The sequence below is a fragment of the Gymnodraco acuticeps genome, unplaced genomic scaffold, assembly GCF_902827175.1.
Source record: "Gymnodraco acuticeps unplaced genomic scaffold, fGymAcu1.1, whole genome shotgun sequence".
Classification (NCBI taxonomy): domain Eukaryota; kingdom Metazoa; phylum Chordata; class Actinopteri; order Perciformes; family Bathydraconidae; genus Gymnodraco; species Gymnodraco acuticeps.
In genome coordinates, this window is record NW_022991628.1 from 1,355,933 (window position 1) to 1,428,021 (window position 72,089).

Here is a 72,089-nt window from a genome sequence, read left to right on the forward strand (position 1 = left end):
CTGCTAGCTTATCAAGCAGAGCAGTTGATGTGATAACCTCTCTGTTATTAATGGCTAATAAAGATTAGAACTCTGTTCTTAATACACCGCCTCCGACTCCCTTTTCCTAGCACTACAACACCCTCTATACAAGGAAAAACTTCCAGAGAAAACCCACAGTTTAAGGGGAAAAAATGGGAGAAACCTCAGGGAGAGCAACAGAGGAGGGATCCCTCTCCCAGGACGGACAGACGTGCAATAGATGCCGTGTGTAAATCGAAGAGATAATACATTTTACAGCATATAGACCGAATGTTAGGAAATGCATGTGTCTGTAATAAGAAGATGAATCCATGAGGATGTCAGCTACAATCCTGTGGAAGCCATCAGGGAAGCAGCATGATACAGCACCATAGTACAGCACCCATTCACTTAGACAGTGAGAGAGAGGGGCTAGATCGGGGCTTGACCCACATGGCTCAAAACGGCACACTGTAGACACTAATTAGAACACAGACTAAAACAGCAATGTACAGACGAATCAGATGATTAAACATGATCTTAAAATATATTTTAAGATCTAATTTTTTTTGCATTTTTTTCGTAATTATTATTTGAATTACCCCCCCCCCACCCTACCTTATCACCTGAATCTCCTCCTAGAGGACCATTGAGTTTTTTTAAACCAAATATATCGCAGAGGGGCGTGGGGAGTGGTACCTTATTTTCATCGAAAGTAAAAGACAGAGAATCAGCCCTTTTGAAACAGGGCTGAAACAGAGGGGATTATGGGATGCTACAATGCATGATCTGTTTGGTGTTTCGAGCCAAACAGTTCAGAGACATGTTTTGTATATATCTGAGACCTATAATATATTGATGAAAGACAATATAATAGGGGACCTTTAAACATAAATCTTCAGGTGGAAAAGAGCAGCGAGAGTATTTTGGAGAAAGTAGTTAAAGCCTCTTAGCAAATTGATGACAAAATTAGATGTGTCAGGATCTGGAAGGCTTGCCATTTGGCTACACTAACAATAGCGCCTCTAACATATTTTAGAAATGTTTGCTGTTTAGTTTACAACAGTTATGTTCATAAATGCAGCAGTAAAACAAGCTATATTCTCATTTATGAGAGCCTGATACAAAATATCCCTGGTCCAATAAACACCCAACAAGACAGTCTGATATTGCTGATTCACATATCTTCAGACTACATCAAATACATACACAAATACATAAACAATGTCTGTACTACAGCATTTATTTATTTACACTAGGAAAGTTGGAAGAATTGTGTAATTTCCCCAAACACTCTCACTAAATCACACACCTTTAAGCCATTCCATATGCTCTTCTTTTGATAACTAAAGTAATATGACTCATTGTTTACTACCATTCACTCAGCCTTCCCAAACATAGTTTAGACACCCTAAGCATAGTAAAGATCTGACAGAATTGTACATTTGTTATTATGTTGTGCTTTCTTAAACACAACTTCTAACAGGGCAGGCAGTGTGGGGGGATTTAAGTCGAAGTGTTGTGGTCAGGGGAAGTTGCATGTATTTGTTTTACAAAAGGAATACAGGTCAGGGTCATATGAGAAGGCTTTCACCGCACCTTTGATGGATAATCAATAGGACAACTCATCTCAGGAGCTCAACAGTGCACTTCTCCTCCTCTCTTTTTTCTTCCTTGAGCTTCATTTCGGGTCTCTTTCTTTCCACTTTTGCTCTCAGTTGAAAATCCAATATCTGTATCAATGCGTGTTTGTGGTATACAGAATGCATGAAGGCCTATCATCCATCTCCAAGGTCATGAAACATCCTCACACACTCTGATCTATGTAAAGGAGATCAAAACTCCAGTGTGTGGCCCCCCCTGCTGGCAGCAGCTCATACTGCTCACTAGCTGTTGACAGTGCTGACATTAGCACTGATTCACTCCAAATTCAATTAGCTAAATGGCAGACTGAATCAGGTTAAATTCAGAGTGAGCCCGCTGAAATGAGCACAACTGTTGAAGACTAAAGGGCTAATAATCAGCCACAATTACATCTGAGAGCTCACATTAAGAAATCTAATTCAATAATAGGGTGGAGAGGAGAAAACTAAACTGCTGATGTAAAGGCTGAAGACTAAAACTTGAAGCTCCTGCCATCCCAGGCATGACGTGTGTGTGTGTGTGTGTGTGTGTGTGTGTGTGTGTGTGTGTGTGTGTGTGTGTGTGTGTGTGTGTGTGTGTGTGTGTGTGTGTGTGTGTGTGTGTGTGTGTGTGTGTGTGTGTGTGTGTGTGTGTGTGTGTGTGTGTGACTGAAAGTGAATTAAAATAAATAAAAGGACAAAATGCTTTTGTAAAGGAGCGAGCTGTTCATTTACATGCAAACACACACATACAAGAGCACATTCATCTGCAGAATTATAATTCAAGTACATAGACACAGACAGTTGAGGACAGTGTGTGTGCCAGAGGACACACACACACACACACACACACACACACACACACACACACACACACACACACACACACACACACACACACACACACACACACACTCCTGGAAGCAGACTTACCTGCACATATTCCCCCTGGCTCTCTGCTGGCTCCATGAGACTGAAGAAATGGGAGAAAAGATGAAAGAGAGGAAATGTTAGCCAGTGTAATAACAGGAAAAAGGCTGTAAACCCCTGTTGAATTGTGTGAACATGTGTATCAACACACATGTGCACACAGTTATGTGTTTGATCTGGTCTGGTAACAGGTGAATGTTACTACAGACATAAAACACGGCTGTATTCCCATGCCCCTCCTCTGCAGCGGCCTCTCCACTGAGTTGCATGTTGTTGCAGGCCAGATTTATGCGAAAATGGATAGATAACAAACGCCACTGAGCAGCTAAAGTTGCCAAATATGGAGCTGGCCTCTCAAATCTCCCAGGCACCATAACTCAAACTTTTACACTCATGATGTATCCGGATCATGTGTCAAAACCCCCGCTGCGCCGGAGCCCTGGGAGTCCTACTGTTGGTACTTTGTGATACAGAGCGAGGGAGAGCTAAAGGGGCAATTACACTCGCAGACAAGTTTCGGGATCAATCGCCGCAGTTTCCAATTTGCATGATGGGTCTCATAGGGCCCCCGAGCGAAGCTGTGTTACACATGACCACAGAGAGGCCAGATCAAAGGGCCTCATCCAGGGGAATGTTAATAGGTCCCACGACAGAGGAGCTAATATTCCCTCACCAAACTGCCCCTGAGATTACATTTTTGAAAAATGGTTGTACAGTGGGAAATATTTGCCCTCCATCATTTTCACTGATAACATCAGCATTTATCCAGACAAGAATGTGACTGAGATGTAAATAGAAAAACATACCAATCATACATCAGGCTATAAAAACAGCAGACCGAGATAGCAAGAAGGCCATCGAGCACTACAATAGATTTATAATAAACACCATTTATCTTATGCAGAACCCCTCACAGTTGTTTTATGACTGCAGTAAAAGCGATCTTTATTCAATCTCTTAATAACTTCTCAAAACACAATACAGAAAGCTTGGCAACGATGCAAAGTGTCTGCAGGCAATAGTCAATGTGTTGCAACAACCTCAAATAGAGCAGTAAACTTAAGTTGCTGTATGAAACCCTTGTACTTTGACTTTAAATTATTACACGTGATATAAAGTTTGACTTTTATTTGTTACTACTACTTCTACTCTGTACAAACAGCAACAGCATCTGACTCAAGGATGTGAGAACAGAGGCTGTCATAGGTTGTACACACTGTAAAGCTCTGAGAGAAACATGTTATCGTGGGCTATATAATTAAAATTGATTTGAAATTGGCTTTGCTTGGGGCTACACTTATCTGCATGTTATCTTTATTAATGGATCAGGTAATTGTTGTGTCTCTAAAATGTCACAAGTTAATGAAAAACTTAACTACAAGTTAACATAAACTATGTTACCTTGTAGTTACGTTTTTCGTGTATTATGTTACAGAACATATGCTCATATTGAAACTCTTTCATCTGACCTAACAGTCCACCACTAAACTATATTTAGTTGTCATACAGTATAACAACGAAAAAGAGCATCACAGTTGAGATGGTAAAGCCAGAGATTTACTGTAAATCAACTCGTTTTTACCTTTAGTTAAACATCAATCTAGCTGAGGGCCCCCTTCTTAAATTAGTGCCCAACAAATAAAGAACTAAATATATAATCATGCCAGCTAAAAACCGACTAACACACCATGACAGCATTTCACTTCAAAGACAAATCTTACCAGCAGCACCACCACTGACTGAGAAGTGAACTTTGTTTTCCATAAGGCAAAGCCAGACAAAGTATGAAGAGCTGCACTTTGGACAGAATAAGAGCAGGAGAGGGAAATGGACAGTCAGGCTGAGTGAAGTGCCTGTGATTTAGGGCTGAGGAGACAGAGAGCTCTTTGAAGTGGCCATAGTGAACCTACCATAAAGCCATATTTCCCACGGTCCCTGTGCTGAACTAATGGGCTGATGCTACACGCTCGCACATGCGCATACCCACGCGTGCACACACACCGCAACATCCTACTGTAACACGATACACGCACTCCGTTATCACGCATGGAATATTGTCAGCAGTGAGACATCTCATGAGAAAGTAGCGAGGAGAAGATGCAATCGGGAGGAGGAGTTAAACAACATGTTCCCCTAAAACTCTAAATGTGTTGATTAATCCACTTTATCCATTATCCTTTATCCACACATTATGTAACGCACACAATTAACGCACAAAATGACCTCGGTCTCCTGTGAGGAAACACACAAATCAATGCAAAATATAAGAAAACATAAAAGAAACCAACAGTGCGCCAGCTTTACGCCAGCATCTGATCAATGAAAGTGATCGATATCACCTGCTGCCTGTGAAAAAGTCAAGTAATGAATCCTGTTATCGTCTCAGCTCACACCCATCGCTCGAGGCAAGTTGTGTCCACACAGTAAAGTCAGCACTCTGTGAAGCAGCCAACTTCCCGGTGTCTCCACGCACAGTTAAATCATTTTACGCCCCCTGGTTAACATGGAGCATGGACGGATTAACCTTTTCCAGGGCCAGGGGCAAAACTGCGCTTCTGTTCCCTATATTGACCCAACGTGTCTTCACTGTATGTGTACAGTTATTCAGTCCTGGATTATACCAAGGCCAACATTTACTGTGTGTTTATTTGAATAAATAAATAAGGCTACCTAAGCTAAGGAATATAATATATTTTCACACTAGGCAAGTGTGGTGTGGTGTCAATTGCAAGCTCTTGAGTTGTATATAAATAAGTACTATAAATACACTACACTATCCATTACTCGAATAATTCAAGTAATCTCAACAAAGTGTTGTTTTAATTACCACAACGGCAAACTAGATGAAATGAAATACGATTTGTAGTTAATAATGAGGTTGGTATATTAGGAGCGGTGTGTTTTTGTCCAATTTAGTGGACAGAGAATCATGTGTAATATTTTCCAATAAATAAAAATACTTGGAAATACTTTTTTGGTACTCTTTAGTCGTCACTTGATGTTAACACATTTATTTTTAATGGGCCGATCTGTTGTCCTTTATGAACTTTATGACCTTTGCTTAGTGTTAATAACAATTCGTACCACCCAAATCTGGGTCAACATGTTATACACCCGGCCCTTTAATGAATGGCATTGTCCCCTCTTCCTGAACAAGTTCGTTTTTCTCTTTCAATAAGTTTTCAAAAGGATGAAAAATATACTGTTTAAATCCAACAGGAAAAATAATGAAAATCACCAGTAAACGCTGTCAGAGTCTGGATTTCCTTTTCCTTTGTCGCCTCCTCCTGTCAGCTCTGTGCTCTCTGCCTCCTGCTTTGGTTCAGACACAGCCTGAGGCTCCAACCCATCCTCTGGATTCATGTCCACACCTGTCTGGGTGATGCACTGCTCGTCACAAGCCTCTGGTTTGGGTGCGGCACTTGAGCCACTAGATGGCGGCATGGCAGCTACAGGGCCATGGTCGGTGTTTTGGGTGTTTGTGACAACATCAGTTTCCCCTGCAGGTTCAGGCTGGGTCTTGGGATCAGTGAGAAAGGATTTCCCAAGCTCTACATCAGCCACTGTGGGTAAGGGACATTTGAGCCTCAGGGGGGCCCACTCTTGGGACCCTACAGGTCGCTGGCTTTGACTTCTGCTGATGCTTGTCTTGTCTTTACTCTTCTTATTGCCGTTGGGGCCTCCTACAAAGAGGCAGGAACATCAAAAATAAACATAAAGATTTGTTTAGCTTAAAGGTGACCTATTATGGAAAATCCACTTTTTCATGCATTTTATACATACACTCTGTGTAAAGAGATTCTGAAAGTTTCAGGAACAAAGACCCCCTCACGTTGTGTCCTGATCCATTTATATAAAAACCTGTCTGAAAATGAGCTGATCATATTTTGGCCACTTTGTGATGTCATAAGATTTTTTTGGCTTGTGTAACCATTAGCCAATCACCAACCAAGGTAACCCCCGCCAACCTTATCACCTGAATCTCCTCCTAGAGCAGAGCGGCGTGGGGAGTGGCTCCTTATTTTCATCAAAAGTAACAGACCCAGAATCAGCACTTTTGGAACAGGGCTGATACAGAGGGGATTATGGGATGCTACAATGCACGATCTGTTTGGTATAGAGCCAAACACTTCAGAGACATGTTTTGTATATATCTGAGACCTATAATATATTGATGAAAAAGAGTATAATAGGGGACCTTTAATAGATATCACAAAAGTGTTGTTCCTAACTTCTGAAGCTTTACCTTTATTATTCTTGCTTCTTCTCTTCATGAGTAGCCGTGGCAAGGTGCCCATGTGAGAGTAGTCCTCACTAGAGCGGATGTAGCTGGAGGTGCGAGGACGCATGGCATCCATGTCATCCATGGTGGTCTCAACCACTGGAGCAAGGGTCGCCTCGGTGACGCCACCACAGTTCGTGCCATCTTCAGGCACAATTCCTGATTCAGACTTTGAAGAGGACTTGGAGTCTGATTTCTCAGTGGAGCGACGAAATGTGAGGTTGGTGAGGCTACCAAACCACTTGGAACCTTGAGGGTGGAACAGTCAGAAAATAAGACATGCTCAGAATGTGGTAACTGTGACGTGTTTGATGGGGATAGAGAAGTTAAAGAAGCTGGTTGGATTACAGCTGTACAATAATAATTTGACATTTATATTACATCAAATCACTATTATGAAATGTCTGGTGTTGAACCAACACATAGCTCTTATTATATATTGGTTAAGAGTACATTAAGAGTTAGTTATATTTTATCAAGTTGTTAAAGACTAAAACAGATCCACAAATAGTAACATAAACCTACAGATGTTGTGTTTTCAGTTTGTTCTGCTGCCCTGAAGTGGCCAACATCAACAAATTCAGCTTCAAATGAATTGTTACTGCAAAATACCCCTTTCTGAGCAAGTGTCTTGATTGTGTCCCAACAAATGAGATGTAGAAGCAGTCAACCATTTGCAGCTATACTGTTTATAATAACAATTATATTTCTATATAAATGTATTAGAATAAACACAGCACGTCTCTATAAAATCTCTTAATATCGTGGTACGTCTTCTTTTCTGAATTGAAATGAAGCTGCAACTGTGTTTTTGGATGTCATAATTATCACCACATTGTTTTAAAACTAACATGGCAGTTAATGCTTTACTATATATGTAAACACATGAAGTGCAGCTGCTCTACACACACACACACACACACACACACACACACACACACACACACACACACACACACACACACACACACACACACACACACACACACACACACACACACACACACACACACACACAGTACTCACTGAGTTTCCGTAGGCTCATGTTGTGGCTGCAGTGTGGCTCAGCTGCAGCTGGCTGACAGATGGATTATCTGAGAGGAACTGAACACCAAGTAGAGCTGGGGAGGATAAGCTGTGTTAAGGTGGAGAAACTTTGGTATGAACCACAGTTCCTCTCTGTGGGTGAGTTACTGCTCACAGAGGCGTGTGTGTCTCTGTGGCTGAGAGATGAGAGGCAGCGACAGGGGCAGGGCACACTGTGACACTTCCTGTGTAGACCAGAGAGGGCCAATGGTAAGAGGAAATGAAAAGATGAGATGACAAGGCTTGAAAAGGTTAAGATAAGAATACAAATATATGAAACATTTCAGGCTGGAATGAAAAAGTGTTGATAGGATAGATAGAGTGCCGATGGAAACTTGGAGGGTGTAAAGTCAGAAGTGCTGATTGGTAATTTGAGTCCCATTAAAATAAACAGCTGGCTATAAACTCATCCAGAGGTATACCTATCACCGCTTATTACCCTGAGTCCTTTCATCTTTCCTATGCCGCTTTTGAACAGTTAATGTTTGATTAGGTTAGAAATTATAATGCTGCTTCAGACATGCATGATTAAGTCACCTGAAACATTTGAAATATGTATTTATGTCAGGACATTTTGATCAGCACATCTCAGATTTCTGCGATGCACAAATGTGAATTCTGTGAGTGTGGGTGAGTCACACCGGATACTAATGCATTGAGGTTGGGTTTATGATTATTGTGTCAGCTTGTTCTTTACACAGGATGGAAGTATTGCAGTTACATCAATTCAGGTGATCATCTTGGATACTTAGTGTTAGGGTGGTGTGTAAGGGCATTCAGCATTTCACATCATTTGATTTGATTAAGAAAAAACTGAAAATGCCTAAAATATATGTGGCAAGGACCATCCTTTGAATAATAGCCTAACAATGAATCAGTCATTACAGGCCTTTGATGTGCATTCAACCAAAGTTCATACATGCTTTCCTTTTTTCAAAGAAACCCAATATTAGGCAGCATTTTGGGTATATCTGTATGAAAAGACATTGTGAATATCCTTATATGATGGAGAAGTGCATTAAAAAAAACATGGAGTCCTGGGTTTGGATATTTCACTCAGAGAAAGGTTTTCATAAGGTTGATTTTTGGAGACTTTGATTATGTAAAACTACAGCATGTGTTGTTTTTCCCTTTTTGTTAACCTTGTTTTGCATAGAAATATTTACATTGTAATAAGGTACCCTATTGTAAAATAAATGGCATGACTTTAAAAGCAGAAACCGTGGTCAGCATCCTGTCTCCTAGCAGCAGTCACCAGTGTTTTCTTCTGACCATCACCACAATCTGATCATTTTGCTAAAATAGATCTAAAGTGAGAAGAGGTCATTTCTGTATCTTTCTCCCCCTTTCTTCAAATACTAGGGAGACCAGTTAAGATCACACCAGTTGTGTGTATATTAGTTTACATGTTGAGCTATAGTCTTTATGGGCTTTCATTTCCTGTTGACTTTTGGGCGTGCAGCTTCTGCAAAGATGTACTTGGCTTCCTGTCAAGACCATATCACACAAGCACATGCAGCTATGAAACTGTGAAGTGTGAAGCCATAGAACAGAGTGAAACAAATCTAACTTCAGTGCATATGAAATGTTTAAACATTATTAAAGTCAATATCAGCTGAAACCACAGGTATTGTTATTGTTTTCATATATTTATCATCCTCTTACCTTGAATAGTGGTTAGGGTTTCAGGTGCTGAAAACATTACTTTAGACTTTATTGTTGCATCATCACAGTTCTCATTCATAACACTCCGTTCGATGTCCCACTATGGGGATGCGCCTCATCGCGGAGCAAACAGAAGCATCAATCTCATTACGCCAATCCTGATTGGCTGGTGATCTTGACGTCAGCGTCAGGGAATTCACCCCCTATAAGTAGCTTGCGCCACGACGCATGCGTCATTCAAACACCTCTTCTCGCTTCAGAGCACATCTCTATAGTAGCCGGACAAGCTTAACAGTCCACAGACTGAACCCAAATATAACCATTTCGGTCGACGGGCGCTCGCCGGCTACTCCTTCTGCTTCGCAAGAAGACGGTAATACTAACGCCAGTTAGTATTAAAATCGACCTCGCCGTTTCTTTCCCCGGAAAGCAAGGTAAGGTTTTGATTTTTCTCAAGCTAGCTACGCACCTGTTGCTAGCTAGCTTCCCCTTACTACCGACACCACGGTAGCGAGGACGCTTTAATTTTTCTCTCTCACGGAGGAGAAAAGGATTAGAAGTATATTGACACACCAGTCAATATTCTTTGAGAACAAAGGACCCACACCGTCCCTTTTTCTCCGGATTAAGGACGGGTTGGTAACACTTTTTCTCTCAACGACGTACCTGTTACGAGCGGGTTCTCTCCACGCCACGAGGCGAACAAGATGGACGCCTCTCCCCCTCACACCAGAGGAGTCAGGGACTCGGAGGCTCGGTCATGCGGCTGCGGGTTGAAGATAGCAGGCACAGACTCACACCAGGTCTGCTCGTCCTGCCTCGGGCTGGAACAGGAGGCTATCGACAACCCCGGCTCGTGCGGGCATTGTGCCCGTTTCACCCGAAAGAGCCTCCACCGACGGCTAGCACACCAAGCTAGCTTGTTGGAACAGGACTCCCTCATGTCCACTGATTCGCGGTTAGCCAATCAAGACACGGGGGCGTCCGCCGCAGAGACTGAGCCCCTCACTGTGTTGGTCTGGGGCTCACTAACAGCGGCAGCTGCGGAACCCGGGATCCCACGCCGTGTCAGGCCGGGACCCGGTGGCGGCAAGAGACGCGGGAACGGAGCCCCACGCCTCACCAGGCGGGAGCTCCCGGCGAGACCTCACCATGGTCTCGCCCGCAGAGGCTCGGCCTGTTCCGCATACCGCCGATGGAACTGCTGGTGCCAGCCCACCTCCTACCGAGGATGGGCCCGTCACCAAGCAGGAACCCCACGCTGCCAGCGAAGCTGGACCGTTTCCAGTCGACCATGACTGAACGGTCCTACAGAGCCGCAGCGTTGTCCGCCAGGGCTCTGAACGTTTCCTCACTGCTAACCGCATACCAAGCGGAGCTCTGTGAGGATATGTTAAGTAATCCTGGACCGGCCGTTCTGGATGAGTTGGCCGCGGTCACAGACATTTGTCTCCGTGTCCAACGCTGCGCTGTCCAGGCCACGGGCAAAACAATGGGGATCATGGTGGTGCAGGAAAGAGCTAGATGGCTCAACCTCACCAACCTCCCAGACCGGGAAAAGGAGGATGTGCTTGACATGCCCATCGTTCCCGAGGGGATTTTCGGCTCCGCTCTTGCCTCCATGCAGAGGAGATGCGAGTCGAAAAAGAAGGAGGACGAGGCCCTCCACCTCTGCCTCCCTCGAAGGGCCCAGCCGCTGCCTTCGCAGCGGCAGCCCTTCGTCCAAGCTGCTCCGAACCCTGCTCGGTTCAAAATACCGAAAACGCAGAGGTCGAGCTGGCCTAGAAAATCTCCGGTTCCGGCTGCAGCCCAGGCGCAGCCAACCCAGAATTTCGGCAAGCAGTCGAGGAAGAAGAAGCGAGCGGCGTGACAGCCCCTCCTTCTCCCCTCTGTGACAGAGCTGGAAGTCTACGGTTCCCCAGCTCTAAATGTGTTCCCGCCGCCTCGAGAGATGCCTCAACACCATCCTCAAGTCCGCATAAACACATGTCACACACTTATTGATTTTTCTGTCATAAAACATTTTCCGCTGACGCATCCAGGCTTCGAGCCAAGGGCGCAGCTCGAAAAAATTAAAATAAAAACAATAAAAACAATAAACAGTCCGTCAACTGTTCCCCTTCTGAGAGCAGCTACGGCCTCTCTCAAAGGGCGGACAATTGACGGGTCTGTGAAGGCACCACCGTCACGCGCATGCGCAGTGCCGGCTGGGATCGTGAAGGCACCACCGTCACGCGCATGCGCAGTGCCGGCTGGAGCTGTAAAGGCACCACCGTCACGTGCATGTGCAGTGCCGGCTGGAGCTGTAAAGGCACCACCGTCACGCGCATGCGCAGTGCCGGCTGGGGGTGTGAAGGCACCACCGTCACGCGCATGCGCAATGCCGGCTGGGGATTGTCGAAATGGGGCACCACAGTGTTCAGACACTGGAGGGCCCCATAACACAACAAATAGAGACTCAGAGGGGAAGAGACGTGACATCTCAGCTGGCTCTAAGGAGCATACAGCGGGAGATGCTCACGACATCTGCTTGGGTTTCTCAAGACAGTTACACGGAGCTACAGACTCCAAGTCACCGTCACCCCCCCCTCGCTTCTCGGGCATTCTGCATTCGCCGGCCCGAGGAGAGTCAGCCCATATTCTGGAGAGAGAGATTCTCTCACTCCTAGAAAAGAGGGCTATATCTATTGTACCCGCCGAGCAGAGTCAGGGCGGTTTCTATTCCAAGTACTTCCTCGTTCCCAAACGGGGAGGGAACGGAATTCGGCCAATACTTGATTTGAGGGCTCTGAACAAATATCTAAAAAGATATAAGTTCAGAATGCTCACTCACACATCTCTGCTGCGGCTCGTGCGACAAGACGACTGGTTTACATCAGTCGACCTGAAAGATGCGTACATCCCAGTATATTACCCACACAGGAAATATCTGAGATTTGCATTTCAGGGGATCTGTTATGAATACAGAGTACTCCCCTTCGGTCTGTCTCTCAGTCCAAGGGTGTTTGTACGATGTACGGAAGCCGCGATAGCCCCGTTAAGACAACAGGGTATTCGCCTGGCGACCTACCTGGACGACTGGCTGCTTCTCGCACAGTCGGAGCAGGAGGCTGTTACGCAGACAAATGTCCTCGTAAAGCACCTGCTCAACCTGGGTTTCATAATAAACACAGAGAAGAGCATGTTGTGCCCCGCGCAGACTATACTCTTCCTGGGTTTACGCCTGAACTCGGTGCCCTTTTCAGCTCGCTTGTCAGCGGAAAGAGTGAAAGCTTTCAGAGCTTGTCTGGCTCTTTTCCAGCTGCGCAAACATGTTCTCTTCAGATCATGCCTGCGATTGCTGGGGCTCATCCTGGTCGTACGACTGGGACGCTTACACATGAGGGAGTTTCAGCGCTGGGTGGCCGCCCTAAAACTAAACCCCGCGAGAGTTATGGTTACTGTGAAATGCGTAATGGCACTGCGCCACTGGCTGCACCCGACTTTTCTAGTACGAGGTGTGCCTATGGGTGCTGTCCTTTCACGGAAAGTGGTCACCACGGACGCGTGTCTGACAGGTTGGGGAGGTATTTATGAAGGTCGCCCGGTGAGGGGTCTCTGGAGCAGAGACCTCCAGCGGGCGCACATAAATTACCTGGAGCTTTTAGCGGTGTTTCTCACCCTAAAACGCTTTCTGCCTTTCCTCAGGGGACATCACGTCCTCGTGAGGACAGACAATACGACCACAATATCGTATATTAACCGCCAAGGGGGTTTGCGTTCTCTCCAGTTACACACACTGGCGCGCAAACTGATCCTATGGAGCGGTAGACGTCTCCTCTCTCTGAGAGCGACGCACGTACCGGGAGTGATGAACCTCGGGGCAGATCTACTGTCCAGAGGTATAACACTTTATGCAGACTGGACTCTACATCCAAGGATTGTGAGCCAGCTGTGGGTGCGTTACGGCAGAGCCGCGGTGGATCTGTTCGCATTGAAAGACAACGCTCAGTGTCAGCTGTTCTTTTCGATGCGCGATCTAAATGCACCGTTAGGCGTGGATGCACTCGCGCACGATCGGCCCCCGGGCCTTCTGTACGCGTTCCCACCCCTGGCTCTGATACCCCCAACTCTGGCCAGAGTGAGAGAGCAACGCCACACACTTATCCTGATAGCTCCGCACTGGCCAGCTATGTACTGGCCAGCTGAGATATATCAGCTGCTGTGCGGGCAGCCATGGCAGCTCCCACTACGCAGGGACATACTGTCCCAAGCGGGGGTGGCAATCTTTCACCCACACCCAGAGCGCTTGGCTCTATGGGCCTGGCCCGTGAGTGGTACAATCTGAATACAGTGTGACATGAAGCTGACCCTGGCAGCTGCCAAGCGAGCCAGTGGCACTCATGCGCTATCTGTACAGTCTTCATGCACTCAGTTCGCCCCAGGGCAAACAGAGTGTGGTTGAAGCCCAACCCTACCTTTATCTTAAGGCGGTTGGTTCAGGTACCACATTTGACATTGAGGCATCCTCCCCGCCACTGTATTCCTCCGGGGAACAGCGGCCGGATTTGCCGTGTCCAGCCCGTGCTTTACGCACGTACAGGGACAGATCAAGGGTGCTTCGTCATAATGACCAACCCCTTGTGTCCTGGGCTAACCCTTATAAGGGCAAGCCTGTTACTAAGCAACGGCTCTCCCACTGGTTTGTGGAAGCAATTGCTTTGGGGCTCATACGAGTCAGAGTTCGCAGGCACCCTCGGGTCTGCGAGCTCTTTCGACTCAGGGTCTGGCTGCATCCTGGGCTCTGTCCAGGATGTCTCCCATCCAAGACATTGGTGCAGCGGCGAGCTGGTCCTCGCCGCTCACTTTTGTCCGCCTCTTAACAGACTGGACGTTCTGCTCCCAGTGTGACTCAAGCAGTGCTGGGCACCTGTTAAGTTCTGGTTGGTTTGGTGATTTTCGAGATAAGCTCGTCTGACAATACGGGAGCTACAATTTCCCATAGTGAGACATCGAACGGAGTGTTATGAATGAGAACTATAGGTTACTTACGTAACCCCAGTTCTCAGAGTAACATGAAGTGAGATGTCTCACCAGACGGCCCTCCTTGCTATGGTGAAGCGAGAAGAGGTGCTTATTTTGAATGACGCATGCGTCGTGGCGCAAGCTACTTATAGGGGGTGAATTCCCTGACGCTGACGTCAAGATCACCAGCCAATCAGGATTGGCGTAATGAGATTGATGCTTCTGTTTGCTCCGCGATGAGGCGCATCCCCATAGTGAGACATCTCACTTCATGTTACTCTGAGAACTGGGGTTACGTAAGTAACCTATAGTTTCTGGTTTTATTGTGTCAACAAAACTAAGTTATAATCTTTTTGAATGCACACATGCAAATAAAAAAAGCTTTTTCAGCCCGTCATAGGCGTCCCTCAATGAAGACAGAACATGTAAGCTTCAATGTAGTCAGTTCATACACTAACAGTTAAGATCTTTGTCGTCTCTTAATCGGCCTCTCGGTGGCATCGAAGGTCCTTGAATAAGCCACACTTCACCACAGATTACAGCAGATACATGCATGTTTAATGCAGATAATGTCTGATAAATTGGCTTGCATAAATCCAGTTAGGAGCCATAATGACTTGTAAATTAATGGTTGCTTCTTTACCAGCCTAATGGTATGTTTGATCCTATCATAAATACACATTCCGGTCATTTGCTTTGTCCTTAAAATGTCTATTTTTGGTGATGCAATATTTTATCTTCCTCAGGGCCGACCAGGACAAGGTCATTTTAGGGAATAAGGTCCAGTTAACTCTGTCGATTTTATATCAGGTAGAGTAAATTGAGAAATATGATGCAGTGTAATAAACACAAACACACAATCAAGTGAACACACGCACACACCCTGAGGTAATAGGTTGGACTTTCATTTTGGACTTTGTGCCTCACGCAGGTTTTCAGAAGTAATTTGCTAGAGTGAATGACTGTGATTGTTTGTGTGTGTGTGTGTGTGTGTGTGTGTGTGTGTGTGTGTGTGTGTGTGTGTGTGTGTGTGTGTGTGTGTGTGTGTGTGTGTGTGTGCGTGTGTGTGCGTGTGTGTGTGTGTGTGTGTGTTACTTTAATTTCAGGTTGATGAAAAACAAGACTTCAATAATTCAGCTCTCTGGCTCCTCATTCAATGACAAATATCAGTCACTTGTACCCGGGGGCATTTTGATACTCATCGCCCTGTGAGAGGCACACACACCAAACTGACACGTATTTAAACAATAGTATAAAAATGCTATGAGCCTCACTGAAGTTCCTTCCACCTGTTTCTTAGATTACCAAAATGACAAACCAAAGTATAAATATTGAGGTACTGTAATTGATCACCAAATCTGATGTAATTGTTTCCACAGCCTCTTGTATATCATAATATAAAAGCTTACTGGACAATATAAAATGTAATTTAATAGATTATAGTCATGAAGGTTATTCTTACTTCTTGGTTATTCAGTTATTGAGGCATGTGATTTTGGTGTAAGCTGCCAGAACTGATAGGTTTATATCTAAAACATGAAAGCTAAATCTTATCCTTGATTTTAATATTATTTTATGATCACATTGTAATAAATAGAACAGATACAAGCTTTTATCTAATTAAAAAAGCATAAACACAAGGCCTATCATGCAGCCTAGAAACTTAAAAACATGTTGTTTTATGATTTTTACCTTCTTGCTTCCATTATGTTTCCAATAATTTCAGCATTAGCTTTAGGTGAAGCGGGGCTAATGTTATATCCCTGGCATAATTCAGTTTAAAGTCGAGAGCTTTGCCATTATGTCTTTTTTATTACTATCCAGTCAAAAATGCTGTAACTCAAAATAGATTTGAAAAAAGTGCTCCATGTATCACCTGCACAGCGCTGCAATGAATCACTCTGCAATGTTGTCCTTGAATATAAATGAAGTTATTGCAGGATGATATCTGCTGTACCTGTGCAATACATAACCTGTGTCATGCTGAAATTAATTAAGAATAACTTCTAAATTTGTATCCAAATCTTTTTACTCTGCAGGTATTGCATTTACTATTTGGGTCGATAGTACATGTTTTACATTATATCCATAACTAGTTTAATTTAGCATTAATACAGAAACCAAATACTGTGTGTTTGACAAATAAAGAACTGAAACAAAGCACCACGGAAATGTCTATTTCTGTTCTAAACAACCCTTTTTTCATGGCTTTTGCTTTTCAAGTAGTCCACCTGTCCCTATTATTACTGTCCAAAAGACAAATGATGTCAAAAATGATAACCGTAAAATGAAATGACAATGGACGAGGAAAAGGTCAAGATGAAAGTATTTCAAATTGTGTTGTCATCAGGTTTTGGCAATTTGTATTGACTCGGCCTCTATTTGTTACACACACGGTATGGGGGGGGGGCTGAATTATTGAACCCTTGTTTGTCATCAGGGTGAAAATTAAAGCAGCACATTGTGAGAAGCCTGACTTGACACATCACACTCTCTGTATGTCATTCTATTGTATCCAAAACTAAAGAAAACAAAATGCATGACATTATTTTGAAATGCTTAATCATACCTGGATTGAATTTGTTTGTTTTCACTGTTATTTATATATATATATATATATATATATACATTTAAATTATATTGTTATTCACTATAAATATATATATTATTACAAACAAAATCATAGAGATTTGTTTTTGGGGACATTGTTGGAATATTGTAAATATTACTTTAGGTGAAGGTGGTGTTGTGCTGGACTACCGTATGGAAACAGCACAAATTAACAATACAAAAAATCCTATTGAGTGCAGACTCTAAGCTTCATATTCTCATTTTGCTGGACTTAATTACAGCTCTCAATTTATGATCATACAATTGTACTTAACAGACACAGGGACTGGGTGGATTTAGATTATACTTATCAAACAGACTTCAAAGTCACTGTTGAAAACCTTTCTTTAAATATTCAACTGCTTTTCTGTTTGATTAAACAAGGTCACCTCCAACCTTGAACACAAAGCACTTTTAGGCATACAGAAGTTAAAAAGCTTATCAAATGCTTTTACTATTTCTCCCTAACAACTTTGTTCCAATCGAGACTGATTTGGTGCTCTGACAGCCAAGGGTCTTCATGAAAAACACTTTCTTTCAAGACACAATAAAAGACAACTTAATGAAGAAAAAAACAAAAAAGATTCCAGGTGGGGAGTGAACCCATAACCTTAGGGTAGAAGACCAATCCTCACTATGCTATGAAGATACTGTCAAAACCTTTTCAATTTTCAGTAATTTGTAAACCCAGGGGGATGCGCCACATAGCTTCATGGCAGGTGGTTTGGTAGATAAACAAGTGTATTATGATAAGGCTAGACATGTCTTGTCCTCTCTTCAGTTATTCTCTTCATTTAAAAAAAAAAAAAAAAGCCTTAAATTCGCAGTGGAGAACAACGCCAGAGGTATGCTACACGGCAGTGTGTGTTGTGTGTGGGCTAATGGGTCTACTATAAAACAATAACAAAAAAACTCAGCTGTTAACCCAAATAGCTTGACGGGCATTTTCAAAAAAAACGAAATAGTATACTTTTGTTTTCACTTCAAATGTTTGTGTTTTAGCCTAAACTGACAAATGGCTTACTCATGTGGTCTGTTATTCCTCTGCAGTCAAGTTGTGTATGGCCATCATTTCTTCTGTTTAACTACTGAAACTAAATGTACTCAATAATACAACCATTATGTGTGTGTGTGTGTGTGTGTGTGTGCACGTGCACTATAGCCTAGGTGCCTTGGCTTGCTAAAACAATAGACAACATGTTTCAAATGCATAATTCCAATATGATAATATGTGGTAACTTGTGTGTGTTGTAGAAAAGTCAACACATCTTAACCAACATGTTTGTAAGAGAATAGACAGATCAACTTGATGTTTTAAAATGAACACATTTTTACTTAAGAAACAACAATTCTCCAGCTTCTTCAATAACAATAACACTAAAATGAAATTGGTCTGAATCTGGATTTAAAGCTGTTGTTTTTAGCAGACGGACCAGTCCAACAGATCGTTCAGCACGGTGTTCTGGGGGCCATGGCTCTTGGAGGCGACATATTGCTCGTATTGAGCCTGTGTATTTAGCCGGCGTTTCTCCCGCTTCTTCTCATGGTTCTGCTGGTACTTTCCAACCCAGTGTCCAACTGAGAGTATGTCCTTCTGCATGGACTGCAGGCTCTCTTTGACCTCATCTGCTTTTCCTTCAGACAAGAGAAGATACACGTTTAGTTGCCTGTGAATTAAACATTTAAAACAAGGCCACTGTAGAGGAATATGACACACAGGCTTGAGGAGTAATACATGTAGCGAAATTACAAAAAGAAAAAAAAGAAGGTAACTGTATTTGAAAAATACGTTTTCAGATAACTATTACATTTAAAAATAAAATAAAATAAACTAGCAAGATTACAGTGTGACATTACACTTTGAAATAAATATTTATATATTATAGCCGTTCTGAATACATTTTCTTCATGGTATATAGACTACTTTAATTCTTCTTTATTTTAAATACATATATTTTTTAATGCAGTAGGTCGGCTCCTGATTTATGAAACAAAATACAGTCGATGCTTTTGATTATTCATGTATTAAGGTTTTTTAACACTAGAACCGCCAGAGGTCGCTGTATACCTAAAACCGCCAACGGGTAAAATGTACCCGCTATTGATTTTCAAGGTACAATGTTCTTTTATTTATCATACAGAACAGTGAGTTTTGATCGCACAGGGATGAAATTTATACCAATATAATCTGTGGACTCTCAGCTTTTCAAATGATATAGTTTGTGCAGATAGCATGAAGTATAAAATATCGCTAAGAGTGCTGATTTAAACGCTTGGTGTTAGATTTGTGTTTTGTTTAGGTACAAATCTCTCTATCTCTCTCTCTATCTATTTATAACTATCTACCGATCTATCTCTAATGTTCTGTTCTATGGACATATAATTGTCTACATAAACAGACGACGCGACTACTTCTCTCATTCCGAGTGTCCATCTTTATTCAACTGGCACGTAACCTGCACACATGCATTACGTCCTCAACGTGAGCTCAGTCATCCAAGATCTTGTATTCTCCAAGATGTTACACTATCTATAACTATCTATCTGTCTATCTCTATCTGTCTATCTCTCTCTATCTATCTCTCTCAATCTATCTCTCTATCTATAAGGAACCGCAGTAGACAAAAGGCGTTGCTATAGCAACACGTCATGTTTACGCTATGAGGTAAATATTACCCGCTGGCGGATATAGGTATAAATGGCATTTGTTTTGGCGGCTTTTTCAATCTGACTTCATATTGACAATTGTTAACAACAGAGGGTGCTACATAACACACTTTCAGGAAAAGTCACGGACTGGGAGACTTTAATATGTTATTGAAAAAAAGTTAGGCCTACATACAATCAAAAAACAGCTGCGGTTAAAATGTACCCGTTGGCAGTTCTAGTGTTAAACAGCATTTGTAAGCTATTAGTGTTACTAAATGTTTTATATGAAATATTTCGTTTCTCTTTCTAAGGTTACATTGCTACATACACTTAAGTACAAATCATCTTATTTTAATTGACTTTCTCTTGTTTTCATTTGCATTGCACTTCGTTTTGACGTAATCCAAAACTAACGGAAAGCAATCAGGTTATATTCCTTTTATATTTTGATACTCAAAATCAAACTGATTAGATTTGCTTAAGTGTAAATAGTTATTGTAACAGATTACAAAAGTATCCCTCCCAACCCTGATGAGACATACCATCAGACTTTGGCTTTAGTTTCTCAGCATAGAGGAGATAGTTGGAGGAATCAATGACAGGACTACTTTCCTTTTCTTCCTTTCCAATGTAGTTCTTGAAGACATTCTTCTTTCCCAACACTTGTTTACTAAAGAGAAAACAATAAAGAAAACAAAGAAACAATATCAATAACAATAACACTAAAATGAAATTGGTCTGAATCTGGATTTAAAGCTGTTGTTTTTAGCAGACGGACCAGTCCAACAGGTCGTTCAGCACGGTGTTCTGGGGGCCATGGCTCTTGGAGGCGACATATTGCTCGTATTGAGCCTGTGTATTTAGCCGGCGTTTCTCCCGCTTCTTCTCATGGTTCTGCTGGTACTTTCCAACCCAGTGTCCAACTGAGAGTATGTCCTTCTGCATGGACTGCAGGCTCTCTTTGACCTCATCTGCTTTTCCTTCAGACAAGAGAAGATACACGTTTAGTTGCCTGTGAATTAAACATTTAAAACAAGGCCACTGTAGACAGTGCTGGAATTGGGCCGGTACTCACCGGTACGCAGTACCGGCACTTCTGGTTCTGACCCATGGAGTACCGGCACTTCTTGCTCAGTACCGGCATGCTGGCGGTACTCCGGTACTCATGCACCGTGCCAGTACTCAACACTCTCCCGCCGTTCTTATTATACATCCATATATATATATACAGCCGCCCGGTACTCAGTAGATGCGTCATGAGGTGCCGAACGGACATTCTCATCGCTCTAACCGCTGGAGTTTCACAGCGGCTGTCAGCTGTTTACTCCTGTCATTCAAACAGAACGTGCTGGAGAGGGGGGCGGGGCTTATCTTCTCCATGTAAATACTGTGGTGGAAACGACTGTCAAAATTAACCTATTTGACCGTGATTTAATAGTAATACACGTTTCAAAATAATAATAATAATAATAATAATAATGCCGAAGTAACAACATACTGAAAACTGTTAGTAAAACCATGTTTTAATGCTTTACAATTTACATACCTAGATGCACGTGTGTTGTGTTTATGCAGTGCAACTCCCACCCAGTGGGTGGCTATGTAGAGTGATAGAACAGAGCAGGCACGCCCCCGAGAGAAGGAAAGCAAGTCACGTCACAAATTAGCATTTCTAAAATGTTAGCGTGGATTAATAAAAGTGCAAAAAGACAGCGGTTGTCGCCAGAAGAAACTTCAAATACAGAGAATGCTGTGCCTGTGTTGGAAATTGTGTCTGATGGGGAGCTTTCTTTGGTTGATCCTCCTGCTCCAAGTTCTAGTGCATTAGCATTAGCACTAGCTCCGCCGCCTCCTCCAGAGCCTCTAACGTTAGCTGCTGCTGGCGCAACTGCCACCACCAACACCGGGCAAAGCGATGCACCTGACTGCTGGACAACGGACCAGGTGCAATATTTTTGCAAGTAAATGCATGGCTCCTTCTTAAAGATAAGAAGCTAGGATGTCGGATATGCAGAGACCATGCAAGGAGCGATGTCCCTGCCGGCAGCGGTGATTTTATACAGGTACATTATGTATCATGTAACAAACGTTACGTTACTATTGTGTGTGTAAAGAGACAGTATATAAAAGTAACGGTGCAATTCAAAATTGTGTGTGTGTGAATATATACGTAAAGCGAAAGTATTTATAAAGCAATAGTATATCTCTTCTCCATGTAAGGTCATTACCATAACAAAAGCTTTTCATTACCGACATGCTCTGTTCATTACCATAACACTTCCTTAATAAGTTAATATTTTGATAGGAATATGGAAAACCTTCAAATTTTCATTTTGTACAGGAAATGTTTGGTATGTCTGTTCATATTTTAAAATTGTCTTTTTTCAATCAATTGTACAATTTACACCACAGTAAAAGTCAATGTGTGGAACATAAAATTGTGTTACGGTAATGAAGTTAATAACTAAAATTATTATATATTTACCTGAATTATTACACTATGTGACTACTTGTGACTATTGACAGCAGCATACGTTAAAAAATAAAATGCCAAACATTTACTCAAATATTTAGTTATCATCAATTGAAAATGTGTTACGGTAATGAATTTATTTGTTCAATGACTCATTAAAACTCTCTAAAAATATGTTTTAAAACATATACAGAACTTTTCTTTTACTAGGGCTAGTTCATTTAGAACCTGGTTGATACTAATGAGAACAATTATTTTCAAAATCTGCATCGAACTGTTTTGGCTCATGTTACACCAAGTTCGTGAGAATCACCCAGCCGCATGACCGAGCCTCCGAGTCCCTGACTCCTCTGGTGTGAGGGGGAGAGGCGTCCATCTTGTTCGCCTCGTGGCGTGGAGAGGACCCGCTCGTAACAGGTACGTCGTTGAGAGAAAAAGTGTTACCAACCCGTCCTTAATCCGGAGAAAAAGGGACGGTGTGGGTCCTTTGTTCTCAAAGAATATTGACTGGTGTGTCAATATACTTCTAATCCTTTTCTCCTCCGTGAGAGAGAAAAAGAAAAGCGTCCTCGCTACCGTGGTGTCGGTAGTAAGGGGAAGCTAGCTAGCAACAGGTGCGTAGCTTAGCTTGAGAAAAATCAAAACCTTACCTTATTTTCCGGGGAAAGAACGGCGAGGTCGATTTTAATACTAACTGGCGTTAGTATTACCGTCTTCTTGCGAAGCAGAAGGAGTAGCCGGCGAGTAGCCGGCGAGCGCCCGTCGACCGAAATGGTTATATTTGGGTTCAGTCTGTGGACCGTTAAGCTTGTCCGGCTACTATAGAGATGTGCTCTGAAGCGAGAAGAGGTGTTTGAATGGCGCATGCGTTGTGGCGCAAGCTACTTATAGGGGGTGATTTCCCTGACGCTGACGTCAAGATCTCCAGCCAATCAGGATTGGCGTAATGAGATTGATGCTTCTGTTTGCTCCGCGATGAGGCGCATCCCATAGTGAGACATCGAACGGAGTGTTATGAATGAGAACTATCTATCTGTCTATCTCTCTCTATCCATATATCTATCTCTCAATCTATCTCTCTATCTATAAGGAACCGCATTAGACAAAAGGCGTTGCTATAGCAACACGTCATGTTTACGCTATGAGGTAAATATTACCCGCTGGCGGATATAGGTATAAATGGCATTTGTTTTGGCGGATTTTTCAATCTGACTTCATATTGACAATTGTTAACAACAGAGGGTGCTACATAACACACTTTCAGGAAAAGTCACGGACTGGGAGACTTTAATATGTTATTGAAAAAAAGTTAGGCCTACATACAATCAAAAAACAGCTGCGGGTAAAATGTACCCGTTGGCGGTTCTAGTGTTAAAAAACCTTAATACATGAATAATCAAAAGCATCGACTGTATTTTGTTTCATCAATCAGGAGCCGACCTACTGCATTAAACAGCATTTGTAAGCTATTAGTGTTACTAAATGTTTTATATGAAATATTTTGTTTCTCTTTCTAAGGTTACATTGCTACATACACTTAAGTACAAATCATCTTATTTTAATTTACTTTCTCTTGTTTTCATTTGCATTGCACTTCGTTTTGACGTAATCCAAAACTAACGGAAAGCAATCAGGTTATATTCCTTTTATATTTTGATACTCAAAATCAAACTGATTAGATTTGCTTAAGTGTAACTAGTTATTGTAACAGATTACAAAAGTATCCCTCCCAACCCTGATGAGACATACCATCAGACTTTGGCTTTAGTTTCTCAGCATAGAGGAGATAGTTGGAGGAATCAATGACAGGACTACTGTCCTTTTCTTCCTTTCCAATGCAGTTCTTGAAGACATTCTTCTTTCCCAACACTTGTTTACTAAAGAGAAAACAATAAAGAAAACAAAGAAACAAGGTCAATAACAATAACACTAAAATTAAATTGGTCTGAATCTGGATTTAAAGCTGTTGTTTTTAGCAGACGGACCAGTCCAACAGGTCGTTCAGCACGGTGTTCTGGGGGCCATGGCTCTTGGAGGCGACATATTGCTCGTATTGAGCCTGTGTATTTAGCCGGCGTTTCTCCCGCTTCTTCTCATGGTTCTGCTGGTACTTTCCAACCCAGTGTCCAACTGAGAGTATGTCCTTCTGCATGGACTGCAGGCTCTCTTTGACCTCATCTGCTTTTCCTTCAGACAAGAGAAGATACATGTTTAGTTGCCTGTGAATTAAACATTTAAAACAAGGCCACTGTAGAGGAATATGACACACAGGCTTGAGGAGTAATACATGTAGCGAAATTACAAAAATAAAAAAAAGAAGGTAACTGTATTTGAAAAATACGTTTTCATATAACTGTTACATTTAAAAAAATAAAATAAACTAGCAAGATTACAGTGTGACATTACACTTTGAAATAAAGATTTATATATTATAGCCGTTCTGAATACATTTTCTTCATGGTATATAGACTACTTTAATTCTTCTTTATTTTAAATACATATATTTTTTAATGCAGTAGGTCGGCTCCTGATTTATGAAACAAAATACAGTCGATGCTTTTGATTATTCATGTATTAAGGTTTTTTAAACAGCATTTGTAAGCTATTAGTGTTACTAAATGTTTTATATGAAATATTTCGTTTCTCTTTCTAAGGTTACATTGCTACATACACTTAAGTACAAATCATCTTATTTTAATTGACTTTCTCTTGTTTTCATTTGCATTGCACTTCGTTTTGACGTAATCCAAAACTAACGGAAAGCAATCAGGTTATATTCCTTTTATATTTTGATACTCAAAATCAAACTGATTAGATTTGCTTAAGTGTAAATAGTTATTGTAACAGATTACAAAAGTATCCCTCCCAACCCTGATGAGACATACCATCAGACTTTGGCTTTAGTTTCTCAGCATAGAGGAGATAGTTGGAGGAATCAATGACAGGACTACTGTCCTTTTCTTCCTTTCCAATGCAGTTCTTGAAGACATTCTTCTTTCCCAACACTTGTTTACTAAAGAGAAAACAATAAAGAAAACAAAGAAACAAGGTCAATAACAATAACACTAAAATGAAATTGGTCTGAATCTGGATTTAAAGCTGTTGTTTTTAGCAGACGGACCAGTCCAACAGGTCGTTCAGCACGGTGTTCTGGGGGCCATGGCTCTTGGAGGCGACGTATTGCTCGTATTGAGCCTGTGTATTTAGCCGGCGTTTCTCCCGCTTCTTCTCATGGTTCTGCCGGTACTTTCCAACCCAGTGTCCAACTGAGAGTATGTCCTTCTGCATGGACTGCAGGCTCTCTTTGACCTCATCTGCTTTTCCTTCAGATGAAAGAAGATAAAAGTTGACCTACATGTTAATAACAAATTACAAACAAGGCAACTCTAGGGGAATATGACACACAAGCTTGAGGAGTAATGGATTACATGTAACGAGATTACCTTATCAAGATACAAACAAAAAGGTAACTGTGTTCGATTAAAATTACATTTAAAGAATTGTAATCAGATTGCTGTTACATTTAAATATAAATAGAGATTACTAGCAGGATTACAGTGTTACAATACATTTTGAAATGATTTGACATGTAAGTAGTTATTGTTACAGATACAATTTCTAAAGTAACCCTCTAAACCTTGATGAGACATACCATCAATCGTTGGCTTTAGTTTCTCAGCATAAAGGAGATAGGTGGAGTTATCAACGACAGGCTCACTGTCCATTTCTTCCTTTGCAACCCAGTTGTTGTACAGAGTTGTATTTCTGGTCTCAGGTGACTTCAGGTGGGGGGTCAGGCTGTCAGCCTCCTCTCGCCTCTTCTCTTGCTCTTCATTCAGAGCAATGAAATGGTGGGTGGGGGTTTTGACTCCCTCCAGTATCACCTGTTGCCACTGAAGCCTCTCTTGCTTCAACTGGTTTTGCCTTCTTGTCTCAGGGGCCTTCTGCCTCTTCCTGTCCTTCTCCATGTTGGCACTCTTGAGACTTTTTGGAACTCTTGGAGTCTCTTCTCTGTCCCTCTCGCTATTTGCCAGGGTCTCCAGAGCAGCATTTTGTCTGCGCTCCATCTCCACTTCCTTCAGCTCCACATACATTTGTCTTCTGACCTCTACCTTCCTCTCCTCCGGGGTGAGTTTGGACAGGCTTTGTACAAGCTCCATCTGAGCAATCAGGTGATGTCTAGAAGACATTTTAGTGTTCATAGTTTGAATTTGTTCTCTATGTAGGTGTACTAATGCTTTCTCTCCAGCAGGTTTGTGTGTAATGACCAGGTGAGAGTCCTCGGTTGGAATGGAGATCCAGCAGAGTTCCATGGTCATATGTTGTGAACATTCCGGAGCAGAACTCTTTCTCCAGAATTCCAAACATTCCGTATAAAGTAACACTGTTTAACTACTGTGTTTTTTAGCTTATGTGTTATTCTATGTCTATTTATTGATGTTTACGTTTTTTTTGTTTCTTTCAGCAGTTGTTTTGTGTCTATTTGAATGTATTGTATACAGTAGGTATTTACTCATATTAACCCTTGTCCTGGTTGTTACATGTCTAACTAATAATGCAAAAAAATAAATGTTGTTGCTAATCTTTGACATACCCAAGACTTTGATAAAAAAAAAAAAAAAGCCGACCCCCCCAACATTTATTATATGGAAAATAACTGCCTTTTTGTGCATGTTTTTCATAGAAAACGCAAATTCATGTTTTCAAACTGGCAATTCAAGGGTTAAAATCCTGAACATAATTTAACAATTGGTATTTTTGATCAGGACTGAAGTTGATTGAAAGATTTAACCCCAAAAAGTTTTTTTAAATATTAATCTGTTGTCATTTTAGAACAGTTTTTGGAAGTGGACATTTTTGTCCCGAATGACTAATATGTAACTTTTTTGTTCAATCTGATTTTGTGCAAAAACTAATAATGCAAAAAAATAAATGTTGTTGCTCATCTTTGACATATCCAAGACTGTTATAAAAAAAAAAGAGCCAGTCCCCAGATATGTATTTTTGGGAAAATAACTCATTTTCTCTGTTTTCATCATGAAAAAAAACAGCAGTTTCATGTTTTCAAAATGGCATTTAAAGGGTTAAAATCCTGAGAATGATTACATTTTTGGTATTTTCTATTAGGGCGGAAGTTGCTTTAAAGATTGAAACCAAAAAAGTTGCGAAAAAAACCTTTTTATATAATGTTTTTATCAAAGTCTTTTGCAGTGGACATTTTTGTCTCGAATGACTAATTTGCGTAGTCCAATCGAATGATACCGGAGGGTTAAGGTGTGCAAGAAGATCTTGTAAATCTGTGCATTGCTTCTTACAATTAACATCCTCACATACAAATGATCTATGTGAATCATCTACCTGTGAAACACGTCTGTTATGAGAACGATATACATGAGATTTTAAGGCAGTGTACTTCATGAATTTTTGTTTGCAGTCTATGAAGCAACATGGGTAGTACGTGTTTGCTTCATGTCTATGCAAAATCTGATGATCTACATAGCTCTTAACAGTTTTCAGAGTGATACCACATGAGCGGCAATCAAAGTTTGACGTAACATGTTCCATTGTAGCCCACTGCTGGAACACTCAGCTATTCTACCTGCTTCACGGAGGCCCGCTGTGGCAATCAGCTTTTAATATCTGCATAAACCTGTAACAAGAAAAAAAAAGCATTCAATGTTTCAGAAAAAGAGTCTCCAAAACAAGAGGTTCCAAATCATCATGTGAAATACAAAACTAATAAGTTGTTAAAATGTACATTCATTATTGACAGAAACTCTATATTTAATTAAATTCTTAAACTAATTACACCCCATTTAATACAGAGGCTGAGGAGTTTATTTTCATATCTTAAGCTGATATTGACTCATATGCAGGGGTTACATTGGGATTTGATATGTGGGGGGGCTCTGTGTGGAGGTTTGGGATCTCATGATTTGACCTTAAGGGCTATGCTGTATGTATATGAGGCCCAAAGCAACTGCTCCGTTATCTGTATCAAATGCACACATTGATACCACCAAATGACAAAATAAAAATAGAAAGTACTATAGATAAATTGGAATTCATTTACATCTTGAATTATTTATGTATACACAAAAATGTTTACAAATATCCAACCTTCACATTTATATTTTAAATCAAAATTGCTCTGCACACTTGCTAAAGAACATTTGTGTGGAAATCTCAGTACATTTGTAGGGCTGCGAGATTATGGCCAATATGCTGTACATTTTACTGTAAACGATTGAATCATCACCTGCCCCTGATCGGAGCAGACACACTTTCACTAAGCTGAAAAACTGTATCCGGTCACAGAGATCTGTAAAGTAAAGTTTTAACATATAGTTTTTTTTAACTTTGCGAGGGTGATGACGTCAGAGCATCGTCCTATGGTCAATGTAACCCCTGCTCATATGCTTAATAGAACCACGGGGGGGGGGGGAACACTTCTAGTTTTGCATGCTAAATCTGATGATCAACACAGCTCTTAAGACTTTTCAGAGTCATTCCCTTCCAACGATTTGAATGGTTGGAAGGAAAGCTCGCTGGCCCTTCCCTTCCGACCAATCAAATCATCGGAAGGGAAGGCCTGACGTGCAGTGCGTGAGTGACGCTGCGTCTCACATACACAACTGCCGTAGCGACAAGAGGCAGATATGAAATCTCCCTTCTACACAATATAATATTTGCAAGTATAGAGTAGTGGCTGGTGTTTTTAGTCAGAAACAGGTCAACTGTAGTGTACACTTACTACTAATAAATAACCTTCGTGCTGAGTTACTTATTTGCACTGTAAGAGACTGTATATTAACGCAGCCTGTCAGTCTTCTCACTCGCACTTAATTTCCCGCCACGTCTGGCCGAACAATGAAACCTAGCCAAAGTAGCTAGATTACATTTAGATTAGCCTGCTAATGCTATCAATATAATGCCGATTGAAGAATGACGGTCACAGAAAAGAGTGTAAGCTACATTAAGTTAAAATAAATATAATAAAAAAGAAGAAGAACGGCCTGAAGGAAAATAATTGTCATCCAGGCAGCTAAATTCAAACAATATTTAGCTGTTCAACATTGGCAACAAATATTTATTTAAGTTAAAACATATTTATTTAGACCCCTAGCTTGCTCACATTATGACAGTATATCTGCTCACTTTGTTAAAAATGTGTTGTTTGTGTATAACTTACCTGTATTAACTTAGTGTTAGACTCTCCTCCGCTGACACATCCAGTCTCCACAGCAGCCAGAGGTGAAATGGCAGTTAGGATATTTGATGGACAGATGAAAAATGATACATTTGAAATAACTCAACGTGATTGGGCATTTTAAGTGAAGTGCGCCGGACTCAGAGGAAAATATTAGATGTGGCCAAACGGCGGTACTACACTTCTGTTAGGTTGCTGGGAAAGAGAGAGAGAGAGAGAGTAGAGAGAGAGAGAGAGAGAGAGAGAGAGAGAGAGAGAGAGAGAGAGAGAGAGAGAGAGAGAGAGAGAGAGAGAGAGAGAGAGATGCGCTCACTGGCAAAGTCACTGCTTTCTCAAGGACACTGCGGCTAAGGGGCAAGAAAGAGAGAAGGAATGACACACAGGAAGAGAAAGCAGAACGAATGAATAAAAAGACAAAGACATCCAGTGATAAAGGGCTGAGTAAGATAAAGAAAGAGGCAGACAAATAAATAAAAAATGAGAGTTGAAAAGGCAACAGTTTAAAAAAAAGTGTGACTAAAAGAAGAGAGGCGATAGAAGGAAGGGGGGGGCTATGTTTCTGTTTGAAAGTGAGAATATTTCTTGTTGGGAAAACACATAAGTTGTACACTGTGTGGAGTAACCCTACACTGTTTGGCTTATTACTTTGCATGTTTAAAATACTATAGAAACCAGGGCTACATCAAAATATATATTATATATCTTACTCTCTAGTTTATTTCTATTTGTATTTTGAGATGTTTATATTTGAGAATTGTTTATTTCTACCTTTTTAAAATTTGTTATTATAGAATCAGCACTTTTAAAACAGGGCTGAAACAGAGAGGATTATGGGATGCTACAATGATCTGTTTGGTATTTGGAGCCAAACACTTCAGAGACATGTTTTGTATATATATCTGAGACCTGTTATATATTGATGAAAAACAGTACAATAGGAGACCTTTAATGGAAAAAAGCTAAATGACAAAACTCTTGCAGCCAAACCTGTACATCTATAAACATGTTTCTGTCTGTGTGTGTGTGTGTGTGTGTGTGTGTGTGTGTGTGTGTGTGTGTGTGTGTGTGTGTGTGTGTGTGTGTGTGTGTGTGTGTGTTTGTGTGTGTGTGTGTGTGTGTGTGTGTGTGTGTGTGTGTGTGTGTGTGTGTGTGTGTGTGTGTGTGTGTGTGTGTGTGTGTGTGTGTGTGTGTGTGTCAGGGTTTCCGCTAGGATTTGTTCTCGCCGGTCAAATGTCCGGGCAGAATTTATTTTACCGGATACATTTGAAACTTACCGGTCATATTTCAATAATAATAATAAGAGTTGTGTAGCAGAGTTTCCGTTAGCAGGTCATTACCGGACTATGAGCAGATATGCTTCAGTTTAAAACTCAGTTCACAGGCTCATTTTTATATTGCTTCAGTCTATAATCGTAACAGATCGAAAAAATTCAGATTCATTTTTCAATAAATGATTCAACAAACAACATAATTATTACATTCAAACAAACTACTTGTAGTAGATGAAGTACATTATTCAAAAGTGTACATTAACTTTGAATAATAACACGGGAGAAACGGATGCTCTCTTTTCCCCTCTCCCTCCCTCTCTCTCTGACAGCCCGTCAGTTTCTCATGCAGCTAAACAGAGGGCGGGGCTTCAGGTGATTATGCAGAGCTGCGTGTCTCCATCAGACTCAGCAGCTGATCTGATCTCTCTCTCGCGTCTGGTTATACTTCACTCGCGTTTATGTCCATATCGATCAGATCCAGCTCTCCTGATCGGCCTTTATAGAGAGCACCGATCAAACTATTAACAGTGAATATCGGCCGATAAGGACCGGCGGCCGATCTATCGGAGCATCCCTAATTATTACCAGACATTTTGACCGGCAGGTTTTGAATTTACTGGTTTTTAATACATTTTACCAGCTAAAAACCGGTAATTACCGGCTAACGGAAACCCTGGTGTGTGTGTGTGTGTGTGTGTGTGTGTGTGTGTGTGTGTGTGTGTGTGTGTGTGTGTGTGTGTGTGTGTGTGTGTGTGTGTGTGTGTGTGTGTGTGTGTGTGTGTGTGTGTGTGTGTGTGTGTGTGTGTGTGTGTGTGTGTGGAGGTGGGGCAAATCCATGTAATCCCAAAGTGGTTGTGAACAAAGAGGCTCTCCAGAGCACAGAGCCAGGATAATCCTCTCTCCGCTCCATTCCCATAAAAGGCTCTTTCTCCCCCTTTTCCATTCTCCTTCTCACTCACTCACGTTCTTTCTCTAGTGTGTTCACCTTTTGATCTCCCCCTCTCTCCCTCACTTTCTCTCCCCCCTCTGCATTGGCTGGTTCAGCAGCTATAACACAATCACCCATTTGAGTCAAAGAAGGTGTCATTCTTCTATCCTCTTCTACGCTCATATTGTTTGGCTGCTCTGTCTGCTGAATAGACTTCCAGTAGACTCATACGACTTTAGTCTGTGTTGCCAGTCTATTGTAATGGCTTTAATTTAAGCATTGTGTGACTTAAATTAAACTATGCCGTGTCAGTACTGCAGTTGCTCGCTTGTTAGAATGTAGTCATTAACACATTTAAAGATGTGTCCATGCACTTTCATTCTTATTGCCCTTGTTAGCAGCTCTCTACCTTCATGGATAATTATGCCAATAAAGTCTGTTCAAAACATAGTCACCCACAAAGGGACATTAATGTCTCTGTGGAATTATGTTCTCATTCCATTAAGTGTGCTAAACTATTTTACACACACTCTAAGCCCACTGATAACACTATCTTGATTGTGTATAAGTACAGTAGTGAGACAATGTTGATTTCAAAATGTACAAAAACAACAAACTAAAATATATTGATATATATATATATATATTGAATAGCGGTAAAACACAAGTTGTTAAAAAATCTCCTCGCCTACTTTTTTATTTGATCATGCTGCTCCCTCTCTAGGTTCTCCAGGCGATGGGCTACCCAACAGGGTTCGACTCAGACCTGGACCCCATGAGTTCAGACGAGAAGTCGGTCGGGGAGGGGAAGAGCGAGACGTCATCACACACGAGCAATAACCCAACACACACCTCGGACAATTCCAACGCACTGGAGGTGAGGATTGAGAAACAAGGGTTGATACAAAATTGCACACACTCAAATGCTTTTTCATGTCTCGGAATGTTCATTTCTAACTATTACAAATAAACACTTGTGTTGTCATGATCATGCTCAGTCTCCACTGTTTGCTTTCTAATACACTATACTTTTAAATGATAAGACTTTAATTATCTCCCCAGGTGCGAACTCAGGGTCCGATACTGACGGCGAGTGGGAAGAACCCCGTCATGGAGCTAAACGAAAAGAGACGAGGCCTCAAATACGAACTCATCTCTGAAAGTGGAGGCAGTCACGACAAACGCTTTGTTATGGAGGTGAGCTTCACAGTGCCTATGAAAAGATATTAAACATGTATATGTGTAAGAGAGTATATTTCTTTATGCACATGCCATTTAGCCATGGGGAGAAACATAACCGGGCACACACACACACACTCAGAAGCAGGCTGATCTCCGGTTGTGTCAATCAGTCAGCTTGGTTCATGGAGCAGGCCTGTTCTCTGTGGGGTGTGTTGTTTTCCGACATGCCTGGCCGCTCCATCGCTCCGCTGATTGATTAGCAAGGCTGCCTGACAGCAGGGCCTCGCTAAACAAGCCGTCCTGTTCAGCCAGACTCACTGGCTGAGTAAGTCATGACTGAAAAAAAAACATGGGTTTTGAACAGATTGATTGTGCAATTGTTAGTTTTGTTAAAGCTGTATTATATGGCGAAACCACTAATAGAAGTGATAATAAAACTATACAATTATTTTAACCAGATGCACAAAATGCAAAATGTTCCTTTTGTCCATAAGTAGTCTTAAAGCATATTTGATGAATATGTTACCTTCTTTATGTGTGTGTTTGTGTGTGTTCGTGTCAGGTGGAGGTTGATGCACAGAAGTTTCGTGGGGCAGGCCCCAATAAAAAAGTAGCAAAGGCCAGTGCTGCTCTAGCGGCTCTAGAAAAACTCTTCTCTGGTCCAAATGCAGCTGTAAACAAGAAAAAGAAGATATTGCCTCAGGTAAGGAAACACACACACACACACACACACACACACACACACACACACACACACACACACACACACACATACACACTACATACCAGACACTGCTTCCATATGGGGCTGTAAAGCAAACAGTATCAAACCTATGATCAATACAACCTGTAGCAGTCTTTCTCATGAGCCAAACTGTCCATGCAGCTTTAAAGATGATAACGTTTAAACGTCTTTTTATTCTGTGGAGCAATTATTCCCACTTTGTTCACTCATCAGTTATCAGTGGCACTGGGATCCATACGTTATCAGATCACAGTTTATCACACCGTTATCAGATCGACATGTTTCATCCTGAGTACTCACTGAGCCTGTGTGCATGCTGGTTTGTAAACAGCATGTCTTTGTCCAGACAAAAGGAGTCCTGGCGGCCGCCGCCGCCGCCTCAGCAGTAGCAGCTCAGGTCGCCCGAAGAAGAGGAAGAGCAGCCCTCGCGAGAGGAGCCTTCGTCAGCGCCGCCGCACCAGGATATGTCACTCCAGGTAGTGAGATCTTATGTGAGATATGAAAGATTACAGCTATTCGTACTGATGGTATTTTCTTTATGTTGGTGCATTGTTCTAATATACAAATCATTTCAAATACCCGTAAATTATTGTCTTTTTCTTTTGATTTCTGATCAGAATTGTATTAATTATCAGTTATCAGAATCAGAAACCGGTTTATTACCAGGTAGGTTTACACGTACGAGGAATTTGACTTGATGTCATGGTGCATACATAACAAATAACATTAAATATTAGAAATAATAAAAAATATAGGAAAACACTGCAGTGTTTACATAGAAATAGAATGGAAAAAATAAATACAAAATAAATAAAATATGTAATAAAATTCGGTAGTAATAAAAAAAATAGTGCTGAACTTTCAATAATATGTATAGCTTTTTCAGCCCGTCATAGGCGTCCCTCAATGAAGACAGAACATGTAAGCTTCAATGTAGTCAGTTCATACACTAACAGTTAAGATCTTTGTCGTCTCTTAATCGCCCTCTAGGTGGCATCGAAGGTCCTTGAATAAGCCACACTTCACCACAGATTACAGCAGATACATGCATGTTTAATGCAGATAATGTCTGATAAATTGGCTTGCATAAATCCAGTTAGGAGCCATAATGACTTGTAAATTAATGGTTGCTTCTTTACCAGCCTAATGGTATGTTTGATCCTATCATAAATACACATTCCGGTCATTTGCTTTGTCCTTAAAATGTCTATTTTTGGTGATGCAATATTTTATCTTCCTCAGGGGCCGACCAGGACAAGGTCATTTTAGGGAATAAGGTCCAGTTAACTCTGTCGATTTTATATCAGGTAGAGTAAATTGATAAATATGATGCAGTGTAATAAACACAAACACACAATCAAGTGAACACACGCACACACCCTGAGGTAATAGGTTGGACTTTCATTTTGGACTTTGTGCCTCACGCAGGTTTTCAGAAGTAATTTGCTAGAGTGAATGACTGTGATTGTTTGTGTGTGTGTGTGTGTGTGTGTGTGTGTGTGTGTGTGTGTGTGTGTGTGTGTGTGTGTGTGTGTGTGTGTGTGTGTGTGCGTGCGTGTGTGTGTGTGTGTGTGTGTGTGTGTGTGTGTGTGTGTGTGTGTGTGTGTGTGTGTGTGTGTGTGTGTGTGTGTGTGCGTGTGTGTGTGTGTGTGTTACTTTAATTTCAGGTTGATGAAAAACAAGACTTCAATAATTCAGCTCTCTGGCTCCTCATTCAATGACAAATATCAGTCACTTGTACCCGGGGGCATTTTGATACTCATCGCCCTGTGAGAGGCACACACACCAAACTGACACGTATTTAAACAATAGTATAAAAATGCTATGAGCCTCACTGAAGTCCCTTCCACCTGTTTCTTAGATTACCAAAATGACAAACCAAAGTATAAATATTGAGGTACTGTAATTGATCACCAAATCTGATGTAATTGTTTCCACAGCCTCTTGTATATCATAATATAAAAGCTTACTGGACAATATAAAATGTAATTTAATAGATTATAGTCATGAAGGTTATTCTTACTTCTTGGTTATTCAGGGTTATTGAGGCATGTGATTTTGGTGTAAGCTGCCAGATCTGATAGGTTTATATCTAAAACATGAAAGCTAAATCTTATCCTTGATTTTAATATTATTTTATGATCACATTGTAATAAATAGAACAGATACAAGCTTTTATCTAATTAAAAAAGCATAAACACAAGGCCTATCATGCAGCCTAGAAACTTAAAAACATGTTGTTTTATGATTTTTACCTTCTTGCTTCCATTATGTTTCCAATAATTTCAGCATTAGCTTTAGGTGAAGCGGGGCTAATGTTATATCCCTGGCATAATTCAGTTTAAAGTCGAGAGCTTTGCAATTATGTCTTTTTTTATTACTATCCAGTCAAAAATGCTGTAACTCAAAATAGATTTGAAAAAAGTGCTCCATGTATCACCTGCACAGCGCTGCAATGAATCACTCTGCAATGTTGTCCTTGAATATAAATGATGAAGTTATTGCAGGATGATATCTGCTGTACCTGTGCAATACATAACCTGTGTCATGCTGAAATTAATTAAGAATAACTTTTCAATTTGTATCCAAATCTTTTTACTCTGCAGGTATTGCATTTACTATTTGGGTCGATAGTACATGTTTTACATTATATCCATAACTAGTTTAATTTAGCATTAATACAGCAACCAAATACTGTGTGTTTGACAAATAAGAACTGAAACAAAGCACCACGGAAATGTCTATTTCTGTTCTAAACAACCCTTTTTTCATGGCTTTTGCTTTTCAAGTAGTCCACCTGTCCCTATTATTACTGTCCAAAAGACAAATGAGGTCAAAAATGATAACCGTAAAATGAAATGACAATGGACGAGGAAAAGGTCAAGATGAAAGTATTTCAAATTGTGTTGTCATCAGGTTTTGGCAATTTGTATTGACTCGGCCTCTATTTGTTACACACTCGGTATGGTGGGGGGGGGGGGGGGGGGGGGGGGGGCTGAATTATTGAACCCTTGTTTGTCATCAGGGTGAAAATTAAAGCAGCACATTGTGAGAAGCCTGACTTGACACATCACACTCTCTGTATGTCATTCTATTGTATCCAAAACTAAAGAAAACAAAATGCATGACATTATTTTGAAATGCTTAATCATACCTGGATTGAATTTGTTTGTTTTCACTGTTATTTATATATATATATACATTTAAATTATATTGTTATTCACTATAAATATATATATTATTACAACAAAATCATAGAGATTTGTTTTTGGGGACATTGTTGGAATATTGTAAATATTACTTTAGGTGAAGGTGGTGTTGTGCTGGACTACCGTATGGAAACAGCACACATTAACAATTAAAAAAATCCTATTGAGTGCAGACTCTAAGCTTCATATTCTCATTTTGCTGGACTTAATTACAGCTCTCAATTTATGATCATACAATTGTACTTAACAGACACAGGGACTGGGTGGTTTTAGATTATACTTATCAAACAGACTTCAAAGTCACTGTTGAAAACCTTTCTTTAAATATTCAACTGCTTTTCTGTTTGATTAAACAAGGTCACCTCCAACCTTGAACACAAAGCACTTTTAGGCATACAGAAGTTAAAAAGCTTATCAAATGCTTTTACTATTTCTCCCTAACAACTTTGTTTCAATCGAGACTGATTTGGTGCTCTGACAGCCAAGGGTCTTCATGAAAAACACTTTCTTTCAAGACACAATAAAAGACAACTTAATGAAGAAAAAAACAAAAAAGATTCCAGGTGGGGAGTGAACCCATAACCTTAGGGTAGAAGACCAATCCTCACTACGCTATGAAGATACTGTCAAAACCTTTTCAATTTTCAGTAATTTGTAAACCCAGGGGGATGCGCCACATAGCTTCATGGCAGGTGGTTTGGTAGATAAACAAGTGTATTATGATAAGGCTAGACATGTCTTGTCCTCTCTTCAGTTATTCTCTTCATTTAAAAAAAAAAAAAAGCCTTAAATTCGCAGTGGAGAACAACGCCCGAGGTATGCTACACGGGAGTGTGTGTTGTGTGTGGGCTAATGGGTCTACTATAAAACAATAACAAAAAACTCAGCTGTTAACCCAAATAGCTTGACGGGCATTTTCAAAAAAACGAAATAGTATACTTTTGTTTTCACTTCAAATGTTTGTGTTTTAGCCTAAACTGACAAATGGCTTACTCATGTGGTCTGTTATTCCTCTGCAGTCAAGTTGTGTATGGCCATCATTTCTTCTGTTTAACTACTGAAACTAAATGTACTCAATAATACAACCATTGTGTGTGTGTGTGCACGTGCACTATAGCCTAGGTGCCTTGGCTTGCTAAAACAATAGACAACATGTTTCAAATGCATAATTCCAATATGATAATATGTGGTAACTTGTGTGTGTTGTAGAAAAGTCAACACATCTTAACCAACATGTTTGTAAGAGAATAGACAGATCAACTTGATGTTTTAAAATGAACACATTTTTACTTAAGAAACAACAATTCTCCAGCTTCTTCAATAACAATAACACTAAAATGAAATTGGTCTGAATCTGGATTTAAAGCTGTTGTTTTTAGCAGACGGACCAGTCCAACAGATCGTTCAGCACGGTGTTCTGGGGGCCATGGCTCTTGGAGGCGACATATTGCTCGTATTGAGCCTGTGTATTTAGCCGGCGTTTCTCCCGCTTCTTCTCATGGTTCTGCTGGTACTTTCCAACCCAGTGTCCAACTGAGAGTCTGTCCTTCTGCATGGACTGCAGGCTCTCTTTGACCTCATCTGCTTTTCCTTCAGACAAGAGAAGATACACGTTTAGTTGCCTGTGAATTAAACATTTAAAACAAGGCCACTGTAGAGGAATATGACACACAGGCTTGAGGAGTAATACATGTAGCGAAATTACAAAAAAAAAAAAAAGAAGGTAACTGTATTTGAAAAATACGTTTTCAGATAACTGTTACATTTAAAAAAATAAAATAAACTAGCAAGATTACAGTGTGACATTACACTTTGAAATAAAGATTGATATATTATAGCCGTTCTGAATACATTTTCTTCATGGTATATAGACTACTTTAATTCTTCTTTATTTTAAATACATATATTTTTTAATGCAGTAGGTCGGCTCCTGATTTATGAAACAAAATACAGTCGATGCTTTTGATTATTCATGTATTAAGGTTTTTTAAACAGCATTTGTAAGCTATTAGTGTTACTAAATGTTTTATATGAAATATTTCGTTTCTCTTTCTAAGGTTACATTGCTACATACACTTAAGTACAAATCATCTTATTTTAATTGACTTTCTCTTGTTTCATTTGCATTGCACTTCGTTTTGACGTAATCCAAAACTAATGGAAAGCAATCAGGTTATATTCCTTTTATATTTTTATACTCAAAATCAAACTGATTAGATTTTCTTAAGTGTAAATAGTTATTGTAACAGATTACAAAAGTATCCCTCCCAACCCTGATGAGACATACCATCAGACTTTGGCTTTAGTTTCTCAGCATAGAGGAGATAGTTGGAGGAATCAATGACAGGACTACTGTCTTTTCCTTCCTTTCCAATGCAGTTCTTGAAGACATTCTTCTTTCCCAACACTTGTTTACTAAAGAGAAAACAATAAAGAAAACAAAGAAACAAGGTCAATAACAATAACACTAAAATGAAATTGGTCTGAATCTGGATTTAAAGCTGTTGTTTTTAGCAGACGGACCAGTCCAACAGGTCGTTCAGCACGGTGTTCTGGGGGCCATGGCTCTTGGAGGCGACATATTGCTCGTATTGAGCCTGTGTATTTAGCCGGCGTTTCTCCCGCTTCTTCTCATGGTTCTGCTGGTACTTTCCAACCCAGTGTCCAACTGAGAGTATGTCCTTTTGCATGGACTGCAGGCTCTCTTTGACCTCATCTGCTTTTCCTTCAGACAAGAGAAGATACACGTTTAGTTGCCTGTGAATTAAACATTTAAAACAAGGCCACTGTAGAGGAATATGACACACAGGCTTGAGGAGTAGCGAAATTACAAAAAGAAAAAAAAGAGGGTAACTGTATTTGAAAAATACGTTTTCATATAACTGTTACATTTAAAAAAATTAAAAAAAACTAGCAAGATTACAGTGTGACATTACACTTTGAAATAAAGATTTATATAGCCGTTCTGAATACATTTTCTTCATGGTATATAGACTACTTTAATTATTCTTTATTTTAAATACATATATTTTTTAATGCAGTAGGTCGGCTCCTGATTTATGAAACAAAATACAGTCGATGCTTTTGATTATTCATGTATTAAGGTTTTTTAAACAGAATTTGTAAGCTATTAGTGTTACTAAATGTTTTATATGAAATATTTCGTTTCTCTTTCTAAGGTTACATTGCTACATACACTTAAGTACAAATCATCTTATTTTAATTTACTTTCTCTTGTTTTCATTTGCATTGCACTTCGTTTTGACGTAATCCAAAACTAACGGAAAGCAATCAGGTTATATTCCTTTTATATTTTGATACTCAAAATCAAACTGATTAGATTTGCTTAAGTGTAACTAGTTATTGTAACAGATTACAAAAGTATCCCTCCCAACCCTGATGAGACATACCATCAGACTTTGGCTTCTCAGCATAGAGGAGATAGTTGGAGGAATCAATGACAGGACTACTGTCCTTTTCTTCCTTTCCAATGCAGTTCTTGAAGACATTCTTCTTTTCCAACACTTGTTTACTAAAGAGAAAACAATAAAGAAAACAAAGAAACAAGGTCAATAACAATAACACTAAAATGAAATTGGTCTGAATCTGGATTTAAAGCTGTTGTTTTTAGCAGACGGACCAGTCCAACAGGTTGTTCAGCACGGTGTTCTGGGGGCCATGGCTCTTGAGAGGCGACATATTGCTCGTATTGAGCCTGTGTATTTAGCCGGCGTTTCTCCCCCGCTTCTTCTCATGGTTCTGCTGGTACTTTCCAACCCAGTGTCCAACTGAGAGTATGTCCTTCTGCATGGACTGCAGGCTCTCTTTGACCTCATCTGCTTTTCCTTCAGACAAGAGAAGATACACGTTTAGTTGCCTGTGAATTCAACATTTAAAACAAGGCCACTGTAGAGGAATATGACACACAGGCTTGAGGAGTAGCGAAATTACAAAAAGAAAAAAAAGAGGGTAACTGTATTTGAAAAATACGTTTTCAGATAACTGTTACATTTAAAAAAATAAAATAAACTAGCAAGATTACAGTGTGACATTACACTTTGAAATAAAGATTTATATATTATAGCCGTTCTGAATACATTTTCTTCATGGTATATAGACTACTTTAATTCTTCTTTATTTTAAATACATATATTTTTTAATGCAGTAGGTCGGCTCCTGATTTATGAAACAAAATACAGTCGATGCTTTTGATTATTCATGTATTAAGGTTTTTTAAACAGCATTTGTAAGCTATTAGTGTTACTAAATGTTTTATATGAAATATTTCGTTTCTCTTTCTAAGGTTACATTGCTACATACACTTAAGTACAAATCATCTTATTTTAATTTACTTTCTCTTGTTTTCATTTGCATTGCACTTCGTTTTGATGTAATCCAAAACTAACGGAAAGCAATCAGGTTATATTCCTTTTATATTTTGATACTCAAAATCAAACTGATTAGATTTGCTTAAGTGTAAATAGTTATTGTAACAGATTACAAAAGTATCCCTCCCAACCCTGATGAGACATACCATCAGACTTTGGCTTTAGTTTCTCAGCATAGAGGAGATAGTTGGAGGAATCAATGACAGGACTACTGTCCTTTTCTTCCTTTCCAATGCAGTTCTTGAAGACATTCTTCTTTTCCAACACTTGTTTACTAAAGAGAAAACAATAAAGAAAACAAAGAAACAAGGTCAATAACAATAACACTAAAATGAAATTGGTCTGAATCTGGATTTAAAGCTGTTGTTTTTAGCAGACGGACCAGTCCAACAGGTCGTTCAGCACGGTGTTCTGGGGGCCATGGCTCTTGGAGGCGACATATTGCTCGTATTGAGCCTGTGTATTTAGCCGGCGTTTCTCCCGCTTCTTCTCATGGTTCTGCTGGTACTTTCCAACCCAGTGTCCAACTGAGAGTATGCCCTTCTGCATGGACTGTACACTTTCTTTGACCTCATCTGCTTTTCCTTCAGATGAAAGAAGATAAAAGTTGACCTACATGTTAATAACAAATTAAAAACAAGGCCACTCTAGGGGAATATGACACACAAGCTTGAGGAGTAATGGATTACATGTAACGAGATTACCTTATCAAGATACAAACAAAAAGGTAACTGTGTTCGATTAAAATTACATTTAAAGAATTGTAATCAGATTGCTGTTACATTTAAATATAAATAGAGATTACTAGCAGGATTACAGTGTTACAATACATTTTGAAATGATTTGACATGTAAGTAGTTATTGTTACAGATACAATTTCTAAAGTAACCCTCTAAACCTTGATGAGACATACCATCAAACGTTGGCTTTAGTTTCTCAGCATAAAGGAGATAGGTGGAGTTATCAACGACAGGCTCACTGTCCATTTCTTCCTTTGCAACCCAGTTGTTGTACAGAGTTGTATTTCTGGTCTCAGGTGACTTCAGGTGGGGGGTCAGGCTGTCAGCCTCCTCTCGCCTCTTCTCTTGCTCTTCATTCAGAGCAATGAAATGGTGGGTGGGGGTTTTGACTCCCTCCAGTATCACCTGTTGCCACTGAAGCCTCTCTTGCTTCAACTGGTTTTGCCTTCTTGTCTCAGGGGCCTTCTGCCTCTTCCTGTCCTTCTCCATGTTGGCACTCTTGAGACTTTTTGGAACTCTTGGAGTCTCTTCTCTGTCCCTCTCGCTATTTGCCAGGGTCTCCAGAGCAGCATTTTGTCTGCGCTCCATCTCCACTTCCTTCAGCTCCACATACATTTGTCTTCTGACCTCTACCTTCCTCTCCTCCGGGGTGAGTTTGGACAGGCTTTGTACAAGCTCCATCTGAGCAATCAGGTGTTGTCTAGAAGACATTTTAGTGTTCATAGTTTGAATTTGTTCTCTCTGTAGGTGTACTAATGCTTTCTCTCCAGCAGGTTTGTGTGTAATGACCAGCTGAGAGTCCTCGGTTGGAATGGAGATCCAGCAGAGTTCCATGGTCATATGTTGTGAACATTCCGGAGCAGAACTCTTTCTCCAGAATTCCAAACATTCCGTATAAAGTAACACTGTTTAACTACTGTGTTTTTTAGCTTATGTGTTATTCTATGTCTATTTATTGATGTTTACGTTTTTTTGTTTCTTTCAGCAGTTGTTTTGTGTCTATTTGAATGTATTGTATAGGTATTTACTCATATTAACCCTTGTCCTGGTTGCTACATGTCCCTTTAAGTAACCTTTTGCAGGTGAAGGGTACAAAAGTGTCACTTTCCACTTGGTCGTTACTCTGCAGGTCCATTCAGTTATCCATCATAATCAAATATGTTGCCAGGAAACTCTGGTTTAGACATTTACAGTCCCCAGGAGATTATATTTTGGTGATCCTTTGACTTTACCCCTAGTGCCATGCTGGGATTTAACTTTTGCGTGCGTGCGTGCGTGCGTGCGTGTGTGTGTGTGTGTGTGTGTGTGTGTGTGTGTGTGTGTGTGTGTGTGTGTGTGTGTGTGTGTCTCTAGCAGTCCAGCCAGCTGAAGGTGACTCATCTACACGAGGTGCATCCTTTTTCTCTGTGAGTGAAGTGTTGAATCATGGGTAAACAGTGCCTCCTTGATCAAATCTGTAATTTATTTAAGGTAGTGCTGCTGTGACTCTTTACCGTATCTCCAAAACTTTGATTGCATTATCGTTGACTTACATATCACACTATTTTTGCTTTATTAGTGCATTGTCCAATAAAGATGGATTAGTTTGGATGATCATCATATCAGATTTGGGATTTTTAAGAGAGTCATCTGAGGCCATAAGATTACAAAACCTTTTTAACACAAGCTCATTTGTATAGATCAATAACTGTTAGGTGTTCATATGGCACTGTTGCCTACTAAACTCTACCGTCTTCACAACATACAAAATGACTTTGGTACAGTCCACTGTAATTCTGGTGCATGTACTGATGGTTTACGACCACTAGAGGACTGCAAATAACTGAGTTTGAGATATGGAGCAAATCTGTGTGCTGAATTGAAATTAAATTCACAAAACTATATTGTTGCTGTGGGGTTGAAGCAGTATGAATATTTGACTGCAAGTGGAGAAAAAACTGCATTGTATTTAGAAGCTACACTGATCAGAATAAGATTCATCAGATAAATTACGAGCACTGCAGAGAATTTAAAATATCTTCACTGTTTACAACATTTTAGTAACTTAAATTGTCAGTACTGGAAATTGAAAGACATTTTAGTGAAATGAATCACTGCATGGCAACAGCAGTGGTAAGGGTCAGCGCAGGTCACATTGCATAGTTAAACAGTGGATTGATTTTCTGTGAGAAGTAAATCTCAGGAGGGCTGTAGAGACACTACTACGCTCCAAGGAGACCTGGTGATGACTGAGATTGTTCAAAAAACAGATAGTTTGCTGTGTGAGGAGAATACAGGGCATGGCATGTCCTTGCACTTGTCTGATGATGACGCTCGGACATATTGAGGACTTAACAAAACAGTTCAAAAACATTCAAGGAGAAAATAATAATCTGGATACAACTCTGAGTATCCAATTTGGTGCTTCATAAATCCCCAACTTCAACAGCTGAGGCAAAGCAGACAGATGTACATGGCTTTGATTTCTCACATTTTCTGTATTTCCACTTGGCATTGCAACTGAGCACAGGGGCGATCAGCACCATGGACAGTGGTGCAGACAGGAAAATGATGCACGAAACACTGAAAATAGAATGAAATAAAACTAAATGTACAGGTCCAATTAAATTGCATTATCACTTCTCTAATGTGAGATATGTCCTATCGAAAGACGAGTGCATAGTCATGACATTTGGGGTAACAGTATGGAGAGAAAGGAGGAAAGGGGAGTGAATATGTAATCAGCTATACCCAGGAGCAGGATAACATCACCACTAAAGTTGTCCACAAAGTACCAATGGGATTATGGGATCGTTTACACTAAACTGCAGGGTGTATATAGACCACATAAATATTTGGTGTTAGATTGAAGCTATTAAATCCAAAACTCACCATTAGGTCCGATTGTAATAAAAGCTAACTACAAATCCTTTATATTTTCACCCCAGCAGTGTCAGAGCCACATTTAAGCTCAACAAGAGCACTTGGCAGGGTTACAACAAGCTGATAGATACATTTTAACATTCCAGTGAATGTTAAATATTTCATTACTTCTTATCCACCGCTTCTGATAGCTGCACTTACCGCCCTTATAACGGAAATATGTATTACCTATTGTACTAAAAGCAACCCCACCGTTCCCAGATGGGCGTAATTAAGTGCAAATCAAGGGACTTTGGACACTGATGCTTAGCAATGTGCATGACAAAGCTCACTCTAGGCATAACATTAAAACATGTCTGTCTTCCATCGTTTATCTTAGCATCCACTCTGCCAGCACATACTTTGACCCAGGCAACCTGTGACTGTCATACTGATGAAAGAAGGAATACCCTAAATAAATAAAAAGAGGTGTGGTAAGGATGGAACGCTCAGAGGGAGAGTGTTTGTGTGTGAAAGAGAGACTGGAAAAATACAAAGAGAGGGAGGGGGATCTAACAACAAAGAGAGGAAGACAGCAGATGGTGTCAGGGATCATTGTGAGTGTAATGCCTGCCAAATTCAAACACAGCTTGATGGTATCCCTCAATTCATCTCACTCCACTAGGTCATTGTCTACAAAAATCTATCTATCTATCTATCTATCTATCTATCTATCTATCTATCTATCTATCTATCTATCTATCTATCTATCTATCTATCTATCTATCTATCTATCTATCTATCTATCTATCTATCTATCTATCTATCTATCTATCTATCTATCTATCTATCTATCTATCTGTCTATCTATCCATCCGTCCGTCCGTCTGTCTGTCTATCTATCTATCTATCTATCTATCTATCTATCTATCTATCTATCTATACATCTGTCTGTCTGTCTATCTATCTATCTATCTATCTACCCATCTATCTATCTATCTATCTATCTATCTATCTATCTATCTATCTATCTATCTATCTATCTATCTATCTATCTATCTATCTATCTATCTATCTATCTATCTATCTTATCTATACGTCTGTCTGTCTGTCTGTCTGTCTGTCTGTCTGTCTGTCTGTCTGTCTGTCTGTCTGTCTGTCTGTCTGTCTGTCTGTCTGTCTGTCTGTCTGTCTGTCTGTCTGTCTATCTGTTTTCATTGAGTCACATACTATAATAACACCAACCGTTAAAGGCCCTGTCACACTGTCCCGAAATTGACTCCCGATGGACACACGAATATGGAATTGTGAATTTCGCACGAAGATGGCCCCGAACCACACACGAAGGCAACATTTACATTACATTTAAGACATACAACTGCAATGAAAGTACCAAAAACAATTATGTTACAGTGATACTGTACTGATATCTTCAGACTTTGTTCTTTACTTTATCTGTCGTTATGTGTAGAAAATATTACGTTTTCTCCGTAATGTTGTTTCCATAACAACAACAACTTCCTGTCAACTGTCCTTCAACATAATATATTATATCCTTTTTAGTTTCACAGAACACAAATTGGGTTATTTACATAATATATTTACATAATTTTGTTGTGCAATAAAACAACCCGATGGACACACGATAAAGGAAATGTTCAAATTCGGCTGTGATCGTAGCAACATCGGGCCATTCATGAGGGCATCTTAAGCCATCGTATGACCGCCGGTGGAGTTTCTCAGGCTCCGGCAGCAAGTTCGCGAGCGGTGGCAAAATCTTTGGCATGCCAACAAATTGGCGAAGGGCCTTGCGAAGGTTCATTTTCGTGTTGAATTTGTGTGTCAATTTTGCCCTTCGTAAGGCCATCGTGAGGGCATCTTGTTATCATCGGTGCCATCGGGCATTCGCCCCGATCAGAGTGAGGGTGAATGCACCGATGATAACACGAAGATGACACGATTTGACAAGATGCCCTCACGAGTGCCTTACGAAGTTGCCGCTCACGAAGTTGCTGCCGGAGCCTGAGAAACTCCACCGGCGGTCATACGATGGCTTAGATGCCCTCACGAATGGCCCGATGTTGCTACGATCACAGCCGAATTTGAACATTTCCTTTATCGTGTGTCCATCGGGTGTCAATTTCGGGACAGTGTGACAGGGCCTTAAGCTTGTCAGAGGCATCACTTGTTAAGATGAATTCACTGTTTTCAAATTAATTAATTCAATACAAAAATGTCAAAAGCTCATAATACACATTTGCATAATCCTCTATTACTGCTCTGTTATCTGCATACTGATAAACAGATAACCATCACAGAAGTAAAGAATATCACTAACTTTGAAGAAATTAACATTTAAAATCTGATCATACATGTTGCATCTGCTCTAACCTGAAGCTACTCATGTGTCTTGTTATGTTGTTGAAATGCTTCACTTCATTGCATTTGTGCTGTGACACTTTATTTCCATTTCCATCTACTCTTTTTTTCTCCTCTTCTATCCATCAGTCTCTGCCCCTAGAATCAAACCGGGACGCTCTCTGTCCTTTGATCGCTGCCCTCTGTTTCCACACACATACAAAATCACATTGTTCAACCTTGAGTGTCCTTCGCCACAGCTGACTGAGACAAACGGAGAGACATTGAGGGAAATGGGGGAGGTGCGAAGTCATCAATTATGTATGGGCGTGCCGCGTGATCTAATAAAAGGCAGGATTTAGATGGGCAGCGAGCGTATTGACAGATGGACCCTGTTTGCTGCGGCGTTACAACATCATTATCCAAAGCTGAGATATTGAAATCGGAAAATAATTGCGTGTGTTTTTATAATTTGGCGTTCGGATTGTTGAAACGACATTACATAATGCATCAATCTGTTTGAACATTTGCATTGAAAGGTGCAATGGAGTTAAAAAGCATTCATCTACATCATCCATACTTCCATCCTGATTATGAAGCTCATATTTGCATTCCCTGGCTATTTAATTTATTTCCTATCTATTTATCTTGACCTCTTCTCCCCCAAGCCATCTACTGATTTACAAAGAGGGTAGAGCGGCTTGCTGTTGTGTTCTTTGGTATATTTTTTACAATAGGTGCTCGTAAGAATTGTGCCATCGTACACACACATTCACAAACACACACACAAACAAACAAACAAACACACACCTATGCATTGAATCCCACAACACATGGGAAAAGCAATGTTTGAGACACTCAGGGATCCTTCTGTTTGTGAAGTGTGCTGCCTTCCATATTTGCATACTAATTTGATTTGCGGAGCAGCTTTTTAGTTTCTCATTAACAGTTGAGTATTCTTCTGTCTACTCATGTTAATTTGCGGGCAGCTCAAGTGGTGTTCATACAAAGCAAACTGAATAAGCACCAGTAAACAGAGAGGGAGCTTAAGTGCTATATTCTCATGATCTTCTGTCAGACTGCAAAGGGTCAGTTCATCCAAATGAGAAAAAAAGCATAATTGAGATTTTTGCCTCCATCCAAATACATTAGATTTTTATGTGATCCTGTGACTATTTAGAGAGGTATATCTTATTTTTCCATTTTGTGGAAAAAAAGTGAAAGATTCCTCGATGCAACCTTTGCAAACAACATCAAACAGTTCAAGGAACTTTAAGGTCAAATCCAGAATAGAGTTGTTGTTTAGACCATATAAAAACAACGTCAGAGTGCTGAGAGGAGGGTAAAAGGTGTATAGGTGCCGCTAATAGGAAGACAAGTTAAGGTACTAATGATGTTTTTCTCAAAGTGAAAACTATTCCACCAGGAAAGTGCAACAAGTTTTCTCAACCAGGGCAAAAGTCCATGATATAATTGAGTTCGGATTATATACATTTATTATTACATTACATGTTACTTATTAGACACTTTTATCCAAAGTGACTTACACACTCAATACTGTGGGCAATCCCCACAGGAACAATTTGGGGTGAAGTGTCTTGCCCAGGGACACAACGACATGCTGACTGCAGCGGGGTTTGAACCTGTGACCCTCTGATCCGAACACCTACGGACAACCCACTACGCCACACGCCTCCCTTTATCCAGGTACATTTGACCTCAGCATCCAGGTTATCTTCCACTTTGGCTGTTTCTCAATGTCGAGTAAAGCTGCTGCAGAGCCACTTCAAGTATACTACGTCATCGAGTGGCGCCGAAGGACTGTTTAAAATGCCCAGCATTCGGCGCCACTCGATGACGTAGTATACTTGAAATAGTGGCTCTGCAGCAGCTTTACTCGACATTGAGAAACGGCCACTATGTCCCCATACAGAAATGTCCAGATGGATTTCTTCCTTCCTGGTTGTGTCAGTGAGTCCTCGCCCACTGCAGGGTGCAGAGGCTGCAGTAATGAGAATGATTTAGTCTTTCTGCAATACATGGACTTTTGCGGGCTTATGAGCTCTCTCCAACGCACTTTAAAAGGTCAGAACTATTGCAGTTGTTCTGAAGTCTTCAGTGACCTTCAGACTTATGGAAATCGCAGCAGGAAAGGGGAAAGAAAGAAGCTGACGGGGCTGCTCTGCTCCTCTCAGAGGCCTAAACTGTGTCTGAGTCAGACAATATCAACTGAGAGAGTTTGGGAATCGCAGCGGACTACTCCCATCACAGAAAAGCAGGGGGTCCTTACAAAACCTGTGAACTTAACTGGCTGTTTTTCTTCTGAAATACATATTGTAAGAGGTGTTTATCCCCTTCTGAGTGGAGCTAAGTTCAAGTCCTCCAGTGTAAGGCCTTCAGGGGTGTGCAATCAAGCTGATGAATCTTTCCATTGAAGCTTATCCCCGCTGTGGAAATACTGGCAGCAAAATGCCCTTTTCCCTTTATCTCCTCACAATGTAATGCTCCAACAAATGTTTAAAAGAACTATGGTGTCGGGGGGGGGGTGAATGCTTTGAATGTAGTTGTCCGTGAGGCAGGCACACACAGGAAACAGTTCCTTTGTAAAATGGAAGTGTTGAAAACGTCGGACATTGGGTTGAGATAAGATTCAAGCTCAAAGATGCATTACGTGTTTAACAAACAGTGTGTGAGTGTGCTCATATTAGAGTCCTACATACAGATTTGGCTTTTCATCCATACATATTTCTCCATGTTATCCCACTTGTTAAATATGACTGACTTTAATCATCAGATCCATCACCAGGCTGTCGCTGCAGTAAAGCCGTTGACATTGAACCTGATTTGTGAGTGACAGAAAAAAAAGAAAGAAGGGGGATTTATCCGTGACCTACTGTATGTGTGTATGTGCGTGAGGGTGCGCCAATGATCAGGATTTGCCGACGGTGGCTATATGTGACAGTGTCTGATCCCCCTGTAATACGGGGGATCAGCAAAAAGCATACATGACACGTTTGATCATGCAGAGTCACACACTCACACCACGGAGCACAGATGTGTTGCATGTTGCCTTTTAAGTGTTGAATGTATTCATGCTAACACCCACCAGGAGTACCTTTATTTGTATTTAATTACATTTAAATATAATGACTTCAGAAAACATGTCATGAACATAATCCCCTGTAATGCATGCTAGCTTCATGGTTGTACAACAGCAATGTTATAAGTCTCGTATTGGCAAGAGAAGAAGGTTAAGATTACATTTTGCTTTAGGGTTTGTTTTGCCCAGAAGGTCTAAATAGAGCTAACAAAATGGCTTCCAGAGGGCCACATGGTGCTCATCTGGTGTGACTTTAGGCCAAACATGACTCGTGGAAGTTTTCTATTAAAGCTTAGACATATCCTGGTGAAACAATGGTTTGCTAAAGGGCTCTTCTTCAACAGCAGACGAAAAGACAAACGAGGAAAGTAAGTCAATCAATCAATCAATGTTTATTTATATAGCCCAATATCACAAATGTTACATTTGTCTCAGTGGTCTTCACAGTTTGTACAGAATATCAGTATGACAATACGACACCCTCTGTCCTTTGACCCTCACATCGTACAAGGAAAAACTTCTGGAGAAAACCCACAGTTTAAAGGGGGAAAATGGGAGAAACCTCAGGGAGAGCAACAGAGGAGGGATCCCTCTCCCAGGACTGACAGACGTGCAATAGATGCCGTGTGTAAATTGTCAATTTTTTTGTAACAATTGTTAATTGTTAAGTCTATTAATACATAACCTCTCACCTTGGTGCTGCCATTGTCTTGACTTCTCATTCTGATTTGCTTGAGAGAAGTCTGATCCTCCCTGACAAGAACAGAGAGCATCTGCAACACTCTGCTCTAATGCTGCCCCGGCTGCTGCCTGCTCCTCCTGACAAGTGACTTGATGCATTGCTTGATCTAACTTTTCATACAATATCTGACTGAAATTGTTCTTGTTTGTGAACTCACTGCAGCAGGAATGAATACAATACTTATTAAAAAAGGTGTTCTTGTGCTTTGCTGTTTTTGCTCTGTATTTTCAAAATACTCTGACAAGTGCATTCTTTTGACAAACTTTTCAGAGACTCTGAGGTCTCCAAGGACTTTGTAGACATATTTGCAAAAATGTGATCAATGATACTGATAATAGGCAGGCAGCCTGATTGCCATGTGTAAAAGTGTTTTACTTATACTGAATGAAGAAACCTTTACACCAGCATCTGCAATTACATTTATACCAACTTTATCAATAATGCAGGCAATTATTTCAGTTATTCTTAAAGTACACTTCAGGATAAAAAATAAGACATATGCTTCAGCACATGGCTCATGGCAGAATTAATAGTTTGTATTCCATGTAGGTAATACACAAACCATGGATACCTCATACGACCTGCTTCCAAAATCAGAAGTATCCCTTTAATACGCTGTTTGCAATTGGATACAATATCAGAAAAGATGGCAGAAACTCAAAAATGTATTGAACCAGGCTGGCTCATACTACATATGAATATGAAAAATAGTTTAATTTAGCATAACTGACAATAACAATAGATCTACTTTGTTGACCAACATGATACTCTATCACAGAAAAGTCATGGAGTTGATAAATGAAGATAATACATACATGTATGCTGCTGTGTAAAACTGACCTCATGGTGGTGAGACTGCAGGCATCAGATGTGTAAGTGGGACAGAACATGTATCCTGACAGTCACAGTTGGGAAGAATCAAAGGTTCCCAAAGCAAACCCTTGAGATTCTGTAGGAAATGCTTGGGGTCATTTTTGACCCCGCTTATGAAAAACTGGGGTAGTGACACAAAAACTGCAATTTATTAAAATGTATAAAAACATTTAAAAAAATTAAAATGGCCTCAAGTCACAAACATGTTTTATGAGGAATACCTGGAATATGGATGTGTAAAAACTTTTAATTTCAGAGATTGTGAAGAATAACAACCCTCGGGGTCATTTTTGACCCCACTTATGCATCTAAGGGTTAAAGTCACATTCAATGAGAATGGGCCCTGTTTTCACAGCTAATTGAAGCAAATGTTGGTTGTTCCACAGCCATCATCATGAGAACATGTGCATTAAACCCAGTGTGCACATCTTTCTTTATGTGGTTGGAGTTAAGTTGGTTATTACATGTGGTGTATGTATTTTCAACAGAGGGGGTTTTCTTTATCATTATTTTGTAACACATTTTTTCACATTCTTCACATCTTGCGCACTCTCACACTCTTGAGGAGCATCAGCATGTGTTGTCACACAAACAAAACACCCTGCAGTCTCTAACTCTGAGTTATATATCCTCTCTGTTCCTCCTAACCTCCTCCTTTATATCAATTATTCTTTATTGCACTGCGACACTACAGTCTACAAGACAAATCCCTGCGAGTACTCAGTGATTGATTGGCTGGCTTCACACAATGCAATGAATGACTCATGTTCATAGATTCAAAATGTAGCATGGGACCTGAAAATAAATATTGAATGTGGTTGAGGCTACAGAACAGTTCAATTTTAACATATTCCTGTTCTTGTTCCTTGCTTCTTTACTTTTCTTGTGATATTGTATCTTGACAGTGAGACACAAGCTTATTGAAGAATTGTGAAATTAGGACGTTTAAATCTACAAGTTGAACGTTTGTCAGGATTTGGCAAGAGTACGGACCCAAAAGAACTACAAACAGGCAGGCATGGGGATGTAAACAAAAGGTGAGCTGTTACTAAATTAAAAGCTGGTACAACACAAAAAACGGCAGGAGCAGGCGAGGTGTAACAAAGCGAAGTAACAAACAAAACAAGAACAAACCGGGAACACTCAGGAGACAGGAGGGCAAACCAGGGAAATCCAGAACATGACATCAGAACCAAACCACACGAAAAATGGTGACGAATCAACAAGGAACACAAGGGAAAGCAAGACTAAATAAACGTGTATTCCCTCTGCAGCATTCTGTATTGAAATGTTTTAAAACTGCTGCACTGTAAGTTTAATAAGATTGATTTATCAACATGTACTTAATAGCTAACATGAGGTGCCTGAGGCTTTCTCCCAGCACTCAGTATTAATAATACTATAATAATTCCACACCAACACGACATACTGTATTTTATGGAATTATATCACTCTGCTCTGCTTCACATAACAACATGACTTTGTAAATGTGGGGAAACATTTGAAACACGCTGCAGCTCCTCAGGGTTCAGGTGAAGGTCACAGGTAAAAGGGCCTCTGTGCTCATCCTTGAAATGTTTCCCATTTCTCTACAGATGGACGACCTCACCCCTGGTCAACCTTTCTGAGGAAATCCAAACCTTCCTTTCGCTCCCCTCCCAATTAGTGTGAGAGCATTGATTTTGGCCAATTACGTGGGCTATCCTCAGTTACCAACCTCTCCTTGGGACCAAAGATCAATACACATGATAATTGATTACTTATGTATAATGAGTATGGATTCAGCTGCGGCTTTCAGTAGGACTCACGAAAAACAATTATAGCTCGGTGTTACATTTCTAACCTTATTAGTTATTCTGCATCTATTTTTACTCCCTTTCCAGCAGCATTTTCAGCAGCGTTTTATAGAGAATTAATATAATTTATACGTTTTTTATGAAATAAGACATCAGGAAAGAAGAGCCTATTGGTTAATTGTTTTGCCATGTTATAGGTATGCTTATTAAACATTACACTTTATACTCAAGGTAAGAACGCACTAATGATGATTGTCTTTGATGTTTAATATATTTATACATATACTGCCTCTCACAAATCAAGACAAACACTAACACACTCCCATGGCGGTCTATCTCACTAAATAGTTGGAGGAACAGGTGGTTGAGCCCTTATTGCTTTACCGAAAACTCTATAAATACTTTCACTGCTTTGTTACCGTAATTGTTATCAGCCCCGCCATCATCATATTCTAAAAGAGAATACCTACTTTGTGCTATTGACCAAAAATTATAACATCTGAAGTGATGCTTTGGTCTGCTGCTCATGTTTGACTTTCTTCATAATACCTTTGTTCAATGAAGGGCAGAGATTATCCCAATTACACCCAAAGTCTCATGAGCTATGTATGTGTATTTAGTGTCTTTGGTTTTGCATGAGCACATGTCCCCCTGTAAATATCTGAGCATAGACATACTGTATGTACCCAATAAAACAAAGCCGGATAGCGTGACAGACATTCCTAAACATCTTGGCTTCATTGTTAGGATGTTCTTTTCTTCAGCTGAGCAACACCTGTCATCAAAATAGCAGCGCAGCATTGTTGACGAACAACCGTTCACCCTATGTGCGTGTGTTGACTTGTGTGTGTGTGTGTGTGTGTGTGTGTGTGTGTGTGTGTGTGTGTGTGTGTGTGTGTGTGTGTGTGTGTGTGTGTGTGTGTGTGGATAATAGACTGCTAGGAAATAAGATCTCATTGTCTAAATTTACTGGGTTGCTGGGTGCTAATGAGAGTGGTGTACTTCTGCTATACAATGACTAAAACTTGGGGACCAGAAGAAGTTCACATTGTGTGTCAGGGGGTCCTATCTTTCATATGCTTTGTAATGTGCTGTAATTTAAGTTGTAATATATGATTTATCAATATGTTTATAATGTTGTTATCATATCGTTAATAAACGTACTAATTACCATCAATGGACACGCATATTTGTCTTTAGTGTACCTTAGTCATTGTGAATTGTAAAATGCAGTAAATGCTCTTCATTCAGTTACACATTTTTGTAATTGTGTTGGGAGAAAAGAAAGGAAAAGGAGAGGAGTCACAAGAGAGGTAAGTGTGAGACTGAGGAAGGAAGGAATAATGAGAAAATCAGTGTGTGAGAAGAGGGTAAAGGATCAAAAAAGTAATAGGGTTATACAAAGAAAAGAAGCCCATCTCTTTGGGAAATGACACTTTGCCTTAAACCCCCGATGCAGACAGAAATAGCTGAAAAAGAAGAAATAAAAAAGGGCCGGGGAGAAGAGAGATCCTTGTCAAAGTTCGACAGATAGAGGGAGACTGAAATGTGGAGGTGACAGATTTCTGAGTGTGTGACAAAAAAAACCTTCAGCAGGTGTGGATGTAGTCTCAACCTGCAGATCAGAGGCAGACATCACACACACTCACACATTATACAAATAAACAGGAGACATATGTTGTTTCTGACTAGCTGTCTTGATTTGCCTTTCCTCTTTATTCTAACTGTCTATCTCTTCTATTCTGCAGATTTTAAAACATGACTTTCCCTATTTTGGCTCATAAATAATGAAAGTCACAAATGATTTGGTCATTGCTCTTTTCTAATAAAATCACAAACACAGATACAGTGAGATACTGTTGATCACTGATTGCAGCTCAAAAAAGACTTACTTTGGACACATTGATTTAGATTTCTCTAACAAGGATGAATGGTAACATTTGATTAGAAAGATCAGAACGAATTTGTAATACTGTTTTCAATTAAAGAAACAAGGAGCAAGACTAACGACAAGTATATTGATCATTCAGTCAGTAACAAGACGATAAGTGGTAAATAATGTGTGTCGATGGAGTTCTTTACAGATTATTTGTATGACTCTGTGTGTGTCTGCAGTGTAACATTTTATATAACGTAACAAAACCTATTTCCTAGGAAGTCTCATGTGATCAGTCCCAGATCCAATGTGAAGACGTTTTATTCATGCAAAGTTTTCCTCTTAATTTATGTTTTTGTATTCTTCTTGGAGCTTTTTCCTCCTCTCCTTTTATAAACAGAGGTTTAAATGATGTCCCCACCAGAAATGTAATTATTCTATCAGTGACAGCATAATGAAAAGCAAGATAATTAGTGAGCATGTTTACACACTCCTGCATGAATAAATGATTTCCATGAGATGTATGTGCAAAGTAAACCAAAACATTTTGGATGGGGTTTTAGTTGAACAGTTGCATGCGTGTGCATTTAAGATCTAATTTGGCCCCCCATTTATCTACAGATATGCAGACACACACACACCCACACACATTTCCCTGTGCTGCATGTTCTCTAAGGAGCAGTAGACAGCTGCCTCTCTAAAACAGAAACGTAATTAACACCTTTAAAATCTTAACATTCCAGACTCATAAATAAAAGAAGAAGAAGATTAAGCGCCTGGGACACATTAAAAGTGGATTAGCTCCAAAGATGTAAATATATAAATATCCCATTTTTCTCATAGTGAATCCATCATTAGGGAAACGGGGGGGGGGGGATTATAAACACAGACGTGTCAATCACCCATGACTCTTTTGGCTCTAAATCCAAGGGATTTACATTGATCTTAATACTCTACTCTGAAATACACACACATACACACACCAGTTATCACCCATCAGAAACGGCACACTCAATTAACGGAATACTTAGCGTGAATCAACTGTAAGACCATAAGCTTAGTGGCAATAATGGCGGTAATGAATTATTTGTACACTTATTGTTGATGAGTAAATGTTAAATCAATGTTAGTCTGCATTTGATATTGTATTGTTGTGTTGTATAGTTTTCACCATACTGTTATAATTGTTTCCATATTTTTATTGCATTCCTGATAGGCATTAATATTCAATAACAATTATTTATATTTAATCGACGTCAGGGTGTTTTTCGAGTGTGGATTAGAAGAAAACCATGGTATATTTGTATTTGGAAGCAATGGTCTACATAGACATACAATATATTGGTGAATGAATGTAGAACCAACTTGACATCCATTGGCAATCATAACATACTTCATAGAAGGTTCCTAGAAGGTAGGTTCAATAGAAGTCTTCATGGGGGATTGGCTTGTGCCTAATGGTAGTGAGTGAAACTAACATAATGTATTTAAACATGTACATGTCTTTATTGTGGGGTAAACAAGAGGGTGACAGAGCGACAAAACCAAATATCTGACTGTCTCTGCAGTTAGGTAACCAGTGATCTGGAACAGTGTTTGCTATTTTCTCCATTCAGCCTGATCTAATGTGAGGTCTGTTATAGCTCAACACAGATGGAAAGATTTATGCAGACTCTCGCTGTCTCTCATCCGCGATCACAGACAAAACAGATGCAAGATTTGTGTTAGTCACGTCTTCTGCCAATCATATATATTTATCTGATAAATTGGCTATTCTGATTGTGATATCTAGTATCAGGTAAAACATAAAAGAATGATTGGAGTTGTACAACAGTGGCTTACCAATCTCCAGTTTAGATAGGGCAGCCTCTCTAGATGTCTCTCTCTTTTCCCTGGTGGCTCTTCCCTTGTTTCTGCTGCTTTTGATGTGCTACAGTAAAAACATACACACATGGGGTCTGGAGTGAATCTCAGGAGATAGAGAGGGAAGATTTCAGAGGAAGGATGCATGGGGGAAGATGAAAGTACTGAGATGTTGTGATGATGAAGCAGGGTATGGGCAGGTGGTTGACAAGTAATGATTGAGCATGTGGAGTAGAAGCTGAACAGGCTAGATTGATGTCCACCCTGATGTAAAGTAACCAATATTCATCAAGGTCGAAATCAAAGCCGCAATCAGAGCTGCCCTCTATGGGTTTTCTGTCCTCTGTGTATCTCTGCTTCTCTGTCTTTGTTATTCACTCCTTCCCATGCCAGACACACAGCAGGTACTGAAGAAGCAATTGATGAGATGCTAGACAAAGACACTTTCAGGTTAACTCATGCTACACTCACTGATACAACAGTGACTAATGCACAATTTGCTGGTTTTCACAGCTTTGCATTATCCAGCCAACGGTCTCTTTACATGCAGCTTCTGTATGTTTCCACTGTTCTCAGCCTCTGTGTTTGGGCAGGTTTGAATGTACAGCCGTCATACAACTGGGAGTCTTGTGATATTTCCCACCTGTACAAGACAAGGACGGTAGTACCTTGCTGACAAACCGCAAGACAACATTTTGTACTTTCACTTACTGGATGACATGGTCCCTTCGCAAACAAAATGTCCCTTCAGGATTTGTCACACTCCTATGTGTTGAGCATTTCAATACAAATCATTACATGGTAATTCAATATATTTATCAGGCTACTGCATTTTCTGGATGCCTAGATGATATTTGATATTCCAATGGCCCCCAAAGGAGACATTTGTTTTCCTTTGCCCCCCTGTACATGGGGCCAGGGGTCAGGGCTAGCTTTGAAACAATGTTGGACCCACTGGAATTCAACATGTTGTGAAAAACGCTTGCCATCAAGAATGTCATGATTGTTATTTCACAATAAAAAATGTTTTAATTTTTAATGAGCTTAGGTCCATGAAAAGACAGTCAGTTGGGTTGCTGGGCGGAGAACCTGCTGTTGTGTTTGGCACAGTGTTGTGTAGGGGAGCAGATCTGAAGATCCCGGGGTATTATGGCAAACAAAAGAGAGTGTCAACCCTTTTGATGGGTGTGTATGTCATGCTGTCACCACCAGAACGGATAAGAGGAGATGGAGTCTGACAGCCAAGGGTTTTGGCTGCACATAATGACTCTCTCTGTGTGTGTGTGTGTGTGTGTGTGTGTGTGTGTGTGTGTGTGTGTGTGTGTGTGTGTGTGTGTGTGTCTGTCTGTCTGTCTGTCTGTCTGTGTCTGTGTCTGTGCCTGTGCCTGTGTGGGTGTCTGTATTGGTTATTCGTGTGGGGTTTTGGGTGGGGACAACAGTGTGGTCTCACCTTACACCGTCACCTGTCACTGACAACAGATGTTCACACGACAGGATTATTTAACCACATTGTGTGTGGGTGTGTCTTTGTGTGTGTGTGTGTGTGTGTGTGTGTGTGTGTGTGTGTGTGTGTGTGTGTGTGTGTGTGCGTGTGTGTGTGCGTGTGTGTGTGGGAAGTGACTGAGAATAATTGATCTAAACCCAAATATGAAGCAACTCGTCCAAAACCCATCTTCTTCATACAATACCAGTATTGTGGAGGTGTCATGTGATCGACTGTTCATTCCATGTGATCCTTGACGGCTCATGTCCTCACCTTTCTGGGACGGAAAGAGGACAGCAGTTAAGTGCTCTGTTCCTAAAGAAGCTTCTACGAAACATATTTTTCCATCAACTGCAGTAATGAAGCTGCACATTGTTGGCAAAGGACATTCCCCCCCCCCCCAGCCCTCAGTCCAAGCTGCGATTAAGCGCCCACCTCATCCATCACACCCCAACAATAGAGATGTCGTCCACTCCCTAGACAGCTGTTCAGCCACAGCCCCTGAAAGTGTGTGTATGCCTTGGCATCTGTATGTTCATGGATGTGTATGTGCAAACTGTAATGAGTTTGTTTGTGTGAATATTGGACCTGCGACATGATAATAAGATCTTATTTTAAATGTGATATTCTTGTGTTCAAACAAACAAGGCAGACACAGACTTCACACCACCTGTTTGACACCAGTATTGTATTGTGTTGAATGGCATTCATTTATAGACACTTAAACGGATTGATTATTTCTTTGTTGATCGTGACACCTCATGTCCTCCATTATATATTGAAGAAACGTTTTAATTAGAAAAGAAATTAGAACCGTGGTCTGCATAATCACGATTGCTAATAAGCAAAGGATAAAAAAGGAAAGAAGCAGAACTAGGTTGATCAAAAAGTAAAAAGGGTGTTGGAGCCTGAAAGTCAGATTAGTTTTTTATTGAAATTCTTCCTGGCAACTGTCAGCCTATATGCATCCATGTGTGTGAGTCCGCCTTACTCTTATGCCCATGCCACGCTGGCACCACCATCTGCTGCCCATCGAAGTTCTGTCCGGCCCAGCAAGACCCCTCAAACACATACACACCCTTCTGCTTGTGGTCAGACAGCTAGGTGGCATCCCACCAACTGACCAACAGTTGTTACACACACGCTGTGACCTACACCACACAATGGTCCACCAACATAAAGTCCCTCGCAATCCTTCTGCTTCTTCCTCTTGCTTGATGTGCACGTAGGCCTGATTAGCGTGCAGAAAGGGTCCCTGTCTGTCTTTCCGGCTGCTTCTCTCTATGCCATTTGGCTTGCTTTTTTGCCTTGAATAGAGAATAGGAACTCATCCTCACAGCCACCAAACAGTGTTTATGTGTGTGCTTTTAAGAAGACAACTCGGAAAAAGATCTCCTAAGAGGGGTGTCAGATGGCAGGCGTTTGTGTTGGTGTGTGGAGGGGGGATGGAGAGATGATGGGGGCGGATCAAGGAAGGGATGGAAGGAAACAGGAGGAGGGGGCGATTGCTCAGTTCTCTGTGCTCTTCAGCTTTTGTTCTCCTAGATAATAACTTTCCACCCCCTGACTCCAAAAACCAAGGGAAGCCCTCCAGTCTGGAAACAGGAGTCATACGGTTGTTACTGTGGTTATGACAACTGGCTGCAAGATGATTCACTGTTTATTTATGACTGCAACTGTGTCAGATTTCTCACAGTCAATTATACATGCCCTATGTTGCCCTAAAAAAACCAATATGCTTTTAATTTGGGCCAAGATTTGAGTAGGGGGAAAACATAGAGCCATATAACTGCCAACAGCCTGCAGGCCAGAGTGTCTTGGCCTCATCTGCCAGGACCAATGAGGAAGACTGAAATTTGAGTACGGAGAAGAGGAGATATTATACATTTGAGATATTTTGACTTCCCTCATTATTTTTAAAGCACCACATTTAGATGGAAGAGCTAGAATGAAGGTATTGACTTAATAACTCCAATCTAAAGCAACACTAAATATGGAAAGGCAAACATTTAGGGGTAAACCGAAAGGAAGTGAAAGGCAGTGGATGTTACAGTGAAAACGCTGTTCTATTTGCTGTGACCTGGTTGAGTGGAGCAGCATCTGCAACCCACATGAAATCTAAAAATACTAACGCACCATTGACTGCTACAGTACCGTGGCTTCAGTAGGTAGAGTGTGTACGGTAGGCTTGTGTGCATGTGTAAAAGTGGATAGGGGTTCGGGCTAAATTCTGAGGTTTGCCAATGCCTTGGTTTACAAGCCTCAACCTTAAAACCTCTAAATAAATATTTGTTTGCGTGTGTGTGTGTTTGTGTGTGTGTGTGTGTGTGTGTGAATAATCTAAATTACAATTACAGTAGGACACTTAGTACAGCACTGCATGGCCGCTTACAACTTTTTTACCGGTATGATCATATATGTGTTACATTAAAAAAGACTTTATAAAAAAGTTTTTTTTATATTAATAAAATGAAAACACAACAGTACTTAACTTGAATGTTTGCCAACAGTAACAGTGGAATTGTGGATTATAAATGTGAGTATATAACTAGCCTGTCATTCAAAAGAGAGCCATGGCATTCCTTCTGCCATACTAATGACCAGGGCCGTCGCCGCTCTTTCGGCTCAGTTGAGGCTTCCTCCGCAAGATGAGGCCCCCTCTGCAAGGTGAGGCCCCATGCAGTCTGCGTGATCGGCCTGTAGGGAGGGACGGCCCTGTTAATGACAGATGTGTGACAGATGTGACTAATGAAGACAGTATCCGAAGAGCCAGGTGTGACTGATTTTTATATTGCTATCTTGTTGGTTGGTTCGCTGATACGATGCTGTGCAGTCTTTTATTCGGGGCAATGTAGGGGGCACACCCGCCTTCATAACATGCCCCTCCCCCTTAATAAAACTTAAAAGTAGCAAAGGACACTTCTTGAACACAATAGAAGCAGGCGTTGTTGGGATGCAACCCATACGCAATGGTTTCAATCTGCCATCAAAAATAAAGAAGATAAAGCAACTTTGCACGGTTGAATTATATATGTAGAAAAATTCTCAAGGATCCAGAATATGACGTGTTTGACACCCTAGGCTTATAACTCCCTGATATTGCATTTTATTTACAGCCTGTAGCTACTCTCTCTAACTCTCCATAAATCCAAGCTATTTAAAATTGATGGAAACCTGCGATATACTCAATTTCCTTTTTGGCTTCAAGATAAATTGAAAAACCATTCAATTGTGGATTGTCAATTAGTGGACCTAATAAAGTTCTCTCTGACACACACACACACACACACACACACACACACACACACACACACACACACACACACACACACACACACACACACACACACACACACACACACACACACACACACACACACACACACACACACACACACACACACACACACACATACACACGCACACGCTATGCAAGTATATCTTATGCACCAATCTGCTATCTTGTCTCCCCCCTGCACCGTGCTGCCGCTCACCGTACAGGTGCGAGAGAGCAGCCGCTCGAGGAGCTCCGCCAATTAGGAGCACCGAGCGTGACCACGTGAACAAATCCCGTTGTCTAAATTCCCGTTCGGCGGCGAGCAGCTTAGAGTGAGCGGCAGCGCTGAAAGCCTTGAGTGGGAAGTAATAACGGCAGGCTGAACGGAAGCGGTGTGCAGGTAAATTGCTTTTTTCCTGGCTATACACTTTCTGTGCCTCCATGGGTCAGTGTGTGCTTCAGACTCAGCTCTGGGACGGGGTGTCTTGGATTACAGTTGTCTTCGCGTGCGTGTGTTTCTCTTCTCTCCTCCGGTCCGCGGACAGGACAAACAGCATCATCGGCTGCTTGGCTCTGCACTGTCTGCGCATTGAAACTCAGCCACCCCTCCCACTTTCTATCTCCCTTTCTCCCCCGCTTGCCTCGCGCAGGCACACGAGGCTATTGATAGTTGACAGAAGCCTTGTAATCCCTGGCTGATCTGTCTGAGCGACCGGCCACAGCCATTTGAGAAACAAGAATGTTGATTGAACTTTGTTTTGCTGCGATATTTGTTATAATTGGTAACGCCCGCAGATTCTCGCCGTGCATGGGGGGAGTGAAAGGCTTCTTTTGGTGCTGCATGCAACCAGGCGAGCAGAGGCAAGCTTTTATTGCTGAATTATTTATAAGACTGTCTGGGAGAGAGTAATGCTTCTCTTGGGTGGATGGGAGTCAAGATTGGCTCTTTCTGATCGGAAATTCTCCTAATTTCTATTTGTGGTGTGTTCTATTTGGGCATAGGCCTATTGTGTTTGATTCCAGTTTTAGTAAGACCATGTGATTTGTGTAATATTGTTTTGCCAAATAAATCAAATTAAAAGCCGACAGGATTAGGTGAAAATCAATTACTCACCCAACAGAAACTAATTGAATCATGCATTTAACTCATGTATAAAGTAATAATAACAAACTCGTACTCAGCTTTTCAAATGTGAACATTTGCTGTTTTTCTCTGACTAACATCACTGTGAATGAATCATCATTGAGTTTTGTCAAAAATTAGCACTCTGGGAAACTTGTTAGGGACAATGTCACTAAGCTATTTCAACCAAAAGATTGATTAAAGATCCATCTGAAAAAAATATTGACCTGTTAATTGAGGGTAAGATAATCAATAGGCAATTTGTTCTGCTGCATTTATTACATTAGGTGTAACCTAACACCATGTTACCCTATGTGTCTGCAGTTGTGTATCCCAACGTCACATTTCTGTTCAATCCAAATGCTCAGAAAAAGAAAAAAAAAAGTGCTAAATGTATAGGCCAAGATGAAATAAATAAGTGGAGTGCGGTCGCCCTGCTATATGCCTTCTCACAGACCTACTCCACCGGAATGAATCGACCCCGTCCGCGCATGCGCACTCCTCCCTCCATTCATCTCTTGGGATCTCTCGCCCTCGTTCTCGTGTCTTGTGTGAGGAGAAACCAGCAGGCGGCTCCGGGCTCGCTTCCCCGGTTGTCACATGCAGTGTGACTTCTGCTCGCTGCGGCTGCACAGTGACAGCTCACACCGGCGCTCTAGTTTCTCGGATTGAACTCGGATTTGTTGCCTATTTGGATTTCTCTATGTTGATAATAGCAGTGACGGACTATCAACAGTTTATTGCTAACACCGTAAGTTGGTTGATATTTTCTTTCTGATTTGTTCTGACGTTTTCTGAGGGTTTCCCCGCATGTTCAGCGCTGTCACCCCGAGAGTGAACATTCTACCGGCAGGAGCTTTGATCATTTGCGTGTTCTCCGTTGGGAAGTTATACTGCTCTGTTTTATTGTTTCCTTATCAGACTTGTTTTCGCTTTTTCCCCGTAGCATAAACTAAAAGAATAACTTCTTTACCACACTTGATACAACGTACACGTTCCTCATGTTGTGAGGCCACAATGTTTCAGTAAATGTTTGCGGAGGATAGATTATTCCGCGAAGATTACACTGTCTGCAATGAGCGGTTAAACTGTAACTCATCTTCTATAGCAGGTGTCTAATCCCCACTTCCGCACTGTGCTGCGAGATATAGATCTTTCATAAACACTTTGAGGTGTGTTTTATCAAAAAAGATTCCCCTAACCTTCTTGTTCCTGCTAGTTAATTTGCTGTTATTTTTTAACTTAATATTACCTATCTTTTTAACGTTGTTTTTTCAGTATTCTTTCATGTCCCCTTTTTAGGGTACTGTTTTAGGGAACCAAAAGTGAATGAAGCATCCTGTTTCATCATTGAGGGTTTTTTCTTTGTAATACATCAACGTGCGTGCGTGTGCACTCGTGTGTGTGGGGGATCAAGAAAATGACAGTGCAAGAAAGCAATGCTAAACTGCCCTCAGTCCTGTCTTGCTGAACCAGCTTGTTGGTTTACCCAAACCTGTTAAGTAGTTGTAAACCAACACCAACAACTCGCAATTCAGCTTGACAGTGTACAAAGGTCTTTGCACAAGCCTGTGCACTATGCAAAGCTCTCCAAACAGCTGTTCTTGGTGCTGAAACAGCAGGGTTTTTTTGTAGCTTTACTCATGTCATTTTGAATGAGGTTGTTATTGTACTCATTGACTAAACTTTGTTCTCTAGTTCTTCTCATTGCTCAGTGCTGGTTTCAGTATCAGCTCTTTGTGCTCCGTGGTTTCCTTGACTAATGGCCTGTTGCCTTTGCGTTATTTGAGTTTCCTCCACCCTGCTCCACCCTGTTTCATGTGCAGGAGGTGTCTTTCAGACTCAGCCACACCTGCATTGCTTAGATAGAAATGTGGGGTGTCTTTGTTTTAATGCCCAGCCCTTAGAGTTGATTTATAGAGTGAAAACAGACTTTTGGTTGTTGCTTGTTACGCCCATATAATGCTCCTCTTGTGCTGCATACAGTGGACTTTGTCAGAGATGTATTTACATCCTTGCTTCTGTGTGTGTTTCAGGGATTTTTATTTTCCTGTGTGTATTAGTGTCCCTTTTTTGTGATGGACAAAGTAGCAGGGATAGGGGCGGTTGAGAAAGTGTGTGTGCGTGTACCTGTGCGGTCGTGTGTGTAAGCTCCAGGCCCCCATGAGCACTGTCACAGACTCTTTCTCGTAAGCATTGACTTGGCAGTGAACTCTCTATCAGTATCGATGAGATAAGAGGATGAGAAGGAGGGAGAGAGCGAGCGTGTGTTGTTCGAACAAGATGCACAATCTGTCTTTGTCTCGCTCAGTATTTTTTTCTTTATGATAACAATGTCTCTGCATTCCTTTTGGAACATGTGGTACACCCTTTATCTGTTAGGACAGACAGAGATTTCATGTCTTGATTTAGTGCATTATTTATGTTGAGTTTACTTTCAGAATTGCACACAAAACACCATAAAAGAGCAAGCTCTATAAGAATGATTAGATGTGTTCTATATCAAGTAGGGCTTTCACCATCCTATATTTAGCTTTTGTTGTTTGATCCACGTTTCAAACAGGTGATTTAAACACAGTTGATTAGGATTGGTCAATAGATTTGAAAATGTATTTAATTTCCAATAATGGAAATTAGTTTGGCCCAGATTAAGAACACATGAGAACTGGCGACAGGTACACTGAGCATTTAATTGAAAACAGCCCCAAACCAGAAAGTCTCTTTCACATTTAGTAAGGTAAACAAACTGTATTTCATTTGTTTTTCAGTCAAATATAATCAGTGTTGTTTGTATAGCCCAAAATCAGCTATTTCCCTTAAAACGGTTTTACAATTTGCACGGCACATCACCAGCTATCTTTTAGATCTTTGAATCTGATTAAGAGAAGATCCTTCCAAAAACATTTAACAGGAGAAAATATCCGTCAGGATGAGTAACAGTGTTATGTAAACAAAATAAACTCTTGGGTCACTGTCCTTTTGAATTCTCAGGTTTGTCCTCCTCCCATTGCCGTTTGCTGTCACCTCTGCATGTTGAGCCTTTTTTCTGCAAACCCATCTGTGTGCAAGTATCTCTATGCCTTGGAGTAGCGGGGCGTCTTGGCTGCGTTGGTTCTGCTTAGCTTTATGTTATGTCCTTGGTTTCTATCCTCTCAATTACACAAACTCATCCGCAAAGGACCCACAGTAGCATCACAACATGTCTCTTCCTACTGCAGCGAGTGTATTTTGGTGCCCCGTGCCTATCAGCGAAACAGGACTCTGCCCACTAGTTCTCATATTCTAGCATACAGCAGCACATTTAGAGTCTCTTCTCGCAAGGAAATGTAGCACTAATCCAATTGGCTGGAGCTTTAGTAAAAGCTTTCCTAATTGGCCGGTATGGCAGCTGGCTGCCAAGGATCCAGTAAGCACAACAGGGAGTTGGGGGAGTCCCAGTGGTGCTTTGGTGCAGGGGAGCCTGAACAAAAGGGCAGATAGCAGAGAGTGTGCTGCTGTTTTTAAATATTCCTCCACATGGCAGTAAAAAAGGACCCATCTGCACACTGCTGACTCAGATCCATCCCGCTGACCATATCTCATTTTAAGCTGTGTTGTTTGACAAGCACACATGCAAATACACACATGCACACACACTCCCACAACATTCCATCTGCACAGACAAGAATGGCTTGCGTCACACAATCATGTTTAAAGAGGAAGCACGTTCCCAACTGGCTGAAGAACAGAGCTATCAACACAGGGATATTGACTGTGCGTGTGTGTAACAAGAGGAAGAGAGAAACGCTGCGACCAACATTCACAGCAGCCGTTCCTGTTTCCTTTCACCTCAGTGTGGAACCCAGGAATAGCTCCGAGTGACAGAGACAAGAGATGAGAGAGAGGGAGAGACAGACAGTGAGGGGGGGGAAACAAAGAGGGAGAGTCGGACAGACGGAGGCAGAGAGTGTGAGAGATGGCCATGTAAGGTGTCCTGCACCACTGCTTGAACCACTCCACACAAACTCTGAACCTTAAAATGAACTGTTCACGGGTTGGTTTCTCAAGTCACTGTTAACTTGAACTTTGCCGTTGTGTAAGGAATATGACATTTTCATATACGAAGTATATCCTTTGTAAATGATAAGTTGACAAAGAATTAAATAGCTACATTTGCAGGTACAACAATTAAACTTCCTTTTTGTGCGTTATTTTGCCAGTTTATCAAAGGTTGTTTTTTTCCCTCCGAAATTGAGAAATAAATATTTAAATCATTGTTAGCCTTTTTTTCTAATTAGTGAGGCTCATGAAGAACAAACGACATGCAGCTGAGTGAGTTTATCATCTTTGAACAAAGAATTGAAACCCAAATATTGACATTTTTTATAACAAGGGAAATTGCACCAGATGGCATTGTAAACCCCTTGATGTGGTTTACACAGAATCCCTGTTCTAAGAATTGAGAAAAAGTACTTTTATCCTACTCAGGCTGAAGGAAAAATAATGTTTAAAAAATACCTGTATCAGGAATAATGTTCATCTTTGCGTTACACTCTTGTTGTGGTGTGCACAATCCACAATCCAAGTTCTTAAAAAAACTAAACAAAACAAAGACAGTGTAACTACTCCCTTAATGTTAGTATACATCCGGGGTTTGGATAAATTATTTTCAAAGTTATTATTATCACAATATTCAGCATGTTGCATGTTTACATGTATGACCTGTATGCAGTATGCACATATATTTAGACTGAAGGAGTGAATGGAGAGATTGACACACACACACACACACACACACACACACACACACACACACACACACACACACACACACACACACACACACACACACACACACACACACACACACACACACACACACACACACACACACACACACACACAGTCTACACTGGCAGATAACCATTTACATCGAACATAGCCAAATGAGCTTGCTCTCTCTCTCTCACACACACACACACACACACACACACACACACACACACACACACACACACACACACACACACACACACACACACACACACACACACACACACACAACCCTCCCATATTCCCTTCCTCCAATGTCCCAGCTCTGCTTACTGCATCAAAAAGAGCTTAGATCAGGGAAACCATAGCTTGCCCTCGTGCATACTTCCCAGAAGATCGGGCTATTTATTCAAAGCCAGCAGACCGTGTTTGGACTGAGGCTGGAAGCTTTCCAGCGTGGATCCAAGTATGGGTTAACTCATTTGGTTTCACCAAAACACTGTCCAAGCCGTTGAGCAAGGCAGTTGCTTATAATGACTGTGGTTGGACATGGATGTTTTTCTTTTCTTCCTACAAACATAATGGTGTTTTTACTTTATTTTTCTAAAAAGTATTGATTTATGATATGATAACCTGTACTGTGAAGATAACTATTTAACAGAGAAATACTCACTTACATAGTTATAGTAAACTGTATTGGTAGCAGTGTATACAAAGTGAATGCTGTTTATTGCAGTGTGATGTGATGTGCTTTGGAATTTGTCAGTGTTAAGTCTGCATTCATCTTTACTGCCAGCTCTTGTTTTGGTTGGTAGCGTCTGTTTGTGGTAGTTTTTAAAAAACATATAATCCAGCTTAATCTGCTCTATTTGGCAAACCAAAAAGTGCTAAAAACTGGTGGATTTAATTGTTTTTCAATCCAAAGAAGAACATATTCAAACTGTATAGATCTACTAAATAGCATTCCTCGCACCATTCTTTAGGGTTATACTCAAACACGGGTGTTCCAACATCTTTTTTTACAAAGAACTGCAGGCAATTCGGTCTCAATTTGACCAATCTAAGGCACGCATTTTTGCCGCTTTGAAGAAACCCACAAGAGTCCTCCACACTGGTTTAAGAACACAGGCAATACATGGAAATAAGATTTGTTTTAAAAACCCTCCATATTGGAATTGCATCTCTGGAGAAATGAGGAAAATGTTTACTTCACTTTCACTCAAAATCAAAATATCTCAATGATACTTTTGCTTTGTGTGCATATGTGTGCCTGCAGGAGATATTCTCTCTCTGACCCAGTGACCAGTGTTGGCAGATTAATTGCTGCTTTCATGTTAAGCTGTGGCGTATTACCCCGTAATTGGTAATGGAGATTATCAGTGAGATGCTCTGTGGGTCTCTTTATATGAGTGTGCACGGGGGCGTGTGAGATTGCTTTATCTGATTAGGAAGTTTATCTAATAAAGTAGGATTTATGGGATTCTAGTCTCTCCCCACTGCACACACACACACACACACACACACACACACACACACACACACACACACACACACACAGAGCAACCCACACTGATGCGTGTACTAGTTCACTAGCAGGAACCACGTCACAACAGTGTGAAAGAGGATCACAGAGTGCATATCTCTGCAGAGCCGCATGTTATTGACACAATTATATTGCATATTGCACTGCTGTTGCTGAAATACGTTGTATTGTGACGTGAATAGGTTACCTCTTCATTACTTCTTCTTCAATGCCTACTGTTCTCCTTAGTTGCCAATGTTATCTAACCTCATCACTTAAGTATATACTTGAGTATTTGATACTATCCTTAAGTTTAAATGTTGCCAATTGCACTGCACATCAATAAGATGAAAAAAAACTGCATACAAAATGGCCTCTGTCAGTAAGCAGAAAACTACTAGGAACTAGGTGTTAATCCTTAAACATGGTGAAATTAAATATATAATGATGTGCAGTATAAATGATAACAAACTGATATCATTATGTTTGAATAAAAGATGTACATAGACACACTGAGCTACTCAGAGCTACTGAGGTGTATCCATCCGTGTTTGTTGCGCTTGCAGAGGATGGGGATAAAGAGCAACACACACACACACACACACACACACACACACACACACACACACACACACACACACACACACACACACACACACACACTCACAGAAACGCCTGTGAGCAGACATATAGCACTTGCAGGGATGCTTTACCATATTTCTCCTGAGATCTTTTGGAGCCACATCATCGTCTCACTCCAACACACACATCATTGTCAGCCTGACTTTCCAACGCACAGCCACCACTCAGCTGTGTGTGTGTGTGACCTAGCATTACTATACTTGTGGGGACCTAAATCTGTTTACACAGTCACGTGTGGGGACTCGCCTCCCTTATGGGGACAAATTGGAGGTCCCCATGAGGGGAATCTTTAATTTTAGGGTGAAGACTTGGTTAGGTTTAGGGTTAGGGTTAGGTCAAGGATTAGGGTTAGGCATGTGTTGGTTATTGTTAAGGTTAGGATAAGTCTCCAGGAAATGCATGTAAGTCAATGTAATGTCCCCTGAAGTGGTGTGTGTGTGTGTGTGTGTGTGTGTGTGTGTGTGTGTGTGTGTGTGTGTGTGTGTGTGTGTGTGTGTGTGTGTGTGTGTGTGTGTGTGTGTTGTGTGTGTGTGTGTGTGTGTGTGTGTGTGTGTGTGTGTGTGTGTGTGTGTGTGTGTGTGTTGTGTGTGTGTGTGTGTGTGTGTGTGGTGTGTGTGTGTGTGTGTGTGTGTGTGTGTGTGTGTGTGTGTGTGTGTGTGTGTGTGTGTGTGTGTGTGTGTGTGTGTGTGTGTGTTGTGTGTGTGTGTGTGTGTGTGTGTGTGTGTGTGTGTGTGTGTGTGTGTGTGTGTGTGTGTGTGTGTGTGTGTGTGAAAAAATGTCACCTTTTTATAATAAAACATTTCCTTAACCTTTAGGTTTAAAAAAGAAAGAAATCCAGCTCCAGAATCAGAACATCACATGGCTTTTTGTCTCCAGCTCGTAATGTCAAATGCATGTCAGAGTTTTTTGTTATTTTATTTGAGCCATAACATTTTCCGATTTATATTTTTAGTTCATATGGCTTCACACATTTCCGTTCTACCACTTGCCTCAGAGGATGCATTGCAAACGTTTTGCAGTTGTGGCTTTTATGTGTAGGTGATGAGGAGTGGGACCCACATGAAAAATACACTATTAAATATTTAAATAAAGTAAATAATAATATGGAGAAAAAAAGCTTGGTAAATAAGAAGTGTTTTTAAGAACAGTGCACAACATTTAATGCACTCTAAAACAACTTGGTCGTGTGAACCATAGAGGCTACCATGAGATGTTTTGTATTGGAATATAGACACATATTATACTCACTGACTTTTTTCTCTCCACAGCTCATTAGCGCTATATTGCAACAGCCACTACTGTACATGGCTCTCTCCATTTTGTCATCCATGCCCAAGACAGAAAAACAATGGAGTAAACCCATCAGGCAAGCTGGAACGAAAATGGTGCCATGATTGGAAACTGACTGGACTGACAGGTTTAGTTTTGATAGGCAACTCGCAGAGAATTCCATTTCCAAGTTAAACTTCAGCAAACACACACATCAGGCTCTATGGCACCGTCAGACTGGCACTGACTCTAACCTCTTGCATCACTTTTCTAGCCTTCAGCCTGAACGAAGTGTGTGCATGCCATTGTGCTTATCAAGTGGACACCTTCCTTCACAGATGACTCACTGAGATAGAGACACGACGACACCCCGAGAAGGCTTACCAGTGTCTGCCAGCGTCCCTGCAACACCCCTCATTCTGTTCCAAATCTCCTCTGACCCAGTCACCTTACAGTGATACGGTGTCATGATCTCGGTTGCCGGAGCTCTTTGCAAGAAGTTGCAATGCCTGAGAGCTCCGACAGTAAAGGCTTAGTCACCTCAGCTAGAGATCAGTGTGTGGAACAAGCAGTCAGGC

At 40.7% G+C, this 72,089-nt stretch overlaps 3 protein-coding genes and 2 long non-coding RNA genes across 6 annotated transcripts in view; 1 reads left to right on the forward strand and 4 right to left on the reverse strand.

Moving 5' to 3' along the window:
- The window catches only part of sh2d3ca (SH2 domain containing 3Ca), a 60,477-nt gene extending 52,433 nt beyond the window's left edge, over nt 1–8,044 (reverse strand). The window contains exons 1-4 of the mRNA XM_034198098.1: nt 7,861–8,044; nt 6,799–7,083; nt 5,791–6,235; nt 2,556–2,595 (exon numbers count right to left, since the gene is read on the reverse strand). Of these exons, the coding sequence (XP_034053989.1) occupies nt 2,556–2,595; nt 5,791–6,235; nt 6,799–7,083; nt 7,861–7,879 (789 nt within the window). The 5' untranslated portion in view covers nt 7,880–8,044. The remainder of the gene's footprint in view (nt 1–2,555; nt 2,596–5,790; nt 6,236–6,798; nt 7,084–7,860) is intronic.
- A 10,465-nt stretch (nt 8,045–18,509) lies between these two features.
- LOC117534064 lies at nt 18,510–41,527 on the reverse strand. 2 transcript variants are annotated; one of them, XM_034198100.1, is made up of 12 exons: nt 41,401–41,527; nt 40,507–40,711; nt 40,277–40,398; nt 39,390–39,591; nt 39,154–39,281; nt 25,443–25,644; nt 25,207–25,334; nt 24,307–24,508; nt 24,071–24,198; nt 20,627–20,828; nt 20,391–20,518; nt 18,510–18,834 (listed from the first exon to the last, which is right to left on the reverse strand). In XM_034198100.1, exons 2-12 carry the CDS (start codon nt 40,563–40,565, stop codon nt 18,620–18,622), a joined length of 1,716 nt encoding a protein of 571 aa, XP_034053991.1. In that variant the 5' UTR covers nt 40,566–40,711; nt 41,401–41,527; the 3' UTR covers nt 18,510–18,619. The 2 variants fall into 2 exon arrangements, with proteins under 2 accessions (XP_034053991.1, XP_034053990.1); XM_034198099.1 differs by lacking the exons at nt 39,154–39,281; nt 39,390–39,591; nt 40,277–40,398; nt 40,507–40,711; nt 41,401–41,527 and adding an exon at nt 25,974–26,911.
- LOC117534067 lies at nt 27,495–29,564 on the reverse strand. The gene is made up of 2 exons (XR_004567149.1): nt 29,514–29,564; nt 27,495–27,971 (listed from the first exon to the last, which is right to left on the reverse strand). It is a non-coding gene; the product is annotated as an uncharacterized LOC117534067 (long non-coding RNA).
- LOC117534066 lies at nt 32,429–34,054 on the reverse strand. Its single transcript, XR_004567148.1, has 3 exons — nt 33,958–34,054; nt 33,439–33,583; nt 32,429–33,248 (listed from the first exon to the last, which is right to left on the reverse strand). It is a non-coding gene; the product is annotated as an uncharacterized LOC117534066 (long non-coding RNA).
- On the forward strand, nt 32,429–35,071 carry LOC117534065 (spermatid perinuclear RNA-binding protein-like). The gene is made up of 5 exons (XM_034198101.1): nt 32,429–32,607; nt 32,793–32,927; nt 33,475–33,615; nt 33,989–34,133; nt 34,901–35,071. The coding sequence occupies exons 1-5, from the start codon at nt 32,467–32,469 to the stop codon at nt 34,924–34,926; spliced, it is 588 nt and encodes a 195-aa protein (XP_034053992.1). The 5' UTR covers nt 32,429–32,466; the 3' UTR covers nt 34,927–35,071.
- Nucleotides 41,528–72,089: the final 30,562 nt, after the last annotated feature.

What these genes read in the sequence shown, in the direction of transcription:
- LOC117534064 (XM_034198099.1), bottom strand. Translation starts at nt 26,640, where the DNA reads ATGACCATGGAACTCTGCTGGATCTCCATTCCAACCGAGGACTCTCAC. An exon ending in ACTAAAGCCAACGATTGATG is followed by an intron (nt 25,645 to 25,973) that starts GTATGTCTCATC and finishes TTTCATCTGAAG; the next exon opens with GAAAAGCAGATGAGGTCAAA. An exon ending in ACTAAAGCCAAAGTCTGATG is followed by an intron (nt 20,829 to 24,070) that starts GTATGTCTCATC and finishes TCTTGTCTGAAG; the next exon opens with GAAAAGCAGATGAGGTCAAA.
- LOC117534065 (XM_034198101.1), top strand. Translation starts at nt 32,467, where the DNA reads ATGGGCTACCCAACAGGGTTCGACTCAGACCTGGACCCCATGAGTTCA. An exon ending in ACAAACGCTTTGTTATGGAG is followed by an intron (nt 32,928 to 33,474) that starts GTGAGCTTCACA and finishes TGTTCGTGTCAG; the next exon opens with GTGGAGGTTGATGCACAGAA. An exon ending in AAAAGAAGATATTGCCTCAG is followed by an intron (nt 33,616 to 33,988) that starts GTAAGGAAACAC and finishes GTTTGTAAACAG; the next exon opens with CATGTCTTTGTCCAGACAAA.